Genomic DNA, 72,089 nt, shown 5'->3' on the forward strand with positions numbered 1-72,089 from the left:
GATGGTTGAAAATTATTAAATTCTTTAATTAATTTAATTAAATTTTTATTTTATAATTTTTTATTATTAATTTTACATAAAATTGATTATATAGTTGAGTTTTTATCTTATTTTAATTAAGAGTATTTTATGTTATTAATTTGATGACATTCTAAACTGGAATATTTGGGACATCATAAAAGATTATTAAACAGTAAAGAAAAATTTTAAAAATTAGAATACAGATTACACAAAAATTTAAAAGTAATAAAATGTAAATATAAAACGTAAAATTTAATATTCAGAGGCATTTACTTAAAAGATATAATTGTTACCTATATATAACAAAAGCTACTTTTGACATATATAGCTATAAATTTATATATTAAAATATGAAATTTTTAGTTATTATAGTACTAATCAATTTATTTGTTGAGATATTAATGTACTATGCATTTTTCGTTAGTAACATATATAAATAATTGATTATTTAAATATTAATATATGACTTTATATTTTTCATTATTCCCATACAAAAATGAAGCTCTCAAAAGATTCAAAAATATTATGAGTACACAAAAAACTAGTTACACATATTTATACGTAAATATTAAAATATATGTAATATTTCACATATTTTTGAAATATTTTTTATTTTTAATATATATTATATTTCATATGATGAATAATTAACTTAGTGATTAATTTTTAGTTACACATATAACATAATTGTAAAAGTCATATACCATACCCATTCTATTTGAATTGTAAAACTATTGTTGTATGAATTTTCTTCATTATATTAGGGATGCTATTGCTTGACCAAGTAGACGTAGTGCCCATGCATAAAATTTAATTTAATTTAGAAAATGGTCCCCGTCCTATATCTATATAGAAATAAAACAAAATTATCTTGTTTTGTGGATATGGACGAATAAGAATAGCGCGAGAGGCACAGAAAGTTTTAGCATCACCTCCATTTTTGTTGCCATGCACGTTCTTGACTCGATACAAAGATTGTATTATTGCAATATATGCATGCATATATATAATAACCCTAAGTATATGAGCCTATAATAATAAGATGATTATCCGTCGCACCAGGTACCCAAATTGAATGGTTAGGAATAAAATTGCTTTAAATTATTATGATCGCGGTTACGTTGTGTTAGATGCGGTCGTGCTTATTATTGTCAAATGCATCATATATAACTATGTAATGATGCTTTGTAAAAATTTAAAATAACTATACCATATGTACACCAAAATCAGTTAACAAAGTCAGCTATAAGTATAAAATACATATTGAAATATAAATACACGTTGAAAATAAATTAAATTACACATATATTTATATATAAATACATTGATGACTGATTTTAATGACTGATTTTAAAATACGAATAGTATTTTTAAATTTAAAAATAGAGTTCATTTCGGAAGTCATTATTTTCATTTAACATCGGTCGTGTTTTTTAAATTCTAAATTCTAAATTTTAATTTTTTAAAATAAAAGAATAATTTTATAATAAAAAATTTAATTAATATTAATTACTTAAAAATTAATTTTTATACTTTTTCCTATAAATTAGCTTATGTAGCTTATAGCACTTAATTAATAGAAAATGTATAGAAACCAAATTTTATATTAATCAATTTTCTTAATATCAAAATTACCCTTTTAACACTTACGCTAATTTAAAATTTTGCATTTAGGTTTCAGAAATTAAAATTTATAATTTAAAATGGTTAAAGACAAAAGATGAAATTGTGGTAATACTAAGTGTCGTGTTAAAAAAAATATGAGAAAAAAGATTGTGAACAAAGGAATTAAAGAAAAATAAAAAAAAAAATTGCTGAAATTAGCTAAAAAAATTAGTTCCCTAATTGGACTACTATGATGACTTGATATTATAGCAATAGTAGCAATCCTATCACAAGGAATGAAGATTATTCCTTTTCAGTGAGTGGATGAATTTCATGAGAAACTTTCTGTTTATTCATAAAAAGTTATACTCAGCAAATAAAGACTTTATTCTATTTATGTCAAGTCGCTTGCAATTGAATTATTGATTGAATGATGACTTCATATATTATGCTTTGGAAAGTGGCCTCTGGGAGGAACATTTCATGGTGACATTGGATACAAGATTAAAGAGTGTAACTCAAGCATGTTTTCTTCCATGGGTTTTGAAATTTCAAGTTTTAATGAAACTATATGCTATAATAAGCATCTCTATCTTTTCCTAATATATGTGTGTGTGATATAAAATTTCTAGAAGACCTACTTAAAGAAAATTAAACACTACATGTACCTACAATAAAAATACATAAAAAGCAAGCTAAGACTATATTTTCATATATATAAACTTTCTTTCATTACAATTTAAATTAAAGAGGACACCCAAGAAAAAGAAGGGGTATCCCTAAAAGAGAAAAAAAAAAAAAAAACTAAGGTTAACTTATGTTCTACTATTTGATACATAACTTTTTAATTTCTTACTACTATTATATATATTTATATGGACTTTTTAAACTCTGTTCGACATATATTTTACGACAAAAATACAGAATTATATATTGAGACAATAGAGACGGAAAAATCTGTCTCTATTGTTTTTGTATTTTAAATAATATAAATACTGAAAAATCTATTTAGAATAGAGATATTTTTTATCTCTTTTTCTAAATAGATTTATGCCTATCCAATTTATCTGTATTTTCGTCTTTAAACAGAGATTTAGTTGATGCAAGCTAGTTAGGTAGGTACTAAAACCATATGGCTTTAGCATCCATGAGCAATTGTTTGAGGGAACCATCAACATGGAGGGATATAACATCTTTTGAAGAGCCTACAAATTTTCCACCAATGAAGACTGCTGGGACTGAAGGGTTGCATCCCAAGCTTCTCAAGGCCCATTCCATTTGCCTTCCATAGGGATCATTGTCAAGCTCATGAACTGCAGGGCTTGCTCCAAGCTCATAGAACAATTGTGTGATGCTATGGCACATGCAACATGAACTCTTTGTGAATATTACTGCTGCCTTCTTTGATGCCAAATCCTTAACTCTATCCATATAATTGGGAAAAAAAGAGTATGTAAGGTAGAGAAAATATACAATGGTTGTTCTATATAAGGCTTTTGTGTGTTTTGTTCCTTGGTGTGGACTTTGAGATTTCATTAGGTCTTATTTATAGTGGTTGGTTTGACGTTTGAGGATAGTAATGGACTTCATAATTGCATAATCTAGAAGGTCACACAAAAAAAAAAAAAAAAAGACTAAATTAATTATTCATTGGTGAATGGATTAGGAAAGGGAAAGACTTGCTGCTAATAAAGTTCATTCCCTTGAGATATTTGTTTGAATAATATTGAACTTTGGATAAGGGAAATTAAAATTATGCTCTCTGATCATTTGGCTGATGGTGACGACCAAGTTGCATTTAATTAGCATCACAAAACATATGCTTCCGCTACGTTACCAACAGCATATCTGCCAATTTTTGTCAACTCTGATTTATAATTGTGTTTCATAAAAGTGTGTTTGTGGATGTGTCTAATGAAAATATCTTTTTTATAGCTGTGTTTAATAGAAGTGTCTTTATAAATATATTTTCTGGATATGTCTCTTTATATATGTATTTAAAATATATTAATTATTAGACACATCCAGGAGCACACTTTCATGAAACACAATTATAAATAAGAGTTGGCAGATAATATGTTTGTACCCTATACTTTTCCCAAAACATATATATTGTGAAACAAGCAATAATTAATATGGGAATGTAATGCTAGAGAAATAGTAATTTGAAATTATTTTTTAATTTAATTTATATAATTATATATTATATATTTATTATTTTTTTCCAAAGTTAGGAGTGAGTCTCAAATCTTGAAACTTCAAAGTGAGTATAGAAAGACTATGCCATTTTAATTATAATTCATTGGCAATTATATATTTATATATTTATTATGTTTAATACCATATGTTAGATATAATTATTTATATATTTTTTATTAGTTTAAATTACAAAAAAAATAATTTCATAATATGATATTAGAGCTTTTATAATAAAAAAGGTTAGAATTTCTTTCGTCAAGTCTCAAAAAAAGAATTCAGCATAAGGTAAAAAGAAAAAAAAAAGAAAAAATTTATACAAAAATTTATACAAAAATTTAATTAAACTCAAATAAAGCTCTTATTTAAGAAAATGTATTAGAGATATAATAATTTATGTATATTTTTTTTATCAATTTAAATGTTTACGGAAATTAATTTTATGATATTATTCTTCAACTATTTTAATGATAATTAAAAAATACAAAATAAAATAAATCATAATTAAAGAATATAGAATAAAATAATTATAAATCACTTTAATTTAATTTTTTATTATCTCCTATGTATTTTATTTTATTTTATTTTACTAAAGATAAAAAAATTCGAACCCACAATTTTTTAAATGAATATGAAGAGATTATGAGATTTGAATTATAACTCATTAGCTACTATGTATTTTAATTTATTTGTAATTAATAATTCATACTATATAATAATTGAGCTCAACTGGGGGTGGCCGTACAAGAACAATAATCAACGGATTGGAATAAGAACATTTTTTGTGTTTTTAATATACTTTAATTTATTAACCGAAAGATCTCTTTCTTTCGGCCTCTGATTTGCAGCATCAAGAACATTATTCTAATTGTTAATTAATTAATTTATTTATACAAAGAATTAAAAAATGATACAAAGACAATGCTGCGTTGTCAACATAGTCTGCCAAAAGAATGGAATCTTATATCCAATTAGAAATGATATCACTATGCAAAGTCAAAGTCCCTGAAAGACTCCCATGTGTCCTTTACATCCCTTTCAAAGAATTGCATTACAAAAATTATTGTAGTTTTTTAGGGTTAGGGTTATGATTTTTCTGTTACTTAGATGTGTTGGAAAACTTTCTTATAACAAAAATATACAAATATTAGAGATGTCAAATTTATTTGGATAAAAAATTTTAGTATAAAAATAGTTCTTTTTCTTTGGTTTTTTCTTTTTAATAATTTGTGGACATTTGACTTTGAAATAAAGAAGAGAGTTGAGAATACATCAAAATACTTATTACTCCAACTTAAACCTAAAATTTAGTATGTGAAAAATGATAAACGTTTTTTGTTGTTTTAAAATGACTTTACCGAAGTAAACACCACAAATTTTTACCATCACTCTACTGTGTCTAGTAGTTTCTTTATATATGTTGCCTATTAAAAACAATTAAAAAATATAAAAAAACAATGCTTTTTTTTAACAACCTAAATAATAAATTAAAAAAAAAGTTAATTTTAATTTTAAAAATTAAATTTTGAATTAATTAAATTTAATTATAATAAAAAAATTAATTTTAATTTTAAAAATCAAATTTTAAATTAATTAGATTTAATCATAATTTTAAAATTTTTTATTTAAACAATTAATTAGCAAGGAAAACTAATTTTGTAATATATCACTCGCTTTGTGTATAAACTGAAAGTAAATATTAAATGTAACTAGATATACTTAATAATAATCACCATAGCATGCTTGACAAGTTTTCGCCCATCACCCACACCCACAAATTTAACTTAAAACAATGCCAATACATCATTATTATGGTTTTTCTTTTTGTAAAGACTAATTAATTAGTTGTGGTATTAATGGCAATACCAGAGATAATTACAGTTTTTTTTAGTGTTTATATTATAATTTTTGACTTTTTAAATGCTCTATCTTATTATATTGAGTTTTTCATTTAAAAAAAAAATAGACGTGGTGTAAGTGGATGATTTTGATGATCCGATTTTCCAATCAAAATCCAAATGATCAAATTTAATCGGAATTAATATATATCCAATAGTTAATTGGATAAAATCAGATAAAATTCAATCAGATTTATTCTCATTTGAATTAAATATATTCAGCCTTACAAAAATTTAATTCAACCTTAGCTTAATACCCTATATTATCCTATATATTCAATTTAAAAAATATAATTTGTAGTAGCGTTGATCTTTGATGTTAATTTATAGTTTAATATTTTATATATTAATTTGTCATAATATTATTTATAATGATAATTTTTAATTTAATTTAATTTTTCTTTTTTTAAATACTTATAGCATTTTTTGTCATATTTCTACAATTTTTTTTGTTTATTTTATCATTTCAGTTGAATATCCAATTATACAAAGCAAACTAATTCAATTTTAGTGGATTCGAATTTAGAATTTATTAGAATTTGAGTTAAGAAAAAAATTAAAATCAAATCCAAACCAAACCAATTATATTTTAATTGATTCGAATACATTTTTTATTTAAACCCAATTCATCCAACCCAATTATATACCCCGTGTAAATTAGTCAACAGCTACAGGATAAAGTGAATGTTCTAGTAATTTAGTTGGCTTGATATGATCTTACCAACATTTCACATTATCATCACTTAGTTCGATTACGTTACATATACATTAAAGTTGGTTATTAAAATTAGTCGTTAATATAAAATATATATTAAAATATAAATATATATTAAAAAAAAAAATAACACATATATATTTATACATAAATATATTAATAACGATACTGATTTTAGTAACTAATTTTAATATACGAATAGAATTTTTACACTTAGTTATTACCATCTTATTCTAATAATTGGTTCCCTATGATGCTGGGATTGGTATATAGCTGATGATGTGGAGATAGATCATGATAGGTTTTATCATATCCAATTCCATTCAATTCCTTTCCTCCATTCTACCTTTGGTGAGTTTGGTCCTCGCATCAGATTCATAGAATAATATAGTAAAAAAAAAGGTTCCAACCTTCCTATACGTGTCATATTAATAATATATATGACCCTTTGAGTATGGAGGGGATTCTTAATTAACTTGTGTATGTTCATAGTGATGTAATGAAAATAACAATTCTGTTAACACTGTTTGATTTCATGTTTCATGCAACCACCTAGGGTATAAATTCCAAGGCAAGCTAGGGTGGCCGTGGCTGTTTTGATATATTCATCATGTTTGCTTAGCTAGGAAGAATAATTTTTTACTACTAGTTTCATGCCCATAGAATTTAAGATTCTTTGACATTATTTGTTAGTATTATAAACTTGTTCTTCAAGGGGAATAGAATGTTGGTAACTACTACTTGAGAGTTAGAACTCGACAGAAGGTATAATTCAAGAGTGTGATAGGATAAAATTGCATCCATATCTATTTTTGGTTACATGAGTGAGAAGGATTGAGCAGAAGTTCCTACAGTTGTGGAAAAAAGAAATGAGAACTAACTGATCTTATTTAAATATTTAAAAATAGAATTTAATTTTAATTATATATTATTAGTGTAAAATAATTTATATACTATTACATTGTCACGTCAGTAAAAATATTATTTTTTATATTAATTATTTAAATAGTCATTTAAACGAATAGATGTGATTGAATGGTTATATAAAATATTTTATATTATTAGTACATTAAAATTAAAATTTTAAAAAATTATGTTTATTAAAACATAATATTAAAAAAATTGAAAATAAAAAACTAAAAACGTTTGTTAGGTGGATACTATTATCATTAAAATAGTTGAATAATATCATTAAAATAGTTAAATAATAACTATGTGGATAATTGTTTGATGGCCGATGAAAAAATTTCTAACAAAGTGGGATGATTGACGAGGATGTGGTTAGGATAGCAAACCGTTGGAGAGGGGGGAGGAGAGGGTATTTAGACAAATTCCATTGATATTGGGTTGTGATGGTTAATTTTTTTGAAATAACTGTTTGGATTTTTTTTCTTTGTATTGGACCAAATTTAAAACTCATTATACACATTGTCAAGATTCTTCATTGTCAAGGTTCCGCTAGGGAGACAATAAGAAATCTTGATAATGTGTACAATGGGTTTTAAATTTGACCCAATACAAAGAAAAAAATCCAAACAATTATTTCAAAAAATTAATCATCACAACCCTAATTTACCAATGAAATTTAAACACCCTCTCTCTCCCCCTCAACCGTCTGCTACCCCATCCTCATCAATCATCCCACCTCTTCCACGTTAGAAGCTTCCTCACCGGCTACCAAACAACCATCCACGTAGTTATTAAAATAATCATTCGACTACCTAGTGAAATGACCATCTAACATTTGTTAATTGTATATACTTAAACTGCATCAAACAAAATAACTATCCAATTAAGAATTAAAATAACCATTTACATACCTAGTAAATTGAATATTCGACATCTAAATTCGTCAATCTTCAATCTACTTGAAGCGAAGTATAGCGACAGCAACAACCTGGACACGAAATCCTCAATCCTCTGTATAGCCTCTCTGCAAAATTCCCTCCCTTCGGAATCGTCAATCCGAACACAAATTTGCCGAAGATCGAGTGGATCCCGATCAAGTCCATCATGAATTCCAATACCATCACTCAGGCGAGGGTTAAGCAGATATACGCCTCGTCCACCGTATCGTGCTCCTTTGAGCACCGCCGCACCACCAGCTTTATCGCTGGTCGGATAACCGTCATCTTCCGGAGAGGAGAACTTACACGGACACCAGGGGGCTCTTGTGGCCGCCGCTGCCGCCGGCCTTTCCGGTGAGTGCTACGGTGAGAACGAGGAGGATCCAAGCTGCGACGTCGTTGAAGGCAGCGGCGGCCATGGCGGTCTTGGTTGTGCGACGGACGCAACATGTGCGAAGGAAGTGTCTTCGTCGGACGTTTTCGGACAGTTGGACGGCGTCAGGTTGCGCTCCAGACGGCGGTGATCTTTGCAGCTCAGTTCGGAGAGAGTGAAAGAGACCGTCAGAAAAAAAGAAAATGCAGCACGTTCTTCGCGCGTATAAAATGGAAGAATACATAACTTCTCCATAATCAAATCCTTATATTTTTAAAATTTAAAATTCAAAATTATTAGAAATTAATTAAATTAATTATTAACTAATTATAATTTTAATTTTATCTCTATTATACACGTTGTATACTATATTTATTGTCTCTTCATAATATTAAAAAAAAAGCATGTTTTAGCTCCTCTCGTGCATATACAATAGTAAAAAAATAAAGTTAAATATTAAACATGCTAGTACAATTCATAAACTCTAAATTAAGTTTCTACATTTAGGATCTAAGAAAAGACATGCATAGCCAATATGGCAATATCTAAAGCATTTTTTGTTATAAACTGAACAAAATTAACATAGTAGAATATCAATAAAATACATCTAGAAAGGCATGAAAAGCCAAATAACAAAATACACACAAAAAATATCTTTAGTGTTTTAAAATTCAAATTTTAAATTAAAAGTTAATTGGAATGAAATATTCACTTCATTATACTCCAGAAGATAGATTTTTTTTTTTCCAATTCGTACCTCTCTCTTGAAGCTTTGATTGTCAACGACGATACCTTCACCAAAAGCTACACGGGCGCTTTGTTGCCGTCATCGACACGACGATTGACAAGGCGGCAGCGACTATAGTTTTTTTCTGTATCTCAATTCATTGGTCTAATCACACATTTTCCTTCTTTTCTTTTTACCCCAATTAGGTTCTTCACTTATCCATCTCTTTTTCTTTGATACGTTGCTTTTCATAGTTAAAGAATTGTTTGGCATTGTGCATAGCCACCCTCAGCTCCACCTTGTTCATTCTTTTCTTTCTCCGATCCTGATATCTCAATTAATTTCATGTATTGGTTAATTTCTATTCCCCAATTACGATGGCTGCAAATTTTGAATAAAACACATTTTTACACATTTACGCTGTCAATGACTGCGAAATTGAGATAAAAAAATATTTTCTATTTTACGGACACTGAGTACGAAATTGTGAGATAATGCATAAAAATATAAAATTTTTTAAAATGATGTACAATGAAAAACATAATTTCTTTTATTGAAATAAATAAAAAAAACCGGTATTTGAAGGTGTTTCATGATTTATTAAAGTTAAATGTATTAATTAACTATAGCTAATTAATTATATTAATTATTTAATTCTATATGAATAAATAAATTACTTTTGTTTTAATTTATATTAATTTTTTCGTCTTATATGTATTTTGATTATTGGCTTTAAAAGTGTTATAATCAAGAAGGGATCTAAAAATTTAGTAGAGAAAAGGTTAAAAATTAAAATATTATATAATCGAATATAATATTATATATTTAGTAATATATATAATCATGTTTAATATTTTTCATTAAAAAATAGTAATAATATTTTGTTATATAAAAAAGTTATCTTAGTTTTTATAATTTTTTATTTTAAATTCGATAAAATATAAAAATTATTTATTTTTAAATTAATTTATTTTATTGAGTATTATTGTGAGAGTAAATTTTTTTAATGAATAATAACAACTTTGTTATATCTATTTAAAATATATTTGTAATTAAATATATAAAATATAATTATTTTAATGAATCTATTTAATATGTTATAATTTTAATATTATCAAAAATATTTTTTTTTAAAATAATTTATTTTCATGTATATACTATAATATAAATATTTTTTTAGTTATCATAAATATTAAATATTTTTATATGATATAATAGGTGTGAAAGAGAAAAAATATTTTTAAAAAATAATGATTAAAAATTTGAAAATTTTTTAATAAAAAATAATTAGAAATAATATATTTCACAATTTAAAAATTGTTACTTACTTTTGAGTTTAATAATTTAATTATTTATATAAAATAATTATTTATTTTATTTTTTAAATAAAAAACAAAATTATATAATATATAATAATTTTATATACTTAAAATGGTCAACTTTTATTTTTGGGACTTCTTTAAATCTGTCTTATCTTTTTTTTATTTGATTAAGATAAATATTAAATTATTTAATATTTTATTTGATTACATTAATTATAACTAATTACTTATAATAATTATTTGATTTGACCAGAATAATGAATTGATTTTATTTTAATTTACATTAATTTTTTGTCCTATGTGTTTCGATTAATAATTTTTCGGTTCAATTAGGTATCCTTTAAAAATAGTACAACATTCAGCCTTTTATTATAATAATTAAAAAAAAATTAAAACAAACACAACTAAAAATTATGAATAAATTTACTGTCTTTTTAAAATTAAATACACATTCAAAATACAATCTAAAAAAACTGAAATTTAAAATTTAAATTTTAAATTTCTGTTTCAGATTTAATATATTTAATTATTAATATATTATAATTTAAATACATATCTAAAAATCAAATTATTCAAAATTCAAAATTTTGATTTTAAAATTATAAAATAAACCTTAAACTATCAAATTATTAATTAAGCTCGTACAAAACACTCAAAGAAGCAGAGAAGTCACGTTTGCGCCATGTCAAAAATCCAGAGGCGCACATGGAAAACTCAGAGGTGCACATCGAGAAGTCATCCTCTGCTGTCGTTCATCCGTGCCACCTTCCTCTTTCATGCTCATCCTCAACGCTGTCTTCCTCCTTTTCGGCGCTCATTTACAACGCTGTCTTTTTAATGTTTAAATTTAAATTTTAGATTTATGATTTTGGATGTGTTTTAAAAATATTTTCTGTATAACTTCATAATTTTAGATGTGTTACAATTGTTTTTTAATGTTTAAATTTAAATTTTAGATTTATGATTTTGAATGTGTTTTAAAAATATTTTTTGTATAACTTAATATTTTAGATGTATTACAATTGAAAAAGAAACTACAATTAAAAATATTTTAGTTTATGTATATAATTATATTCGACCATTCATAATTGTATTATTAACATTTAATTGTATTATTAAAGTTGACTGATTTTAGATGTGTTTTAAAAATATTTTGTATAAAATATCATACTATCAGATGTGTTATAATAAAATAACAACACAATTTTAAATTAATTGTTGATTATAATAATTTTGAAAACTAATAAGTATCGAAAAAAATTTAACTGATAATTTAAATAATAAATATTATATTTATTTGATCGAATAAAAAATTAAAAGATTAATTGTATTATTAACGTTTAAATTTAAATATTTAAAGTTAGCCTGATTTTGGATGTGTTTTAAAAATATTTTGAATAAAATATCATACTATCATGTGTTATAATTGATAAATAACAACAGAATTTTAACGACCATATCAACTACATCTTTTTTCTTAAACTCCAGATTTTTTTTTGTTTCTTTGCTCAAACTACTTACATAGAAAGTACTTTATTTGCAACAATTTTATTAATAAAATTAAATAAGATCAACCTTGTTCCAATTAAATAAGCAGAGTGTTTTTATGTTTAAATTAAAATATAATAAAAAATGTTGAACATGATATTTCTTAACAAATTACATAAACACATATGTGGAAAATAATGATACTTTTCACCAATGCAAAATGAGAGAGTGCTTCAGCCGTAAAGTGGTGATGGTCTTCACCAATGAAGACGAGATGGAGAATTCAGCTGGCAGCGTCCTTTTTGTTTGGGATTCACTAACGCGTGTGAATGTCCCGTAGAATAAGGAATTTAAAAAACTGTATCTGTTACGTGAAGTTACGAAAGTAAAGCAAAGTTACCGTAATCACCAACGAAGTGGGTGAATTTTAAAATTTAAATTTAAATTAAAATCTAATTACAAATATGTATCTACAAAATAGGAACATGTTATACTAAAAAAATAATTAAATATTATTTAAATCTGATTAAAGGCTGATTAGTATTGTACAACTAGCATTTCCCATAATTTTTATATATAGTAATAGGCTTGAGGTTTGGCCTATCCCTAGTAGTTTTATTAGATATGAAGTAGCGAGAGTGAGAGACCATAGTCTTCTATAGCACCACATACACATCATCCACGATGGATAGTCCATGTGACACTGTGATCGGAGACAGAGATCTCTTAACAGAGATCCTTCTTCGATTGCCAGTGAAGCAAGTGATTCAATGCAAATGCGTGTGTAAGAAATGGTTGTCACTCATCTGCAACACCAAATTTCGTTATTCACATACTTGTCGTTTATACCACAAGTACAATAACAACCCTCCACCCACTGCTCTTTTAGTTCAAAATTTCGCAGACACCAAGGCCCAAAGAGCTTCTATAGTTCCTTTACACGCCAATAACAACAACGGCAACAAAATCTTCTTCCACCTTGATCTTGATGGATGCAACTACAGGTCTTCTATTATGCACTCTTGCAATGGTCTATTATTATGGAATGTTATACCGACACCCCAACCTGGTCCAACAAGTGAAGACTCACGAGCACGCCACTTTCGCATACAGAACCCAGCGATGAGCGATGACCACTGCGTTTATCTAGATTATCCGGTTGGCGATGTAGATTCCCCAGACGGTGATGATATATTTGAACCTTTTGAATTGAAGGCTTATCTTGTTTTCGAACCTCTGAAACAACCTCTTTCCTACAAAGTTATTTTATTCGGCCAAATGGATCCATCGGTTAGATATCATGGTCGTAGGGTCGAATTTAAGGTTCTCAATCCCAGAATTGAGATTCGCTTGTATTCATCGGAGACGTGTGGTTGGAGTGAAGTTATTTGCAACCTACCTGATGGCTTACGTGTCACAGAGGGAGTTTATTGCAACGGTGTTATTCATTGGTTTCGTTTAGATGATGACAATTCCGTTTATTTTGATACCAACCGGCTTTGCTTTGATAAATTGCCAGCAGTGCCATCTGTTGATGACTCATGTGTTAAGTATTTTGGAGAATGTAGAGGGAGGTTGCACTTGATTCTATCTGATACTTTGGAGTTTGATATTTGGGAGTTGGAGGAAGATTACTCTTCATGGGTTGCCAGATATCGTGTCAATCTTAATCGCATGCATGATGGGGAATCGGCCTTGTGGTGGAATGTTTCAAGTAATCCATTTTCTGTGTTAAGTTTTGTTCATCGCCAAGAAGAAGAGGAGGAGAACTCCATGCTTGTATTGTTCAAAGATGGTAAAATAATGTCTTATAGCCTGGAAGATTATGGTTTGAGGGTTCTCTGTAAAATTTACAGAGATGAAGTGTCTAGATCTATTCATCAATACTTTGAGACAATGTTATGTGTTGGAAATTCATAGATGTAAAGTGAGTGCATTAGGTCCTCCAACATTGGATCGGATCAGTGATGTAAAACTTCTTATTCTTAAGTAGTATGCTCTGCAAACAAAAGAATAATAATGTGGTGGTTTCTGTTCTATTCTTTTCTTTCTTCAAACATAAAAATTACACTGCATTAAATACATTACTAGTATGCCAAGATTTAGACTTAGTTTAGTAAAGCTTTTACTTTTGAAAAGTAGCTTATAAAAGCTAACTTTTAAAAAATAGCTTTTTAAAATTTATAGCATTTATGTTTGGTAAATCAAATTAAAAATTGTTTTTAATAAATACAAGCAACAACAATTGTATTTGGTAAAATAACTTTTAAAATTTAAAAATACTATAATAGATATAAATGCAAGTATTAAATTTGAAAATTAGTTAACATGTGAAGTTATATTAGACTTTTAAATTTTGAAAAGCACAAGCCAATTTTAAAAAGTTCTATCTTAAGTGCTTTCAAAAATACCCGATCTTTTAAAAGCTGCAAGCACAAGTACATGATCTTTTTTATTTACCAAATACAAAATGAGGTGCTTGAGCTTTTAAAAAGTACAAGCACATCATTGAAAACCTTTATCAAACCAAGCCTTAGTATGACTAGAATTAGTGGATGACTATGTCATTGACCATTATTTCAATGGAAATATGACAAGTGATAAATGTGGATTGCAAAATAATTTGTTTTAGTGTGTTATATTACGAAAATATTAATAATCAAAATAATTTAGTAAAAAATAATTTAAAATTTATCTTATTTATTTAGTATTTATTAACGGTATAATTGCTGGATCAAATTTCTTGTGAGTTACCGCATGGCCAAAGAAGTAATTTGACACATTTAAATTTTGATCATTTCTATTTAATTATTTAATATTATTTTATTTATAATTTAAGATAAATAAAATAAAAATAATATCAAAGGATTAAATTTTTTTAATTAACATCAGTTAACTATTAACTCTAGTTTTTAAATTATAAATAAATTTTTCAAAAAATAATTTTTTTAAATAAAAAAATTAATTAATATTAACTTATTAAAAATTAATTTTTTATACTTATTCACAAATAATTTAAAAAAAATTAACTAATATTAACTGAAAATTTTATTCAATATTAACTAATATATTTTAAATTTTTTATATTTTTCATAATTAATGATAAAATATTAAAAAATTATAATAATAAATATATATAGTTTATATTAATTATTATTATTATTGTTGTTGTTGTTTGAATCAATCAATAACTATATATCACTAATTTATATACACAATTATAATGATTATTAAATTGTATTTTGGTCAAATAAACTAAAGAATCTATTTGTTTAATTTTGTACGAGAGAAAAATATATTTTCTATAAATGGAAGAAAAGAAAACAGACATTTAATAAAAATAAAAGAAAATTTCTAGCTAGGAATAACATTTTTAATGTAAAAAAAAAAAGAGAAAGTTAGTTAGTATTAGTTTAGAAATAAGACAAAAATAAAAAAATATTAATCACCTAATATTCTCTTTTAAAGAAGTGTCAATTTCTCTCATAATTACTACCATTTTGGGTCAATAGCAAAAGAATAATAATTAATACCATTTATTGGATCAACAATGAAAGAGTAATACTTAACAAGGTGGTCAACAACAAAAAAATAATAATCAACAAACTCAAAACATACACAAGAAATTATTAGAATAATTTCACTTAAACATAATAGAAAAATATTTGAAAAATAATAAAAAAATCAATTCAAATAGTCTATAATAATCTTATTTAATATTTGTTAATTATTATTAAAATAATTGTATAATTTTAAATGTAATAATTAATGTAAATTAAAAGAAAATCAAATTATTTATTCTAACTAAATCAAATTATTAATATAACTAATTAGTTATAGTTAATATGGTCAAATAAAATATTAAATAATTTGATATTTAATTATCTCAATCAAATCAAATAATTAATGAATTATAACACTCTAAAAAATCATTAATCAAAATACATAAAAAAAATTAAAGCAAAATAATTTATTTATTTTAGTCAAATTAAATAATTAATATAATTGATTAGTTATAGTTAATATGATCAAATAAAATATTAAATAATTTAATATTTATCTCAATCAAATTAAATAAATAATTAACTATGACATTCTTAAAAATTATTAAATATATAAGATGAAAAAATTTTATGCAAATTAAAATAAAATTAATTTATTTATTCTAGTCAAATTAAATAATTAATATAATTAATTAGTAATAGTTAATGTGATCAAATTCTATTATTAATATAATTAATTAGTTATAGTTAATATAATCAAATAAGATATTAAATAGTTTAATATTTATCTCAATCAAATCAAATAAATAATTGACACTCTCAAAAATATTAATAAAAATATATAAGACAAAAAAATACATGCAAATTAAAACAAAATCAATTCATTTATTCCAATCAAATCAAATAACTAATATAATTAATTAGTTATAGTTGATATGATCAAATAAAATATTAAATAATTTGATATTTATCTCAGTTAAATCAAATAAATAATTAATTAATTAGCACATTGAAAAGATGCTATATTAACTAAGTTATTAATGAAAAAAACTCGATTTTAGTAATACATAATAGATAGATTAAATTAAATAAGATAATTTTAACTATTGTCTCTTTTGTTGAAATAATAATTAACATGTCCATATGTGTTATGTTAAATAATTTAGCTAAATATATGTGATTTTTTTATATAAAAATAATAGTTAAGATATTAATACATATTATACTATACAACTAAAATAAACACGTTAAATTATCTAATAATTTTTAATTATTATTTTTATAGAAAAATTTTAGTAAGACATACAAGTAACTATTTATCAATAATAATAATAACATTCATGTTACATTAATATAAAAATAAATTACTAAATAAGTCACGTATAAAATACATTTAATTAACAATATAAAATAAATTTTAAAAATAAATAAGTTAAATAATATATATATTTATATATAAATAATTAATAACTGATTTAATTCTTAATTTTATATATACACATAGTGAAAGTTCATATACAGTTCTATATATTTATAGTGAATTTAATTATTTAAAATTATTAAATAATAATTTAATTAGACATATCAAATTATTTAATAATTATCAATTAACAGTTTCGCACAAAAATAACTATATCTAAATCATTATCATGTACACATAGGATTTATGTAATAATAATAATAATAATAATAATAATTTGGCAGCATATATGCTTAATAGGCTTGAGGTGTGTGGCCCATAACTAGGTAGTTATATAAGATTATAAGTCATAAGATATGAAGCAGTAGAGAAACCATAGCCTACAACACTACGCGACTACTCTGTTGGTTTGGTAAACAATGGAGAGTCCATGGGACACTGTGATACGAGACGTGGATCTCTTAACGGAGATCCTTCTCCGGTTGCCAGTGAAACAAGCGATTCAATGCAAGTGCGTCTGCAAGAAATGGCTCTCAATCATCTCCAACTCCAAATTCTGTTATTCCAACTCCACGTAAAAGTCAATGTTCAACTACATACTTTAAGATTTTGATATTTTTAAACTTGCTCGACGATGCTTCATAGAACTAAAATCTTTTGAAGCTATTTCCTTTTCATTATATACAATTATACAATCTGCTAAAAATTCATCTTCCATCTTATTTCGAAGCTTTGTTTTAATAATCTTCATAGCTGAAAAGGCCTGTTCAGTTGTTGCTGTTGTCACAGGAAGAGTCAAAACAAGACGAATTAATCTATCAATTAAAGGATATATATTTGATTTTCCTGTCCCTGTCAATTTTTGATACAATTCAGCAAGAGTAGACAAATTTTGAAAATCTGGAGCTTTAACCACATCAAGTTCATAATGTTGTAACTCATAATCCAATTGAATCTTTTCTTGCTCAGAAAAATCTAAAGAATAGAAATTCTTTACAAGATTGCATATGTTGCAAACACTGAATAACTTGAAAGCATCTTTAGGATCTAAAGATGTACTCAATATGAGGAGCTCGGTTGCTTGCTCACTAAATCTACTATTTAGCTCTTTCAATTGAAAATCTATCACGCTAGTAAAAATGTCAACACGATAGTGGTGTTCAACAGTGACAACATCCTTTTTACGGACGCTTTCCGGGATCACGCATCAATGTATCAATATTAACTTGATCTATTTCAGTCCTTGTTATTTTGGAAGCTTGAATATCTTGCTCAACAAGTTGTGTCACAGGTTGTTCAATAATATTTTGAACATTACTCAAAGAATCTGAAGCTGAATTTTGTTCATCATATATTCTCTTTTTTCTCTTGAAAAAACGAGTGAATTGTTTTCATTTTTGACATTTTTAACTTAACTTGAACTATTTAACAAAAAAAATAAAAATAATTGCATATATATTATTTTCTTAAAAAAAAATATTAAACCTATTGAGCAATAACAAATAATTTTAGAAACACAAATATATAATAACCAAAAATAAAGTTATTGATTTACCTGATTATTTTTTTATTCCAAGTCTCACCAAAAAATAATTCTATTGAGTTTTGTCCTCACTTCAATCTTTGAACACTGTCCATTATAAAAAAATAAATTAATTATTTTAAATAAATAATATAAATAATACTTGACATTGTTATTAACTTAAAAAAAATTGAAATATACCTCTTTGAATCTTTGTTGTGCATTCAATGGTTAATATTTTGCTGTTCACTTCTCTTCAATGGTTTTTCTTCATATGTCTTGTTTTAGTATGGAAGGAAAATTAGAATGAGAAAAGTAGAAGAACAAAAGTTTGAAAACCACTAAAAGAGAGAGAAAAGTGGCCTCTGACGGTTTGAAACAAATATTTGAAAAATGTACTAGGGTTACTTTAATTAATAGTATGGGCTTGGGCTAGTATAATAGAACTATTTTTATTAATTATTAAAATGGGCTATTTGTTAACAAGAGCAACAATAATTCAAATATCCAATACATAGTGCAGTTTTTAGTTATTTTAATTTATAAAATTTTGTAACTTATATTTTTTTAATATTATATATAAAAAAATTTAATATTATTAATTATTACTATTTACTATTTTTTTAAAAAAATTTTGGGGGGACCATGGCCACCTTAGGTCCCCCGTGGATCCGCCACTGGGGAGGAGGGGGTGCTTCACCTCGTTGTGGGATCAGAGAAAACAGAACTCGGATCATGTGAGTTGTGTCCCTCAAATTGTAAAAAAAAAAATACTCAGTACAAGAAAAACGGAGGGTCCGAATTCCACATTTCAGATTTTAAATTTCATCAGCTGCAAATCGGACCATGCGATTTGTGAAGGAAAATTTCATCACCAAAAAACTCGCATGGTCCGAATTGTGTACTCTGAATTTTTTTAAATTTTTAACACAAATCTACTTTGAATTTTTTTCAACTTTTTCAACACAAATCGGAGGGTCCGATTTGTGTACTCTCACAATTTTAAAAAATACCAAAAATTACCATGTTAAAGTATATCACTCATTTTGTTTCCATATTAAAATTTTTTAACCTGTAGCGGTTTCTTCTCATACATATTTTAACCTGAACCATTGCATTCCTATCAGAGTTTACTTCGTAAATCATAATCCACCTTATTTCTATTACGATTTTTATAAAAATAAGAAAGATAAGAAAGATGTATTTGCCTCTTTAATGTATAAATGTTGTATTCTAATAATATTAAAAGATAAACAATTTATTTTGATAACTTGCCCTATTTTATAAACCAATTATTTTTAACTTAGTAAATCAAATATAACACCATTAGATTTCATTTGACTTGTTTTATTTAGTGGTTGGATTAGGTTTCAAATATAAGAAAAATTGAATTGCAACTATGTTATTTGAAATAACAGTGCATAGTATTTTTCATAAACCCAAAATTGGTTCTTAGTGTAAATTAAAATGATACTTTAAAATTATTTTTTTATTATTTGAAGAACATACAGAAGAAGTTGTACATCTATCACTGCTCCAATGTTGGATGAACTAATAATGCACTTGCTCTACATCGATCTATGAATTTCCAACACATAACAAAGTCTCAAAGTAGTGATGAACAGATCTAGGCACTTTATCTAATTTACAAAGAACCCTCAAACCATAATTTTTTAGGCTATAAGACATTATTTTACCATCTTTGAACAATACAAGCATGGAGTCCTCCTCCTCTTCTTCTTGGCGAAGAACAAAACTTAACACAGAAAATGGATTACTTGAAACATTCCAGCACAAGGCCGATTCCCCATCATGCATGCGATTAAGATTGACACGGTATCTGGCAACCCATGAAGAGTAATCTTCCTCTAATTCCCAAATATCAAACTCCAAACTATCAGATAGAATCAAGTGCAGCCTCCCTTTACATTCTCCTAAATACTTAACACACAAGAGCTCCGAATCTGAGTCGACACATGCAGGGACTAAATGCAATTTATCAAAGCAAAGCCGATTGACATCGAAATAAACGGAATTGTCATCATCTAAACGAAATCAGTGAACAGCACCATTGCAATAAACTCCCTCTGGGACACGTAAATCATTAGGAAGATTGCAAACAACACTACTCCAACAAGACGTCTCTGATGAATACAAACGAATCCCAATTCGGGGTTTGAGTTGATTGAGACGACTATAATAATGTCCAAACGGAGCTTCCATTTCACCAAATAAAATAACTTTGTAAGAAAGAGGTTGTTTCAGAGGTTCGAAAACAAGATATGCCTTCAAGTTAAGAGGGTCAAATATGTAGAAATCTTCATTACATGGGGAATCTACATCGCCAAGCGGGTAATCTAGATAAACGCAGTGGTCATTGCTGACGGCTGGGTTGCATATGCGAAAGTGGGATTCTAGTCGTATCTCAAAAGTTGTTAAACCAGAATGGGGTGTGGGTGTAACATTACATAGTAATAGACCATTACAAGAATGTATAATAGTAGAAGACATGTATTTGCGTCGATCAGGATCAAGATGGAAGAAGATTTTGTTGGCGTTGTTATTATTGGTGTGAAAGGGAACAATAGAAGCTCTTTTAGCCTTGGTGTCTCCGAAATTCTGAACCAAAAGAGCAGTGGGTGGAGGGATGTTGTACTTGCCGTATAAATGACAAGTGTGTGAATAACGGAATTTGGGGTTGGAGATGATTGACAACCATTTCTTGCACACGCACTTGCATTGAATCACTTGTTTCACTGGCAGTCGGAGAAGGATCTCCGTTAAGAGATCCATGTCTTGGATCACAGTGTCACATGGACTCTCCATTGTTTATGAAACCAAGAGAGTAGTTGCGTGGTGTTGTAGTTTATGGTTTCTCTGTTTCATATCTTAGTCTTATATAACTATACGGGGAATGCTAGGGAGATAATGACTTAGTTGAACAATATGAACAACGGACCCTAGAAACTAGCCCAATTAGATTACTAACATAGTTTTACTCATAAACACCCCCTCTTCCCTAAATCTAATTACTACCATGTAATCATCCCATTCACACCCCTTTCTTTGACCCAACAGTAAAAACCTTTCTCCTTCCCTACCTTTCTAACACCATTCAAGAAAGGAAACATTAGCCTTCCTTCACCGCCATTTGAAACGGCATTGACGAAGGGAGACCTTCCCACATTAGCTGCTTCTTTTTCACTGCAACCCGTCGTCCATCCTGCCACCCACGGAACCGACCATCCCCCAGCGCCTCCATTGTGAAGACGTGAAGCAGTAGGCGAGCATCCGTGGCCCCGTCGCGTGGAAGTCGCCCAGAAACCACAGGTGTTGTCCTTTACCCGCAATCTCCGTAGGTTATAGCCCTTGCATGTTCGCGTCGCTTGGAGTCATCCTCGGATACAACAAGAGAAGCCGTGGGCTGTGTTTCCCTTCCCAGATTGAAGGCCAGTAACCCGATAACCGTTAATTGAAGGTTTAGATGTTCATAGTAACTTTTATTTTCACTACCATAGAATGGTTTTGCTGCTTGTGAAAATTTCTGGCCTGTTTGACTTCTCCAAGTGTTTGTGAACATATGGAAGTTCTGTAACACCCTACCACACAAAGCTTTACGCTTAAGTCGTAAAACAGAGGTGATGTGGTATTACGACCTCTAAAATAAAATAAGTACATATAATAGCAGAAGAGTTATAATATGCTAGGAGCCTTGAAGGATAGGGAAAATAAAAATCGCGAGATAAAAGCGCAACGCTCAAGGAACGAGTTAACTTGCATGCTAAGAAAACTGTAACTGTCAAACATAAGATAACAGAAGTAGGAATAGAGTGCCAAAGATACAAAATAACAAGCTCCTAACTCAGCCTGCGAAGTCAAGACTGGCCGGAGAATATTTACACATATATACATACATATCCAAAACCCAAAAGTACATACACACAATCCTGCCTCTCCATAAACCTCTAAGAGGATCAAAAAGGACAAGTTATGCGGAGAGAAAGCTAAGTACATATATATACATCACTGTACAACAAAACTATACAACAACACTATCCAGTAACCCCTCCGCTTTAAGAGTCCAGACGCCTAACGAGATGGCTCCCGACCTGCATCTGAAAAACAACAACATAGTATGGAATGAGAACCGGAGGTTCTCAGTATGGTAAAGGTGCCACACACATAATATATAAGGTCCTGGGAATGCCAGAGGCAATCCTAGAACGCCGACACTCAGATTGTAGAGCTTAAAGTATTAAACAGAAACCATAAAAGGTGGTTTACTAAGGATATTTAAACCTAACTTAACTTAACCTTAAATCTAAATCCCATTCTGCCATTCCTCCATACCTCCGATTCCATCATGCATTTTCACAGACAACTAAACAGACAAAGGCAAGCACAAGAAGGTTACAAGTACTGCAGATAACAAATATACATTTAACATGGCAAGTACATTTAGGCACACCCAGTTAATACACAAGCAAGTAATTCAAGTAATATGCATATGATGCATGCCTGTCCTATGGCTGATGAGGCTCATCTGTCGGTTATCCAGCCAACCCGACAAGTCTGAATTGTCCTTAGACTGTCCCCCGACGTGCATCCCCAAGAGTCTATGCATAGATTTTTCTCAAATAATCAATATTGCTCAATGGGGGTAACATTCCCGGGAATTTATATAGTGCCCGGTCACACTTACGTCGTAGGGTCAACAGAGTATCGAGTTTTCAACCTGGTACACGTGGTGGCAAGCCACGGCACTTAATCCAGGGAATCTCGTATCTCAGATTATTCAAATTCATAAGCAATATAAATAATTCAATTATAATTCCTCAACATCCACATCATTCTCAATTGCATCTCATTCATCATCATACATTAAACATATTCAATCCTTATCCTTCATTATCACACCTCCCATTCCGTCCATCAATAGTTTCAATTCAAAACATAATTCATTCTTTTCTAAGAATCAAACTTCAAACTTAAAACATACTCACTTTCTTAATAACTCAAAATCAAACCATATAACATTTAAATCTAAATCTCTTTTAAATAATCATCTAAACAAAATCTCTAATTTTTTATAAAATTTCGGCAGCATCTCCTCTAAAACTCGGACTTTGCCACCCTTTTCGGGTCCAAACCTGCTTTCTTTTCAATTCAACATACCCTTCCTCATCATCATAACAGTCACCACAATAAATCTACTTCAGATTTACAATTATATTCATACAATATTCAAATCCAACAACCAAAAATTCAACTAAGGATCATAGTTCACTAACCCTAGGCTTCTAACACATAATATCTCAAATCAATAATTCACCAAATCATTAGCACTAGACCAACCATGTTCATCAACAATAACATTCACCATCCAAGATTAATAACTAATTATCCAATAAACTTCAACCAAATATATTCATCAACAAATTACTAAACATTAAACATACACCTGCATTCCAACTTATCCTATGGCCGTCTAGCCTAAGTTTTCACAGAACATTATATATTAAATGCAAGAAACCTAAACCATACCTTAGCCGATTTCCACGTAACGACCAAAGCTATTTATTCAAAACCAAGACAGCCCCTCAAAACTCAACTAATCCGCTTCCTCCAAGTTCCAGTATTCACAATTTCAAGCTCCAATTATTTATTTTCAACCTAATACACATTCATAATACATATATACCCAATTTAATACTCAAAGCTCAAATTTAATGAAATTAAAATAGAATTATCGTATCCTCACCTTATCCAAGCTTCACATAAGCAAGAGTGAACGTTTCTCTCAAGCTAATTGGATCCTAAAACATCAGAAATCAAAGAAATTCAATATTCCCACTTAAAATTCGAAAATTGGGGGAAGATGAAGCTGAGAGTGAAATAGCAAGTTACCTATGAAATTGTTCCGGTAGAAATGTAGAGCTCGACGCGGTGAACGCGTGGCCGCAAACGGTGCGGCGATTGGAGCTCGGACGGAGAAGTTACGGGGATCGGAAGGTAACGTAACAATTTTGACGTTCTTCCTTTCTTCTCCCTGATGCTCTTCGACGCTGCCAAAAATGGAGAGAAGAAGAACGTGGGTTCACTTAAAGGGCTGGTCCGGTTGGGCCCGGTTTGGGCCCGGTTCAACCGGTTCGGCCCGTTCGGTCTAATTTTGGACCGATTTCTTCGAAATTGGTGTCAAAATTCTCATTTCGATGAGCTCTATCCTAATTTAATATAATATTCACATTTCTAATCTTCCTTATTAAAAATTAATTTATTGACTAATTATCTACTAATTTTAACCGGGGTTTACATCCTACCCACCTAATAAAGAATTTTGCCCTCAAAATTCAAATCTAGTTACCTGAAAAGAGATGTGGATAGTCCTTTCGCATATCTGATTCGAGCTCCCAGGTATGTTCCTCGATACCAGCTCGACTCCAAGCCACTTTTACCAATGATACTTCCTTTCCGCGTAATCGTTTAATATTAGTATCATCAATTCTCACTGGAATCACTGGAAGTGTTAGATCTTCTCTCACTTGGATTGGTTCTGGTTCTAGAATATGACTTGCGTCAGGAGTATACTTCCGAAGCTGTGATACATGAAATACATCGTGCAAATTCGAAAGGTACGGCGGTAAGGCAATTCTATAAGCCACTGGTCCAATTCTCTTCAGAATCTCAAACGGTCCAATATAACGAGGATTCAGTTTCTTGGTCTTAATAGCTCTTCCCACTCCAGTGGTTGGTGTAACTTTCAGAAAGACATGTTTTCCTTCTTCGAATTCCAAAGGCTTTCGCCTCTGATCAGCATAGCTCTTCTGGCGGCTCTAGGCTATAAGCATTCGACTACGAATCTTCTTTATCTGTTCAGTCGTTTCGGCTATCATCTCAGGCCCTAATAAACTCTTTTCTCCAATTTCATACCAACACAACGGAGACTGACATTTTCTGCCATACAGAGCCTCATATGGAGCCATTCCGATGCTCGCATGATAGCTATTATTATAAGCAAACTCTACTAATGGCATATACCGGTCCCAGCTTACCGGCTGGTCCAAAACACAAGCCCTTAGCATATCCTCCAAGGTCTGAATAGTTCTTTCTGACTGACCATCTGTCTGAGGGTGATACGCAGTACTCAAGCTTAATTGAGTCCCAAATGCACGCTGAAAAGCTCCCCAGAACCTTGATGTAAAACGGGGATCTCTATCAGATATAATAGTAGAGGGCACACCATGTAATCTGACAATCTCTTTGATATACATTCGAGCCAATTCCTCCATTGTGCAACTTATTCGGATAGGAAGAAAGTGAGCTGATTTCGTCAATCGATCTACAACCACCCAAATAGCGTCATAACCTGATCGGGTTCTAGGCAACCCTATCACAAAATCCATTGCGATACTCTCCCATTTCCATTGTGGAATCTCTAAAGGCTGAAGGGTCCCTGATGGTCTCTGATGCTCAATCTTAACCTTCTGACACGTTAAACATTTAGATACATGCAATGCCACATCATTCTTCATACCTGGCCACCAGAACATCGCTTTCAGATCCTGATACATTTTAGTGCTCCCTGGGTGAATTGAAAACCCGCTCTTGTGAGCTTCCTTCAAGATACTTTGTCGTAGGTCTCCAACATCAGGCACAATAATCCGGTTCTTGAACCTCCATAAACCATCATGACCTTCTGACATTCTCTACTGTTTTCCCTGTTCAACTGCTGGTAATACCTTACGTAACGCTTCACTATCTTGATGAGCCTTCAGAAGTTCTGATTTAAAATCACTTGAAATCTGTAACTGACTCAAACATAAAATTCCAGATTCTTCTCTAACTCCCAAATTCAAACCTTGAAATGCCTTCAGTAACTCTTCCTCCCGTAGCATCATCCAAGCTGCATATAAAGACTTCCGACTCAAAGCGTCCGCCACAACGTTCGCTTTTCCTGGATGATAATTCAATTCAAAATCATAATCTTTCAGAAGCTCCATCCACCTCCTCTGACGCATATTCAACTCTTTCTGCTTAAAAAGATACTTCAAACTCTTATGGTCTGAGAAAACATGAAACTTAACGCCATAGAGGTAGTGCCTCCAAATCTTTAAAGCAAACACAACAGCAGCAAGTTCTAAATCATGTGTCGGGTAGTTCATCTCATGCGGCCTTAACTGCCGTGAGGCGTATGCTACAACATTCTGGTGCTGCATCAAAACACACCCTAACCCTTTCAGAGATGCATCACAATACACTTCAAACGGTTCACTTGGTTCAGGTAATACCAATACAGGTGCAGTAGTCAACCTGTGCTTCAATGCCTGGAAACTCTCTTCACATTCCGGAGTCCAGATAAAAGGTGTATCCTTCCTAGTCAACTTAGTTAAAGGTAAGGCGAGCTGTGAAAATCCCTTAATGAATCTGCGATAATACCCTGCCAAACCTAAGAAACTCCTGATCTCTGTCACTGAAGTTGGTCGCTCCCAATTCATCACTGCTTCCACCTTAGCAGGATCCACAACTATCCCCTGCTTACTCACCACGTGGCCGAGAAACTTCACTTCACTCTTCCAGAACTCACATTTAGATAACTTAGCATATAACTTCCTATCTCTCAGAATTTGAAGCACAATCCGCAAGTGATCAGCATGTTCCTCTTCAGTCTTAGAATAAACAAGAATGTCATCAATGAAGACAATAACAAACTTGTCCAGATACGGTCGAAAAATCCTGTTCATATAATCCATAAATACTGCCGGGGCATTAGTTAACCCAAAAGACATCACTGTATACTCATAATGACCATAACGGGTCCTGAAAGCAGTTTTCGGAATATCCTCGTCTCTAACCCTTATCTGATGATATCCGGATCGCAGGTCAATCTTAGAAAACACACTGGCACCATGTAGCTGATCCATTAGATCATCGATTCTAGGCAACGGAAATTTATTCTTCACAGTGATCTTATTCAATTGCCGATAATCGACACACAGCCGCATACTCCCATCCTTCTTCTTTACAAGTAACACTGGCGCTCCCCACGGAGAAACACTTGGTCGGATAAAATGCTTACCCAACAGATCTTCCAGCTGAGCTTTCAGTTCAGCCATTTCTAAAGGCGACATCCTATAAGGAGTAATTGAAATTGGACCGGATCCAGGTACCAACTCAATTGCAAATTCAACCTCTCGGTTAGGTGGGAATTCATTAATATCATCCGGAAACACATCTGGAAATTCACATACAACCGGAATTTGCTCTAAGTTAATTTGTCTGTTTGATTTTTTTAATACTTGCGGTGGGAAAATTATATTGGATGAATGGCTAAAGTTGAGCGTTGTGACATGATCTACATGATTTAGGTAGCGATTTCTGATGTTGAAAATCTATGGAGCCTAGCAAGCTGGTTATATTAGGACTTGTTTTGGTGACTTATGTAATAAAAAGTTTAATTTTTAACAACTATGCTTCCAAGGTCCTTGTTTAACTAGATTTTTTTTAACTGCCTATGTACTCTTACTGCACACGACTGTGGGTTTTATGCTGTTGATTTTCATATATATATTTTTTTTAAATTACAGCATGGATAGTAATATCACATTGTTCATGGATCCTTGGATTAAAGCAAACATGTTTGAAATTTGATGGAGCCTGGGCTTGATATTTTAGTATTCTTTTCTTTATTTGTTTCTGGTTCATTTGATTGACCTTTAATTTCTATAAATGACAGATATTCAATTTTGTAAGAAAAGATGGATGAAAAAATGTTACATTCTCTACATCATTTAGGTAGCAATTTCTGATGTTGCAAATCTATGGAGCCTAGCAAGCTGGTTATATTAGGACTTGTTTTCGTGACTTACGTAATTAGAAGTTCAATTTGTAACACCTATGCTTCCAAGTACCTTGTTTTTTTTTTTTGTGACTTCCAAGTACCTTGTTTAAGTTGTTTTTTTTTTAACTGCCTTTGTACTCTTACTCCACACGACTGTGGGTGTTATGCTGTTGATTTTCATATGTTTTTTTTTTTAAATTAAAGTATGGATAGTAATATCACATGGTGCATGGATCCTTGGATTAAAGCAAACATGTTTGAAATTTGATGGAGCCTGATCTTGATATTTTAGTATTTAATTTCTTATCTGTTTCTGGTTCATTTGAATGACCTTTAATTTCTATAAATGACGGATGTTCAATTTTGTAAGAAAAGATGGATGAAAAATGTTACATGAGCTACATCATTTAGGTAGCAGTTTCTGATGTTGCAAATCTATGGAGCCTACCAAGCTGGTTATATTAGTATTTGTTTTGGGGACTTACGTAATTAGAAGTTCAATTTTTAACAGCTATGCTTCCATGGATCTTGTTTAACTTGATTTTTTTTAACTGCCTATGTACTTTTACTGCACACAACTGTGGGTGTTGTGCTGTTGATTTCATTTGTTTTTTTTTTAAATTAAAGCATGGATAGTAATATCACATGGTTCATGGATCATTGGATTAAAGCAAACATGTTTGAAATTTGATGGTGCCTGACCTTGATATTTTAGTATTTAATTCTTTATCTGTTTCTGGTTCATTTGATTGACCGTTAATTTATATAATGGACGGATGTTCAATTTTGGAAGAAAAGATGGATTCAAAAAATGTGACATGATCTACATCATTTAGGTAGCAATTTCTGAAGTTGCAAATCTCTGGAGCCTAGCAAGCTGGTTATATTAGGACTTGTGTTGGTGACTTACGTAATTAGAAGTTCAATTTGTAACAGCTATGCTTCCAAGTACCTGGTTTAACTTGATTTTATTTTTTAACTGCCTTTGTACTCTTACTCCACACGACCGTGGTGTTATGCTGTTGATTTTCATATGCTTGGATTAAAGCAAACGGTATGAAATTTGATGGAGTTTGGGTTTCATATCTTAGAATTCTTTTCTTTATATGTTTCTGGTTCATGTGATTGACTTTTAATTTCTATAAATTACGGATGTTTAATTTTGTAAGAAACGATGGATGCAAATGGTGGCTTAACTAGATATGAGTTAAATTGGTTGTAAATACTATAGTTGCATAATGTTTGATGTCTACATATTTATGACTTTATTATTTTCGATCATGGATGTTATAAAGGTTCGTGTTAAAATTTTAACAATAATATATAGTTATATAGAAATAATATATTTTATACGTATGAAATTTTTTTTTCTAAATAATGCGAGCGGACTATTGATGAACCTGTGAGGAAGAACCGGAATCAGAGAAAGTAATAGATGTACCTAGAGCCCGTTTGGGAAGTAGCAGAAGCTACTTTTTTTTTACTTTTAAATTATGAAAAGTCACAATAAACAAACTAAAAAACAGCAACAAATATACATTAACACACATTTCATATTCATTTTTTATTTTCACCTACCATATCATGCACAATAAAACAACAAGTACTAACTATACAATAATTTCTTTTGCATTGCCATCAAGATTATTATGAATTAGAATTTTAATATCCATTCTCTTGTGTAAAAAAATTGTATTTTTTCAGTTATTTATCCAAACACTACAACTTTAAAATAAGTACTTTTATAACTAAAAATCAACACAAAATAACTTATTTATAAGTTGTTATTAATAAAAGTCCTTCTACTTTAAGCTCTTTTGAAAAAAGAGCTTATTTAAGTTGTTAATCCAAATTGCACCTTAGTCTTAAGACCACAAATACCTTTTTCACATTGTTTACGTGTTTTCGTGGTGGAATTTTGTTACAACAGAAAGGATAAATTTCCATGGTGAATAACATTTTTAGTTCTCTAACTACTTTGATTCTGTTTCAAGATATTAGCGAAGCGTAAAATTTATTAGTTAAAAATAACCATCTGGGACCAACAAAAATAACCATTCGCTATCATATGGAATCGAACATCCAGCCTCTACTATTTGTTACTATTTACACACTACACGAAGACTCTTCTAAATAACCATTTAGGTGATAATAGAGATAACCATCTGTTAGCCTATAGAATCGAACATCTAACCTTTATTACTTGTAATTGACCACATACTCTACACCAAGACTATTACGAATAACCATCTGAGTACCAGTAAAAATAACCATCCGCTATCTTATTGAATCGAACATCCATATTAAAATACTTGCAACTGATCACACACACTACACCCAGATTATTCGAAATAACCATCTGGGTAACAAAAGAAATAACCATTCGCTCTCCTATTAAATCGAACATCCAGTTTATAATACTTTTAACGAATCACACACACTACACCCAGACTATTCAAAATAACCATCTGGGTAACAATAGAAATAAACATCCGCTATCCTATTAAATCGAATATCTAGTTTAACATAATTGTAACTAATTATACACACCACACCAAGGCTATTACAAAATAACCATCTGGGTACCAAATAACCATTCGCTACGCTATTGAATCGAAACCGACTTTTTTTGCATATCTTGCATATATAAACATCCTAAGCCAGCTTCAAATGCTCAAACTGCATCCTAACTCTTGGTATTTCGTCTTCGGCAAGGCAACTATGATCCGGTAACTGCAAATAAGTTCAAAACATACATCATTCGATGAACATGAGGATTAATGGTCGATTCAAATATGCAATTCACGAAAAAACAGCAATATACTAGAGACCAAACCTCATCAACAAGATCTGTGTCATCACTTCCAGTAATGTCTGTACATTCTATGACCTACAATCAAACATATACAAACTAAATAGATACCGTACTATTAAACAAGTTTCAACTAAAAAGATTTTATTAATACTTTTTCCAAAAATATCATTAAAAATTTATTACTATACATAACTTACAAGAAATAATAACAATGAAAAGTGTACTCATAAAAAACTCACCTAATTAGTTAGGCTTATATTAAGTATTTATATAGAGCATGCATGGATCTATTACATCTGAATCACACCTACACAATCTAAAACCAAGCCCATTTCTATGCTTTGAAAAGTCAAAAAGCTCATTATTTCTTCTTGGATGTGAATGATACATTCCCATTCTCCATTTTCGTTTCTTCAATTCCTTCCTTGTCAATTCTCTCTTCTTTCTTCTTCTCCTTATTTGTTTATTAATTAATTTATTTTTCTTATAGTAGTAATTAGTGTTGTATGTATTATGGACTTGTTAATTAGAATTTTGAGACCTTTGAGTACTATATTGTATCTTATGCACAACTGTACATATATTTTCTAACAATATTATATAACGTGAAAAAATAAAAAAAGAATGCAGAAACAAAAAAACACATTTAGTGAGCATCCAAAATGAACAGCATCTCCACTTAGAGCATATATTTTCATCTGTAAAGTGAGTTGTGACCAAATTTGTTTATGCATACATGGCATGGAAGCATAAGGATGAGAATTTAAAATAATCTAATGGCAACCATGTGGAATGTTTAAAACATACCTGAATTGGTAGTTTCATTCAATTCACTTAACTAAACATGATATGCATTTCTTAAATTACTCTAATCAAATGACTAAATTTAAAATTTTAAACCAATTTGGGGTTTAAACAAAACTAAAAATCAAGTTCCATGTCAAAACTCAATCTAAACATCATTAAAAATAACATAACATTACACAATTTTGAATTATAATGCCTAAAGATAACAAAATTTAAGACAAATGCTGGCCAAACATAAGAATTAAACAAAAAATTTCACTCAGACATTTCATCGAGCATATGGTGTGCACAATATGTAAACAGGGATTTTAAACTCAATTTAAGCAGCAATCAATCCAGAAAAATCAGCCATCAAACATTTTGGAATCCAAAAAGTATCAATCCATTAATCTAAACCTAATCTAAACGCTAAAAGCAGAATTAAAAATTAGTTAAAATAAATAAACGAAATAACACGAACAGGAAGAAGCATGGAACCTGCGTTGGTGAAAGGGGAAGAATAGAAAGAGAGGGGTAGCAGAGGCAGTGTTGCAGCGGCACAAAGCTCAGCCGCTGCTAGGTTGCACTGGGGTTTCTCGCGCGGGGTTGGACTTTGCACAGAGACCAGGGGTAATGTACAGGGGATTGAGGAGAAATGGAGAAAGAGGGAAAAAAAAAAGAGAGGGAAGAGAGAGGGGGTAGGCGACGGTGGTCGCCAATGATGATGGCAGTGGTGTCGGACGAAGGGTTGGGGCTGGGTTGAGAGTGCAGAAGAGAAAAAGGTCTATCAAGAAAGGGAAGAGATAAAGTGTGAAAGGATAGAAAACGTGTAACTGTTTCCTACTAAAAAATCTGATATTTTAAATTTTGAAAAATAGTTATTATTATAATTAAATTAATTACATCATTAATTAAATTTATGAATAATGTACATTTGTAACCCTATTATTTATATTATTCACTAAAATTATTGTTCACTTATACTTTTCCATAACTATTATGGGCCACACAGTACACTCCCTCAAGCCTATTATCAGATATGCTGCCAAATTATTATTATTATATAAATCCTATGCGCACATGATAATGATTCAGCTGTAGTTATGTTTGTGTGAAACTGTTAATTAATAATTATTAGTTAATTTAATATTTTTTATAAAATTATTATTTAATAATTTTAAATTATTAACTTAATTATAAAAATAATTGTATATGAACATAAAAAATTAAACATTAAATTAGTCATTAAATATTTATATATAAATATATGTATTATTTAACTTATTTATTTTTAAAGTCTATTTTATATTGTAACATATATTTTATATATGACTTATTTAGTGATTGATTTTTTATATTAACATAATATAATTGTTATTATTATTATTATTGATAAAGAGTTACTTGTATGTCTTACCAACATTTTTCTACAAAGATAATTAAAAATTATTAAATAATTTAACGTGTAAAATTAAATTATATAGCATAATATGTGTTAACATCTTGAATATCATCTTTACATAAAAAAAAATCAGATATATTTGGTTAAATAATCATTTAACATAACACATACGGACATGTCATCAATTATTATTTCAGTAAATGAGATAATAATTAAAATTATCTTATTTAATTTAATCTATTATCTATTGTTAAAATCGATTTTTTTTTATTAATAGTATAACTGATGTAGCATATTTTTCAAGGTATTTTTTGATTTATTTTATTTGATTCTTTTAAATGCGTTAATTAATTAATTATTTGATCAAATTAAAATAAATATCAAATTATTTAATATTTTATTTAACTATATTAACTATAACTAATTAATTATACTAATTATTTTATTTGACTAGAATAAATAAATTGATTTTATTTTAATTTGCATGAATTTTTCATCTTATATATTTTGATTAATTTTTTTGAAAGTGTTATAATTATTTATTTATTTAATTTGATTGAGATAAATATTAAATTATTTAATATTTTATTTAACTACATTAATTAACTATAACTAATTAATTACATTAATTATTTGATTTGACTAGAATAAATAAATAGATTTTGTTTTAATTTACGTAAATGTTTTTATCTTATGTATTCTGATTAATGATTTTTAAGATTGTCATAATTAATTGTTTATTTGATTTGATTATGATAAATATTAAATATTAAATATTTTATTTGCTATATTAATTATTTAATAATTAATTATATTAATTGTTTAATTTGACTAAAATAAATGAATTAATTTTATTTTAATTTGCATAATTTTTTTTGTGTTATATTTTTTTATTCCATTATTTATTTGATTTGATTGATATAAATATATCAAATTATTTAATATTTCATTTGATGGCATTAATTATAACTAATCAATTATATTAATTATTGAATTATTTAATTTGATTAAAATAAATAAATTGATTTTATTTTAATTTGTATTAATTTTTTCATCTTATGTATTTTGATTAATGACTTTTCATAGTGTTATTATTAATTAATTATTTGATTTGATTGATAACTTTTCATAGAATTATAATTAATTAATTATTTTATTTGATTGAGATAAATATTAAATTATTTAATATTTTTATTATATTAATTATAACTAATTTATTATATTAATAATTTAATTTTATTAGAATAAATAAATTGATTTTATTTTAATTTATATTAATTATTATATTTAAAATTTTACAATTATTTTAATAATAATTAATAAATACTAAACAAGATTATTATAGACTATTTGAATTGATTTTTTTATTGTTTTTTCAATTTTTTTTTATTATTTTTATGTGAAATTATTCTAATCATTTTCTTGTGTAAGTTATGAGTTTGTTGATTATTATCCTTTTGTTGTTGACCACCTTGTTAATTTTTTTTTTAAAATTAAGAATGAGACTTAAATTCAAAACCTCTAAATGAGGATAAAAAGACTATGTTATTTGAGTAATAATTCATTAATGATTATACTCTTTCAGTATTTATCTAGTAAATGATATTAATTAGTATTCTTTTGCTATTGACCAAAAGGATAGTAATTAAGAGGGAAATTGAAACTTCTTTTAAAAGAATATTAGGTGATTAATATTTTTTATTTTTGTCTTATTTTCAAACTAATACTAACTAAGTAACTAACTTTCTCTTTTTTTTTTAACATTAAAAATGTTATTCCACTACAACATTTATTGGCTATTGCAACATAAGTTCAAGATAACACTTAAAAATAGTTGCCTAATATATATATAGGCAACGTTTTATACTAGTAGTAATAAAATAGAATTATAACAATGAATTTTTAATCAACACACTATGAGTGATGCTGTTGATAAATTAAAAAACACTTATCAAGTGTTGCTTTATTAAATATATAAAAACAACCATTATAAAAATAATATATTACTCTTTTTAAGAGTTGTCTTTGATTTTATTTTAAACTTCACTTCTTAAGTGTTGTCTAAAATTTTTAATAATTCTTAAAATAACAAAAATAACCCAAACGACAAGGCTAACTATTTTGCGGAGAAAAAGGGAGAAAAGAAGAGTCTCTCGTTCCTAGCAAAACCCCAACCCTAACGAAACCCCTAACCCCAATCCATTCCAAATGATTCATTCCTCTCTGGTTCTTCAATCCATTCGATGATGACGCGCGTTCCTTTATTGAGCTTCGATCTCAATCTCTGCTCAGGAATGAGCTTCGATCGTTGAGCTTCGATCTTCTCTGCTTGCGAATGAGCTTCGATCCTCTGCTCCTCTTCTTATTGAGCTTCGATTCTCTGCTCGTTGAGCTTCTATCTCTGCTAATTGAGCTTCGATCCTCTACTCCTCTTCTCATTGAGCTTCGATCCTCTCTGCTCGTGTTCATCACTGCCGGTTACTGTTCGATTATCACTGCTCGCGTTTTTTGTGAGATTCTCGTTTTTGGCATTCTTCTACAGGTACTAATGATTCTACCGTTCCTTCTCTATTCTATTTTATCACTTTTTTGTGTTTTGAATCCTAATTTTTGGTTAACCTTGTTGCTATGTGCATTAATTTTAAACTTGTTCTACTCTACTCTCACTGCTCCAAAAGCCGGTCAAATCACAAACCTAACAGAAACTCTGCAATAGCCGGCAGCAGAAGCGATTGCTTCCGTCACCGTCGTCGTTGTATAGATCGAACAGCACTAGCTTCACAATCGGCATCATTGCTAAGACCACGGAATTGCGAAAACCTTGGCAACTGGAATGGGAGACGTCGAATAAGGGGCTGAAAAAGTGGTCCGGAGACGGCAAAAATCGTGTTCCTCTCTTTTTGCATTCATCACAGTCGGTATGATGCTGCCTCTTTCCTTTCGCTTTTTTTGTTTTAGTGTTTTTGGTGATTTGATCCCTAATTGTAATACTGGTGATACTGTTGTTGTTGCTATTTGCAATGATAACTCGGTCTCATCCTCAAAGCTCGTGATGCTTTCTTTGTGTTTCTGCAGGTACTGATTTATTAGGAATATGCCCCATTACTTAATTGCTGCTAGTGGCTTTACTAAATTATATTATTTAAGTAAAATCACCAAAATTAATTAATTCATTCATTAATTATAAGATAATTTTGATGATAATTGTGATAGGTGCTATTAGATTGATTCTTTGGACACTTTGGCTCTACTCGGTGATCGTGACCGCTTTGCCACTTCCATTGAATGGATTGGTAAAAATATTCGCTTTGATATTGTGAGTGAATGGCTAAGCAGCTGAATTTCAAGTTTCTGTACTCAATTTGGAGTTAAGGATGAATTTAATTACTTTTTGGTCGGTTACAGAACAAAACTGTTTCTTTGTTTGAGACGACAATCAGAGTTCTTGGAGGATTGCTTTCGGCTCATCTTATAGTCAATGATTACGCTACGGTATCTGTTATATACATTATTGTATACCTGCATTTTTGTATTTTGATAATAGTCTAGTGATTCTAACATTTGAGCACAGGTGAAAATGAAGTTATCCATTAATCATTATGTTTCAATTGGACATAGTTGAAAAACTGTTGATTCAAATGTGTTGGTTTACAGGGATGCGATGATTGGTGCCGTTCCAAGCTATGAGGAGCCGTATATTAAAGTTCCAAGGGTCTTAAGTATGGACTAAAAACTTTGTAAAGGTACTTGATTTGATACAAGGAAACAAGACTTTGGTTTTGTACTCTGCATTTCTTGGTTATTTTTATTGGAAAATGATCTAGCTCTTAATCTATATAACATTCATTTTTGTCATCATGAGTTTGTGTCCTGCCATTAGTCTCATTCTTATAAAACAATCATCTGTGTCCTTCATTCACAGCTGGTGATCACCACTTTAGTTCTCAGAAGGCAAGAGTTATAGCAGTTGATGCTAAAACTACCCAAGACACTAAACTATGTTTTTTTTTGGAGCATTTGATTGTTTTCGATAAGTTGAAGGTTTTGTTTTCAATTTTCTAATCTCCAAAAAGAAAAACATTCTAGATATGTCCTATGTGCCAATATATACTATTAATTATGAATATGAATAGTTGATACTACGTCCAATGCATTAATCCATTAATCTATGCCTCGGCTCAGGGAATCTTAATAGGGACCTTAGCAAACCATTTATTGATAAGTGAGTATTTGATCCAGCCCGTATATATATATATATTTTTATATGTTATGTATTATTGTGAATAGTTTAGAATTATTTTTCTATTTAATTATGTTTTTGAGGTACTTAATTATATTTGAAATTTTATTGATTAGTTCAATTTAATTTATTTATACGCATGAGTGTCAATTTGTCATGCTTTTGATTGTTTCTTAATGCTCTTTAAATTTATGTGCAGTTCATTGAAGGTGGAGCAAAGGCTGAAATAAACTCATAGTGAAGTTGACTCGGTGAAAGACCTGAATGAATCAATCCTTCTTCAGGTATATAAAAAAGATAATTTTGACATAATAGATGGTGAAAAGTAGATATGTGTGAACTTCTCAGTATCCTAACTATATTTTGGAAATTAAATTTGAATAATGAATACATCTAATATTTAGTACAGAGACAGTCGAGCAACTTGCCTGTGTTTTTCCTGCTCATCTCAGTTGTTCATTTCTGTGTTTTTCAATGTTGATATAAGATTGTTGCTTTATTCGTACAAAGTGACACCATGCTTTGGTTAAATAACCAGGATGAAGAACATGAAAACAAAGGAAAAGATGAGAGCTGTGAAGCTGCTGAAAGCGGTGCATCTGAAAGGGAAGATGCAACTGAGGAGGTAATGGTTAGCTTCTGGTTCTTTTTTCTTCTGCAAAAAAACCTTGAATATACCGAGTTATTATGAAGTTTAAATTTGTAATATATCTCTTTGTTAGTTAGCTCCATATTTATATAGAAGTTAGTTTAGTTAGTGGCAAGAATAGAAGATTGAGATCTCTCTTTGCACATAGCAGAATCTTGAAGCTGCTTCTCTGTTTTCTATTCTCTCCTCACACATCAGCTCTGTTTTCTATTATTATAATTTTTTAGTTTTAATGATAAGTTACTTATTTTTTTGTTGTGTATTATTTGCAGATTTAGCATATGGGACAAGTCAAGCATGGATATAAAATATGCAAGTAGATTGACATCTTTTTTACAAATATTACTATTTTGTTATGACAATTATTGTTAGATAAGAATTTTATTATTTTGTCGAGAATTATTGATGAATATGTATTTGAAATACTAATTGAACATTTTAATATCTATTTTAATTTTTACTTTATTATTAGTTATTTTGTCTCTTTTATAAATTTTTTCTGTTGTGCATAAATTTATTTATTAATTAAAATAATTACATATGTATGAACAAAAGATTTTATTGTAAATTTTATTTTTTTGTATTTTTATTACAAAAATAACTTTTATTTTTGCTCAAAAGGCAACTCTCTTATTAGTTGCATATTTTGAATATTAGACAACACTTGTATGGTTGCATATCCAAAAGAAAAAGCAACACTTGCATAGGTTGCATATCCAAAAGAAAAGGCAACACTTTAAAGAATTGCAAATTCAAATTTATAAGCAACTCGTAAAAGGGTTGTATTTTATTGCAAATAGACAACACTTTTTAGTAGTGGCCAAAATATAAGAGAAAAGACAATACTGCAAAAGTGTTGTCTCAAACACACCTTTGAAGTGTTGTTGTTTTTCAACCAAAGGCAACACTTACCAGGTGTTGTCCTCAAAAGCGTTGCTTTTGAAGCAAAAAAGTGTTGCCTTGATCTAAGGCAACGGCCGCATATGCAACGCCACCCAAAAACGTTGTCTTAGGTCAAAAAGTGTTCCCATAGATCAAAAGCAACCTTTTATCAGCTTTTAGACAACACTTATTAAATGTTGCCTCAACTTAAAAATGTTGTAGTGTTCCAAGCTAGAATTTTTCTTTTATTTTTACGAAATATCTAAATGATGTTTTCTTTTCTTCAATTTATAAAATATATATTTTTCTCTCATACAAAATTAAACTAATAGATTCTTTATTTTATTTGACTAAAATACAATTTAATAATCATTATAATTATGTATATAAATTAGTGATAGTTATTGATTGATTTAAACAACAACAACAACAACAATAATAATAATAATAATAATAATAATAATAATAATAATATAAACTATATATATTTATTATAGTAATTTTTTAATATTTTATCATTAATTATGAAAGATATAAAAAAAATTAATTTAATTTTATAATCATTTAATATTTTATAGTATGTGCTAATATATTAAAATAAATTGCACAAAAATTGCTGCAAATTTTTTATTAGTGTAACTATTGGCTTAATCCTTTGAGCGAGAGACACAATGAATACAACATAGATTGTTTAACATAGACTTTACCTATGCTTTCGATCATTGATCATTGTTTATTAATAAAGGAATAGCATGTTGCTTCCTAAACAATAACTCTTTTTGTTTTTCCAGTCATCTATATATAGAGGAGAATCATATAGAGGGAGATCCAGGAAGCACAACAAATCGAAAGGACGCCATTATTTGACCCAGCAGAAAAAGCAGGAGATTAAGGAAGCTTTTGAATTATTTGACACTGATGGCTCAAATTTTCTGCATTTTATCTATAATCAAAATAGTATTGCCTATACTTTAATGTATATTTTAAAATTCTAATACTATGATTTATAAGTATTGTTGATGCCAAGGTACTGAATGTTGCCATGAGATATGTTTTATCTTTCACAAGATTAAAATTTTTAGTAATACTTCTTGGTTATATAGTCTTTATAACAAAATATCATCTTTTTCAAGACCCTAGCTAGGGTTCGAGATGACATAAGAGGTATTTTTAGCTATATGTTCAATTATGTGTTCCTTACTTATGGTTGAATGGAGTTTCTTAAGAGAAAGTTGTTTGTCTATAGTGCTGTATGAGACATTATTGGATAATTAAATAGAAATATCAAAATTCAACTGTACATGTGTCAAATTACTTCTTTGGCCATGCGGTAACTCACAAGAAATTTGACCCAACAAATTACATTTCGTTAACACCATTAATATAACTAATAATAAGTAATAAGGCTAAAAAAAAAAAAAACAACTAAAACTTGTCTTATTTAATATTTATTAATTTTTATAACCATTATAATAAATATTAAATAAGATAAATTTTGATTATTTTTAATTAATTTATCTTGATTATCAAATATTTTTGTAATATAACACACAAACAAATTATTTTGTAATTTAAAATTGCTGCACATCTAAGTATTTTTTCATCCAAGTTTATCCAAGTAGGTTCAACACAACAAAAACTACTTTCATTAAAAGAGCGTCATTATCACGCATACATTCTCTTCTTCTTTCAAATTCACGAATACCTTCTTCTTCTTTTGCTTATCCTCCTCTTTCGTTATTGTCATCACTAACAACACTAACATTTTGTTAATGGATTATTTTTTCAATCAAATTAAAAATGCAATTGATAAATTGAATTGATACAGGTATTCTGAATTGAATTGAATTGAATTGATAATCTCTAAATTGTAGACACGTGTGTTTTGAATTTGATTTTATATAATGGATAATGTTCCGTTCATTTAGTACTATACAATTGTTTCACCTTAATAACGTATTCGGTCCATTATGCAGAAAGCTATTTTGAATTTGACTTTATATAATGGATAATGTTCCATTCATTTAGTACTATACAATTGTTTCACCTTAATAACATGTTCGGTTCATTATGAATTGAATTGAATTGAATTGATAATCTATAAAAAAATGAGAAAAAAAGAAAGAAGAAAAATCTGCGTGTGTAAATTTGGAAGATGAAAAAGAAATACGAGGAAGAAGATGAGGAGGAGGAGAAGAAGGAGAAGGAGAAAGAAACAGAAAATGAGCACGTAATTTGAAAAGTTATTACAACAACTTGAATAAATTTTGATAAAGATTTTGTTTAAATGTAGAGTTTTATTCTTTAAATAATTTAAAGTAGTCTCTTCCTAAAACATATGTTGTTTTGTGTTTTTTTTTTTTTTTTTTATCTAAAAGATATGCCCTTCTTGTTTATGCTTAGTAAAATCAAGGATTTTGTCATATTCTCTCTGAACCAATTATTTTTAACTTAGTGAATCAAATATAATAGGATTAGATTTCATTTGACATGTTTTTATTTAGTGGTTGATTAGGTTTCAAATAAAAGAAAAATTGAGTTTCAACAATATGCTATTTGAAATAACAATAATGCATAGTGTTTTTCATAAACCAAAAATTGGTTCTTGGTGTAAAATGAAATTTTGCCTAGTAATGCATGAAATATAATAAATTTAGCCATTATTCATTAAACAAGCATATGAATTTAGTGTAGTGTTATTTCTACGTTTAAAGAATAGAACAAAAACCACCTTATAATTATAATTATTTAAAAATAAAAAATATAAATAATAGACAATACAAATATTAAACAATCTTAACAATGTCCAAATACTTACTCTACATGGATCTATGAATTTCCAATACTTAACAAAGTCTCAAAGTAGTGATGAACAGAAATAGGCGATTCGTCTACTTTACAAAGAACCCTCAAACCATAATCTTTCAGGCTATAAGACATTATTTTACCATCTTTGAACAATACAAGCATGGAGTCCTCTTCTTCTTCTTTTTCTTGGCGAAGAACAAAACTTAACACAGAAAATGGATTACTTGAAACATTCCACCACAAGGCTGATTCCCCATCATGCATGCGATTAAGATTAACATGGTATCTGGCAACCCATGAAGAGTAATTTTCCTCTAATTCCCAAATATCAAACTCCAAATTATTATCTAGAATCAAGTGCAGCCTCCCTCTACATTCTCCAAAATACTTAAACACTCCAGGGCTTTGAATCTAAGTCATCACCAACGGATGGCACTCTTGGCAATTTATCAAAGCAAAGCCGGTTGGTATCAAAATAAACAGAATTATCATGATCTAATAAACGAAACCAATGAATAGCACTGTTGCAATAAACTCCTTTTGTGACACGTAAGTCATCAGGTAGGTTGCAAACAACTTTTCTCCAACGACACGTCTCTGATGTATACAGACGAATCTCAATTCTGGGTTTGCAAATCATAGGTCCGAGAGGAGAATAACGACGATATTTAAACGGAGAACTTTCCTCACCGAATGAAATAACTTTGTAAGAAAGAGGTTGTTTTAGAGGTTCGAAAACAAGATAAGCCTTCAATGCAAATGGATCAAACGAGAAGGGACGATCATCATCATCCGAGTAAGCTGCATCATGTGCATCGGGGTAATCTAGACGAACGGAGTGGTCGTCGCGGCGGATCGCAGGGTTGCATATGCGAAAGTGGCATGCTTCCTCAAGATAAGTCTCTACAACTTCTTCGGGAAATTGGGATAGATTACTTGGATAATGAACATTCCATAGTAATAGACCATTGCAAGAGTGCATAATGGAAGGCAATAAGTTGGATCCATGAAGATCAGGGTGGAAGGTTTTGTTACTTTCATTATTGGTGTTTAAGGGGACAAAAGAAGCTCTACGAAGCTTTGTGTCTGAGACATTTTGAACCAACAGAGCAGTGGGTGGAGGGTTGTTATTGTACTTGGAATATAAACGACAAGTGTGTGAATAACGGAATTTGGGGTTGGAGATGATTGACAGCCATTTCTTGCACACGCACTTGCATTGAATCGCTTGTTTCAGAAGGATTTCCGTTAAGAGATCCATGTCTCGTATCACAGTGTCACATCGACTCTCCATTCTTTACGAAACCAAGAGAGTAGTTGCGTGGCTGGCTAATTTATTTTTATATTGTTTAAATACATGTGTTTTTTTTATATGGTGTTTTATTCAAATCGGACGGTCCGATTTATTTGAAGAAAAAAATAAATTACAAATCGGAGGGTCCGATTTGCTTGGAGAAAAAAATAAACTACAAATCGGAGAGTCCGTTTTGTATTTTATATTTTTTTTATTTTTTAAAATAAAAATGAACGGTCCGATTTTAACATTAAAATTTTTTTTTTTCGAATTCACAAATCGGACCGTCCGATTTGTGATTTTTTTTCGATGCATCCGATTTATAGATCCCATACCAATATAAAACACACTTCTGTTCACACCTTCTGGTTATGCACTTCTCTCTCTCCCACATAAAAAATAACAAGCGCGTTGTAGGCTACTGTTTCTCTGCTTCATCTCTTATGTTATGTCTTATATAACTACTAGGTATGGCCCACACACCTCAAGCCTATTAATCATATATGCTGCCAAATTATTATTATTATCCTATGTGGACATGATAATAATTTAGATGTAGTTATTTTTGTTTGAAGCTGGTAATTAATAATTATTGAATAATTTGATATGTTTGATTAAATTATTATTTGATAATTTTAAATTATTAATTTTATTATAAATACATATAGCTGCATATGAATTTTTATTATATATGTGTATATAAAAAATTAAAAACTAAATCACATTATTTATATATAGATATATGTATTGTTTAATTTATTTATTTTTAAAATATATTTTATATTGTTAAATATATTTTATACGTAACTTATTTAGTGACTGATTTTTATATTAACATAACGTGAATGTTATTATTATTATTATTGATAAATAGTTACTTGTATGTCTCACTAAAATTAATTAAAAATTATTAGACAACTCGACGAGCTTAACTAAATTATATAGCATAATACATATTAATATCTTAACTATTATTTTTACATAAAAAAATCACATATATTTAACTAAATTATTTAACATAACACATATGGATATGTCAATTATTATTTGATTTATTTCAGCAAAAGAGACAATCATTAAAATGATCTTATTTAATTTAATGTATTATGTATTATTAAAATCAAATTTTTTCAATTAATAGCAATATATTTCTTGATTTATTTTATTTAATTCTTTTAAACGCGTTAATTAATTAATTATTTATTTGATTTAATTGAGATAAATATCAAATTATTTAATATTTTATTTGACCATATTAAATATAACTAATTAATTATATTAATTATTTGATTTGATTGAAATAAATGTATTAATTTTTTTTAATTTACATTAATTTTTTTGTCTTATATATTTTAATTAATATTTTTGAGAGTGTTAATTATTTATTTTATTTGATCATATTAACTATAAGTCTATAACTAATTAATTATATTAATAATATAATTTGACCACATTAATTAAACTATTTAATTATATATATAATTTGGATCTTCTAACATTGAAAATTACGGGGAAATGATAAATAATATTTAATCACCTTAAGATTATTTGCTGAAATTCACTATTAATTTAAAAATATTGACCACTCATTTTTTATCATTTGGAAGTGAAGCCTCTCTACTTTATTTAGAGAATTCATGTGATGCATGATTATGGTTAATTATATAAAGAACATATACTACTTTGTTAAGTTTTTATGTTTGTACCTTAGATATATTTAGGATATAATATTTATTTAACACACATATTTTTTTGTGTTTAACAATATCTTAAATAAAAAATATTTTTTAAATATATTTAGATAACGTAAACTTTATCACATGTTAAAATATTTAATTTTATTCTTATATTATATTTTTAAAATAAATTTAAAAATATTATGTATTATTTTTTATTGACCAAAATTTATCTTAAATGCTTTACAAAAAAATATACTTAATATAAATAAAATATCAAAATATTTATAATTTATTTAAAAAATATTTTATGTTTTATATATACGTACGTATTTAAAAAATGAAATTAATGTATCCATGCTTCACATATAATTATATATATCCAAAAGAAGAATATGCGTGAATCTTTGAAGTCTAAAATTAGAGTAAGATATGAGTCAAATGTACAATTTATTGATTTTTACATATTTAGGCTAGGATCATGATCAAAATAAAATCCAAAATGAGGTATGAAAAGATCAAAATAATCATTTCATATAGAAAAATAATATATAAATATACAGAAATAAGTTATATTTAATAAGAATTTTTTTATTATAAATTAAAAAAATTGTTTTTTTTAAATATAATTAATTCTTATGTACTCCCATGTACTCTAAAATATATACTACTGATGTTTAAAATTAAAATATTTTTTTTTAATTTATTACAGAAAAAAATTCTATATAACATGCATAACAACAAAGAAATGTATTTAAAAACAACAATTCTTTAAACAGAAGATCAGATATCAGAGTTGGATGCTAATTATTATTAGGAGACAGTTGGTCTTCCATCAAACGTTTAATTTGACCGAAGGTTGACACTACTGGGTCTGCAAAATTAGTAGTGGCCCTTTGACAGTTGTTGCGGAAATCGACCTCTTACAGCCAGCCGAGCATTTCATAATCTATAAAGACAACAACTGTCATGTCATCATGGTAATTCCTCCTCTCTACAGCAGGAATATCAATTAGTCCAGCTTTTATAATAAGTCTCTTTTCAATTCCATTTCTTAGGAAGGTGTGGATTATTTTTATATGGATTATTTGTTAGATTATTTTTTTATCAATAGTAAATATAAGTTTATTTGTTATAATTTTTGTAGTGAAAATACATAAAAAGTACATAATATATAAAGTGTAATAAAATAAATTCACTCATTAGTCCGTTGAAAAGGCGGTTCTCCAGGAAATAAGCTTCATGGCCACCATGGCCATCATAGACACCATTGCCACTACGATCTTCTCTATCGTTGGTGGCAACCGCGAAAGAGAAAGAACCAGAAGAATGATGCATAAGATCTTTTGTCCACAACAATGGATCTTTGCGACGGTATTTCTGCTGTCTACGGACAGAACCAGTTTTTCGATAAAAACCATCTTCAATTATTTTGGGTATATTTAGTTTAGTCTTAGAAATACTTTAAATACTTTCAATCTTATTGAACATTAGAATTTTTTGTTTGACTAATTTTGTTCTCTAAATACAACCATGATTTTGGAATTTAACTCTAGTTTATTTTAAACAACAAATTATAATTTTGCGTTTAAATTAAAAAATTAATTAATTTTTTTTAATTTTACCATTCAATCTCATTTATAAGAAGAGATATTAGGAACAATTATATTTTACAAATAATTTTTTTAATATTATTGTTAGTACTCCTTATTAAATGTTGATTTTTTATCAATAATTTTTCTCGTTCATAGCATGAATATTTTTGTTTAAAATTTTTTTATGTTCACTAATATATATTTTTGTATTTTTTTAATAGAATTTTCAGTAGTTATTATTCATATCAATTTTTTAATTATTTTTATTAATGCTTTTTTTATAGAATTTTATCATTTTTTTATTTAACTTTGTATAATTTTTACTATACATTCTTAAATTAGTATATATTTTATTTAATATTGTTAATTTTTATAATTTAAATAATTGATTCTATTAGAAAGATCTAATTAAATACAAGAATATTAAAGAAGAGTACTGATAGAGTACTAAATTTTAACACATATATTTAAATTTTTAAAAAAAAAATTATAATAAAAAATATTAAAATAATATGATTTTGAATGATATAAATTTATATCTTTTTAAATAATTTTTATTTAAATATAATTTTAAATAATGTACTCCAAACAATATTTATTTTATTATAATTTATTTTGATATAAAATTACTTAACATAAATCACATTAACACCAACTCACTTCTTATTAAAATTAAGTTTGTAAAATAAATTTGATATAAATTTTCATTAACAAATTTTAATCCAAACACATATTTTGAGGTCTTGGAATGAATTTGAAAGAAAAAAAAATTACTAAACTGCATTCCATTATTGACAACTTGAAGTCTTGAATGAAATTATTCTTAATTTTAGTGATACTATGACTTACAGTATTTTCATTGAAAATACTATCTTCTGCCTTCCCTGTTAAAAAAAGAAGCAAATTCTTAGAATATGATCTATGGATAGTAAAAAAAAACTATGACCACCCATAACGCATTGGATCTCTACTTAAATTACAAAAACTGTTATATAATTGATGTACTCCTTATTATTTATTGTTCATCATTATCATGAGATAAAAAATATCCTTTATCAATCTAATTGAAACGTAAAACGTTCTCTATATTCCTTGCCAATGTAAAAATTGCTAATACCAAAAAATCAAAGAGAAACCATTCTAACAAAAACTTATAACTCAATACATACATAGTATTTAATTAGTTTTTTTTTTAATCAAAGTGTTGGACAAGAGTAAGATTGTGTTAGTATTAAACATGGATTTAAACACAGAAAAAAAAAGGTTTTGTTAAGTTGTTAAACTTATCCCAACATTGTCCATTATAAATTATTAATCCAAAATAATAAACATGAGAATTGAACATAAATCATTGGGACTGGAAAAATATGATACTAACCAATTAGGGTTGGTAATGGGTAGAGTAGGGACCCTATCCTATCTTACCTATGGGTTAAAAATTTTATTAAAACTCTACTCTATTTTACTTACGAGTTGAGAATCTCTCAACCCTAACCCTACATGCACCCTAAAATTCTAAACCCTACCCTTCCTTATCCTACCCGTAGAAATATCAAATTTTTTCAAAGTAAATTAATAACAAAAAAAAAAAAACTAATGCTCTAAATTACTAAATTAACTAACTAGTTTTAGTGGTTGTTCATTTATTGTAAGTCTGTACCCTAAACTCGTACCCTACCCTACCCGCAGACATACTCGGACCCTACCCTACCCTACCTGAACAGGTTGAACTGAGTTAAATACTCACGAATAGGATATGAATTATCAGCCCTATAACCAATTAAACTAATTTCATTTTCTATCTATATGGTACTAATGCTTTTATAAAATATTTAGAGGGTTATATGACCCTCCATTGCCAAAGAGAAGCTCCACCTTTAACAACACCTATACTCAAAGACTGAAGAGAAAAGTTGATGAAAGGCTCTCTCCACTTTTCTAAGTGAGAACAAGATGGTATCAATCTCTCAAACAATGCGAAAAGTCAAAAACAAAATTTGAAATTACTCCGGATATCTCCAATTATGTTTATAATAATTCAAGTTAGTTGTTGCATGTTTTCAAATCATAAACCCTAAACAAGGCACAATAAAAAAACGTAATTACATATGGCATACTTTGATGACTTGGTACCAATTTAATTCTCATCAACAAAAAGAATATTATAAAAGATAGATTACAAGAAGATTGTCTTTTAAAATTTTAATACATACACCTAGTAAGAAATTATAAAAATTGCATAAACATACAAAAAGAGAAATTCTTTTAACAAAATTTTGTTTGAACAATGTATATTTAGACACATTATGTATGTGTAGCATCTCCCTCCAAAAAAAAAATTCATGCATAATGCAAATTAAAAGATAAAAAAAGATGAATCTAACTGACAAAAAAGATTGTCTTTTAAGATTTTAATACATACACCGAACTGGTTTACACGTTTTTAATTAAATATTTCTAGTAATTAATTGCAGTGACTAATTTTATAGTGTTTATATAGTATTAATTATTCTAAAAAGTTTAATTGTTCTGTTAGCTTTTATAATTCTATTATTATTATTATTATTATTATTATTATTATTATTATTATTATTATTTTACATAAATCCTATGTGTATATGATAATGATTCCGATGAAGTTATTTTCGTATAAACCTGTTAATTGATAATTATTAGATAATTTGATATATTTAATTAAATTATTATCTAATAATTTTAAATTATTAATTTTACCATAAAAATAACTGCATATAAGATATAAGTTTTCATCGAATGTACATAAAAATTAGACACTATAAATACATACAGCTGCATATGAGCTTTTACGATGTGTATATAAAAAATTAAGAACTAAATCAATCATCAATTATTTATATATAAATACATGTATTGTTTAACTTATTTATTTTTAAAATTTATTTTATATTGTTAAATATATTTTATACATAACTTATTTAGTGATTGATTTTTATATTAACATAACGTGAATGTTGTTATTATTATTGATAAATAGTTACTTATATGTCTCACTAAAATTTTCATATAAAAATAATAATTAAAAATTATTTGATAATTCGATGTGCTTAACTAAATTGTATAGCATAATACCTATTAATATCTTAATTATTATTTTTACATAAAAAAATCACATATATATAACTAAATCATTTAACATAATACATATGGACATGTCAATTATTATTTCAGCAAAAGAGACAATAATTAAAATTATCTTATTTAATTTAATCTATTATGTATTATTAAAATCGAATTTTTTCAATTAATAGCAATTTATTTCTTGATTTATTTTATTTAATTCTTTTAAATGCGTTAATTAATTAATTAGTTATTTGATTTGATTGAGATATTAACTATATTAACTATAACTAATTACTTAAAAATATAAAATTATTTAATATTTTATTTGACTATATTAACTATAACTAATTATTTATATTAGTTATTTGATTTGATTGGAATAAATGAATTGATTTCCTTTTAATTTGCATTAATTTTTTTGTCTTATATATTTTGATTAATACTTTTGAGAGTGTCAATTATTTATTTTATTTGATCATTTTAACTATAACTAATTAATTATATTAATAATATAGTTTGACCATATTAATTATAACTAATTAATTATATTAATTATTTATTATGACTAGAATAAATAAATTAATTTTATTTTAATTTGCACAAATTTTTTCATCTTATGTATTTTGATTAATAGTTTTTAAGAATGTCAATTAATTCTTTATTTGATTTGATTGAGATAAATATCAAATTATTTAATATTTTATTTGACAATATTAACTATAACTAATTAATTATATTAATTATTTAATTCGACTGGAATAAATAAATTATTTTGTTTTAATTTGTATTAATTTTTTGTTTTATATATTTTGATTAATTATTTTTTTAGAGTATTATAATTAATTAATTATTTGATTTGATTGAGATAAATATTAAATTATTTAATATTTTATTTGACTATATTAACTATAACTAATCAATTATATTAATAATTTGATTTAGTTAGAATAAATAAATTGATTTTGTTTTAATTTACATTAATTATTATATTTAAAATTATACAATTATTTTAATAATAATTAACAAATATTAAATAAAATTATTATAGATTATTTGAATTTATTTTTTTATTATTTTTCAAATATTTTTCTATTATGTTTATGTGAAATTATTCTAATAATTTTCTTGTGTATATGTTATGAGTTTGTTGATTATGATTCTTTTGTTGTTGACCACCTTGTTAAGTATTACTCTTTCAGTGTTGATCCAATAAATGGTAGTAATTATGAGAGAAATTGACACTTCTGTTAAGAGATCCATGTCGTCTCCGATCACAGCGTCGTATGGACTATCCAATGTTGATGGAACCAACAGAGTTGCCAGTGTGCGGTGCTGCGATTTATGCGTGGCAGCTATATGTGGTGCTGTAGAAGACCACGGTTCAATTGGTTTTTCTATAGTTCTACTTCATATCTATCTTATATAACAACCACTTATGGGGCCACACACCTCAAGCCCACCATTTTTTTTTTTGGAAACCAAACAGCTCAACACAATAACAGTGGAGCAATCAAAGTCATCCACACTAAAAACAAACAAACTTAACAAGAAATATAACAAACCAAATCCGTCCCCATGTCATCTCTGGCATAGCCATCAATAACTAAAGGGATCCTTACCGCTCCACTCGTTAGCACTATTCGAGGACATGTTGATAATTTCTTTGACTCCTTTGCTTGTGTGCTGAAAAATTCGCCTATTCCTTTCCAACCATAGGTTCCAGATGATCGCGCAGAAGCACCTCAACCGGTGGTTACGCTCATCCATTCTCCTCGGTTCTTCTGTCCACCTAAGAAAGTGCTCTTTCATCGATCCCGGATAAGACCATCGTCGGCCAAAGGCAGAAATCCAAGCACTCCACACCTACCAAGCAAATACACATCCTAGAAACAAGTGATATACATCTTCCACCTCGTTGTTACAAAGAACACAAGTAACATCTTCCTGACTGATGATTCCAAACCGGCTCAACCTGTCCTTTGTATTTACTCTTCCTATCAGAGCAAACCATACAAAAAGCTCTACTCTAGGCAGAACCAACCCCTTCCAAACAGTCCTGGTGAAGCTGTAGCTAGTTACCTCCTCTGGGATCAGTTCCTCCTGCATCACCTGCACAAATGAGTTAGTTGTAAAAACACCTCGCCTATCATATTTTCACACCACTCTGTCCTCTCTGTTTGGAACTAATGTCACAGGTCTCAAAACCTCATGCAGTGCACTCAGGAGTTCCAACTCCCATTGAAAGAGCTCTCTCCTCCATTGGAAGTTCCAAATCCACTCAAACCCATCCCAAAACCCGCACTCCCCTATAACGGATCCACATTGGTTTGAAACAGAGAAAAGCCTCGGGAAGCGATCCTTCAGAGATCCACCAAGTAACTATACATCCTCCCAAAATCGAGTCTGGCACCCATCACCAACCTCCATGGATAGGCCTGCGACCATCTTATCCCTTAAATGTTGATTCATGATTTGTAACTGGCAGATATCCTTCCATGGTCCCCCTCTAGTAGGCAGTTCTTGAGTCGACAGTGGCTCATTGGGATTCAGATTATGACAGGAACATACTACCTTTTTCCATAGTGTGCATTCTTCCTTTGCAAATCGCCACCACCACTTAAACAACAGCGCTGTGTTGCGAACCATAGCATCCCCAACTCCTAGCCCACCTAGTTTCTTCGGCGCCTGCACCACGTCCCACCTTACTAATGCCATACCAGTCCTCCCTTCTTCTGAACTCCACAGAAATCGTCTCTGCAGCGAAATCAATTTCTCGGCCACAGCTTTCGGCATCTTGAACAAGTTTAAATAGTATACTGGCAAGCTATTCAACATTGATTTGATAAGCACCAACTTCCACAGCTTTGTTTCACCAACCTCGGATTAGCTCCTAGAGAGATTCCAAGGTATTTAACTGGAAGGGCATCCCCCTTACAACCCAGCAAGTTACACATACGCTCGACCCATTGCTCCTCACAATTAATTGGGATCAGGCTGGACTTATCAAAATTGATACTCAGGCCTGACATCAACTCGAAGTATTGCAGAAGCCTCTTGTAAATCTTAATAGTCTCCTCTTCTTGTGGGCAAAAGAGGATAGTGTCATCAACGAACTGAAGGTGTGACAATACTACACTATCTCTACCAACCAGCAACGGTGATATACGACCGTTCCTCACTGCCTCTCCAATCATTCGATGCAGCACATCCACAACCAGTACAAACAAGAACGGGGATAGTTGGTCATCTTGTCTCAAGCCTTTTTCCATGTTGAACGGTTTAGACGGCGAGCCGTTTATCAACACCGACATAGACGCAGTAGCTACACACTCCATAACCCATGCTCTCCATTTATGACCAAATGCCATCTTTTGCAGCACCACAAAGCTCCACTTGACCCTGTCGTATGCTTTTTGGAAGTCAAGCTTGATTAGGGCAACCTCTTTTTTCCTCAGTTTAAGCCAGTTAACTGTTTCACATGCAATAAGCGCCCCATCATGGATTTTCCTTCCCTGTACAAACGCACTCTGGGTCTCTCCTACTAATGCTGGCATCACTGATCTCATCCTCCTAACCAACACCTTTAAAATAACCTTATACACACACCCCACCATACTGATAGGTCGCAAGTCTTTAATCTCCTTCGCACCTATGAATTTAGGTGCCAGCGCCACCCAACTGACATTGGCATCCGCCGGTAACCTGGGCGTCTGGAAGAACCCCATCACTGCAGCCGTGAATTCAGAACCAATCTCCTCCGATCCCAACATCTCTTGATGAAGCTCATGTTGTATCCGTCACACCCTGGCGCCTTGGAGGGCTCACAGCCTCTCTGATCTCCTCGGCCGACGGCATCACTTCTAGAGCCGTTGCATCCTCCTCATCTATTTGAACCACCAATCCATCTCTGAACCCCATACTAGGAGAGTCCTCTTGATGATATAAATCCTTATAAAAACTCTCTGATAGCAACCTTTATTCTAGCCTGATTCTGAACCAGCCTGCCGTTGATAACCAGAGTATCAATCCTATTGTTCCGTCTTCTTACTGAGGCTATATTGTGAAAGTATCTTGTATTTCTGTCCATATCGTTCACATGCCGAGACCGCGACATCTGCTTCCAATGTACTTCTTTTCTCACATACCATCGCTCACAGCACTTAACCAACGCCTTTCTTCTAGCCTCCAGTGTTTCATCATACACTCATTACTGACCATATCATCAATCCTCTTGATCTCTTCCTCAAACTTTATAATCTTCTTATACATCTCACCGAAATTTGCCTTATGCCATCTTCCCAGTGGTTCTGTCAGCGCCTTCAATTTATCTGTGAACTGTAGCTCCCCCAAATCTCTCCATTCCTTCTTTACCATCCTGAGAAAGCCCTCGTGTGTAAACCACGAATCAAGGCTCCGGAACGGCCTCGGACCACCTCGTAGCTTCCTACCCTCCACTATTAGTGGGCAGTGATCTGACAAACCCCTTGGTCCACCTCGCAAATGTGCCTCTGGGAACTCTTCTAGCCATTCCAAACTAACCAAAACTCTATTATGCGGCTGCAAGAACGCCCGTGAAACCATGTAAACTTCCGGTCAGTGAGCGGCAGATCCACTAATTTCATGTCCTGTATCCAAAACTTAAAATCTTCCGCAGATCGTGTCAAACCAGTAGTACCTCTCTGTTCCTCTGCATGTACTATTTCATTAAAGTCTCCCATAAAGCAGCACGAAACCTGACATAACCCCGCTATATAGCTCAGCTCCTCCCATACATGAATCTTCTCATCTCTATCATGTGCACCATATACCAAGACAAACGCACAGTTGAAACTATTTTTTAATATCATGTCTTCCACACACAACCACCTCTCTCCCTTATAGCAGTTATTTAAGTTAAACATCACCTCGTCCCAAATTAACAATAGTCCATCAGATGCCCCATCAGAGCCTACATATTCCCAACCTGGACTACCTTGTCCCCATATTCTTGCAACGTCAAATCTTGTCACTATCTACCTTTTAGTTTCAATGAGACCTAACATTTGTACCCTATGTTTATTCCTTAGGTCCTTCCACCATTCTTAACTTCCCATCTCCCCTCAACCCCCTAACATTCCATGAATTGAATATCATTTTAAAATTATTTTACACACCTGTTTTGCATGTTGGGACTGCACCGTCTCATTTTCACTCTCTGCTTTGCCATTTTTCTTTTGCGAGCTATTTCTTCGTTCTATGCTTGTAGAATTGCTATAATGTCATCTTCTTCGTTGTATAATCTCGCTCCTGATTTGTGTACCACTCCCACATCTTTTTATTTTCTACTAGTTGCTCCTCCACATCGGTTTGCTCATTGTCACTTGCTTCCTCATCATTCCCCTTTTCCTCTTGGCCCGGTTCAGTCTCTCCAATGTCGTCTTCAATCTGACTGCAGAGCATTTTACCGGTTTGCACACAGTATTGAGGTGTACCCGGCCTTCGTTCACTCCAGGGAACATTCCTTGCTCTGGCGCCATGCTTCCCGTGCATCCCTTCGGTTTCACCAACCAATATCGCACCTCCACCCCTGCTGACCTTAGGTAGTTTGTCACTGCGTTCTCCCCCTGCCACCTGATGAGCTGAAGTGCCACACAGACCGTGGTTGACCGCCGCTGAAGGAATCTCCTCCCCACCGCCGACGTCACTCCCCGCGTCCTCAATAGCACTGGTCACGCTTGTTTGGAGGCAGACGTTCCCTGCACACAGCATCTGCCCCCCCCGGTTCACGCCGAGTCCAACCCCTCCACGGCCTTCCCCTTCGATCACTTCCCGCCTTCCAGCGACTGGAACATCTCCAAGGGCGCCGCATCTTTCTCCCATGCCAGCCAGATCTGGAGAATCGCGATCCGCAGCTCCCAGTGGTGTCCGACCCGATTGATCCCCCACGGCCCGTTGACCCGTACCTGATTTCTCCTTAGTTGTTGGGCCCAATATTTCCTGCTTGCCCCCATGCTGTATGTTGTTGCATATGGCCCAATTCGTTTCTCCGCATGGCCTCTTTGGTGTTGCATTTGTGGGCTCCCTTCTCAGCCCAATTAGTTCACAAGTGACTGTTTTTTCCGAACCTTCCGCATAGAGCATAACGGCTCTTCCCCCCAAATCATGCATACCATGATTATCATTAGTTAATGCTTGATACGTTTCGATTTCACCGAGATTACAAGATGCACAGCAATTACTCAATTCATGATGTCAAATTCTAGGTAATTAAATTTCAATTTTTTAGTAATTCAGTTTTTTTTTTTAATTTAATTAACCGTTAATTTTTATTTAATTAATTATGTTAAAAGGTTAAGTATAATTTCTGGTTTATAAACCATACAATTTTTAAGAATTTAAAAGAAATCTGATTATATTTCAAGTATTAAATTAATTCTACGGCATTCGCACGAGAGCTCTCTTCAGTGGCAACGTTCGTGGCGCAATGTAATAGTAGCGAGGCGGCGTTCTGGCAACGAAAGGTCCAAGCGAGAACTTTTTTTTTAACAAGAGAGCTCAACACAGTATAGTGGAGCATTAGACAGCGAAATGTAGTCATGATCAAAATGGAAGAAAAACTAAAGCAATTAAACTATTCCTGATGTCATCTCCGATAGTGCCATCAACAACAAAAGGGATCCACACTACTCCACTCTCTATAACTCGTCAAAGAACTTTGAAACACCTCTTATGGACCACCTTCTTTGGAATTAAAAATCCGAATGTTCCTCTCTAGGCAGACATGCCAAATAACCGCAAAGAAGCATATCATCCACTTGTTCCGCTCCTCTTTTCTGTTTACAACGCCTGTCCAACTCTCAAAATGTTCTTTTAGTGAGCTCGGAATAGACCACGCTCTCCCGAAATCAGACAGTCATCGACACCACACCTGCCAAGTAAACTCACAACCCAGAAACAAGTGGTGAATATATTCAACATCTCTTTTACATAACACACATATGTTATCTCCGTGACTAATTATTCCAAATCTAAGTAGTCTTTCTTTAGTGTTCACTCTTCCTATCAAAACAAACCAAATAAATAACTCCACTCGTGGTGGCACCAAACCTTTCCATATAGTTCTGGTGAAGCTGTAGCTGGTGATATCCTCCGGAAGAGTATCTGACTGCACCACCTGCACAAAAGAGTTAGTTGAAAAAATCCCTTCCTTGTCAAACTTCCAAACTACTCTGTCTTGCTTAGTACATGCTAGTTTAACAGGTCTTAAGCACTCATGCAAAGTCTCGACTAATCCTAACTCCCAATGATATAAGTCTCACCTCCACTAGAAGTTTCAAATCCACTATGACCCATCCCAAAATCCACAATCCCCTATTACAGATCCTTTCTGATTTGAAACAGAGAAAAGTCTCGAAAATCTCATCTTGAGCGACCCACCTTGTAACCAGAAATCTTTCCAGAATCGAGTCCTCCTACCATCACCCACCTCCATAGACAAACCTGCAATCATCTTGTCTCTTACATTGTTATCCTTCAGCTGCAACTGACATATATCCTTCCATGGTTCCCCACTAGTAGGTAGTGGCTGAGCTGATAACATCATATTGGGATTTAAGTCATAACAGGAGCATACAACCTTCTTCCATAATGGACATTCCTCCTTTGAAAAATGCCACCACCACTTGAAGAGTAGAGCAGCGTTTCTAATAACTGCATCACCTACCCACAATCCACCCTCTTTTTTAGGGGCCTGAACCACTTCCCACTTAACTAGAGCTATACCATTCCTACCTTTCTCCTTACTCCATAGGAATTTTCTCTGTAGCGATATCAACTTTTCTGCCACAGCCCTCGGCATCTTGTACAAACTCAAGTAGTACACTGGCAAGCTATTCAGTACAGACTTTATAAGGACTAACTTACCCACTTTATCCAGCACCTTTACCTTCCACAAACTGAGCTTTTCCTCAACCTTGTCAATTATCGGTTTCCATGTCTTGACCAGCCTTGGGTTCGCTCCTAGAAGAATGCCAAGATATCTAACTGAAAGGTTCGCCTCTTTACATTCCAATAAACTGCACATGTTGTCGGTCCACTGCTGATCACAATTGATTGGGATTAAACTTGATTTATCGAAGTTAACACGCTAATAGTATAAAATAAGATTTAGTTAACATTTTTTTTATGTATTTGACTAAATTTTGAAACATATATAATAATATATAAATATCTTAATTATCTTCTTTGCATATCATTTTAGTATTTATATTATTAGTTAAAGGTAATTCGCATCATTTTAATATATATTAGTTGAAATCCTGTTAAATAGTTTCGTACATTTGGCCAAATGACATAATATATATTGATATGTCAACTATTTTTTAATGTGAAAATGATTCTAATTATTTTCATGTGTGAACAGTAAGTTTCATCTGTGAAAATTATTCTGATTATTCTAATTATTTATCAACCTTTCCATTTGAAATTCAGGTTGACATACAAAGGGTAGGTGGTGGACTTTTAGAGAATTTTTTTTGTCATTTTGCTGATGCTAATCGGGAAAGGATTTTTTGTATAGTTAGTACATTGCGATGTAATTTTTTTTTTTTTGTTTAAATGCCAAAGTTGTTATTTGCTTAATACACATTATTACTGTTTCAGAAATATATGTTAATACTATATTATCAGGTAATGTATTTCTTCCCATATGTTGTTTGTATGGTTTAACTGATGTGTTTCAAATGCCCTTATGCAATCAATTCCCTTATGTAGTACATGGAGCTAATGGAATATTTGTACAATGCGTACAATAGAAATTTAGGAAGTATTAGAGATATAACCATTAGTGTTACCTTTTTCCATCAGTGTAAGTTTCTAGGATGAGTGATATCATGACATGGTATCAGAGCTCTAGATCCTTTCCCCAAAATCAGTTTAAGCTTTTGGAATGATTGGTTTTATGACATGAGACGTTTATTATCCCTACTACCCGGATGATTATTCTGAATATTATGGGTGATGTTCATTTTGTAACTCATATAGCCCATTGTACACATTGTACAAATAAGCCATATTAATCTTAGCCCTTCCTATTAGTTGTTACGATTACATTAAGTATTTTACGTATCGCATTTTCGTGTTCATACACTAGTAATAATTATAAGGTGGTTTTTGGTCTATTCTTCAAACATAGAAATAACAAACACTACACTAAATACACGTACTTTTTGTTTTTTAACAAAAGGAGCTCAATACAACCGTTTGAAGTGAAGAACTAACTAGAGCAACTAGAAAAGAAAAGACAAAAAACATAAAAGAAAATCAAATATTAGAGACAAAATTAATCTTAATTATATTAGCATTATCATCCACTACAAGGGACACGAAGGATACCGGCCAAAAATTATCGGCCGTTAATCCAACTACCGCAGATATCAGAGATAACATCAATTGACATCCATGTGCCACAACATCTGATTGATTAGCGGCTACTGCATGAAGAACCGCTGATAATCTATTTTTTATCTTATAACCAACAATTCCCCCACAGCTACAAAAACCCATGAATTCAAATGGTAGTGCATAAAACCCTGACGTCGCTGCTCCACCGTGCGCCACTGTTGCCCATCGTTGCAGCATATTAAAAATCGCTGGAAAAACACTTCAAATAGCGGCAGTTATTCATCCGCTGCTAAACAGAGAGTTAATGATAATAGTCCTATATAGCGGCGGTTTTAATTAAGCCACCTCCAAATTATCTGCCATAAAATAGTGAAACAGCGGCGGTTATAGAAACGGTTGCTGGAAATCGCCACTAAAACAATTGCCCGCACCACTATCCAGGATGGTTTACTTAACCGTCAGAATTGGTTTTTGCAGCAGTTTAAAATCGCTGCTAATCATGCCAAAAACCGCCGCAATTCTCTACCTCTCTTGTAGTGATCCACACAACTAAAGAGATCAATATCATTCTACTTTTTGTAGCACTTGAAAGATCTGCCAATAATTTCTACTACTTCTATCGTTTTGTTCTAAAATATTAGATCGCTCCTTTTCAATTAAATATTTCAAATGATAAAAAAGAATCCAATCAAGTGAATCAACCACTAAATACACATACTTGTTTAATTGAATAATGGCTAAATTTAATTTATTCAAAGTATCATTTTCCAAGAACCAATTTTTGGTTTATGAAAAAACACTATGCATTGTTATTTCAAATAGCATATTGTTGAAACTCAATTTTTGTTTTATTTTATTAATGAATTTTTTTTTTTATCAAAAACCACTAAATCTATCACTAAATATAACAAACCCGAAAATTAAATATAAATAATAACAATTTTTATTTCTATCTCCAACTGCTTCAAATTTAAAATTATTTGAAACTTTATCCAACCACTAAATAAAACAAGTCAAATGAAATCTAATCCTATTAAATTTGATTATTTACTAAGTTAAAAGTAATTGGTTCAGATAGAATATGAAAAATCCATGTTTTACTAAGCATAAACGAAAGGCCATATTTTTTAGATAAAGAAACACAAAGCAACATATTTTTTATAAAGAGAAGAACTTTGAATTACTTAAATTATCAGATAAATAACTCATATATGATAGGAATTGTAATATTTAAATCATAACTAATAAAATAAAATGCGTAACGGATTAAGCTTAAGAATAAATTATTATTTGTATCACAAATGTTTATAATGCTAATAAATTTATCAACGAAAAAAAAATTAATATTATATCTATGAAAAATTGATCGATAATTGAATTAAATAATACATATACTTATTTATAAATATATATGATTGATTTAGTAATAATTTTTTTGTGCGTATAGGGATATATGATTGAACTTTCTAATTGATGAATTATCTTACTTAACATATAATTGTGAAAAGAAAAACAAAAACACGAAAGACCTCAAAATCTCTTTATGAGAGTGTTGAAAAAATAGGAACTAGGGGTGAGTATGGGTAGCGGATATTCGATATTTCAATTATTCGTCTAAATTCGAAGCGAACCAATTAAGTTGATGTTGGAACTAATGGATAATCAAATCCGATTTGAACTAAACTTATGTCTTTCTCTAGTAATTAATTCGGATAATGATTTTGGATGTGCGAAATCCAAATCAACCCGTGAATCCGATCATATATTAATTAAGTAAAAAATAAAAAATTAAAATATATATATATATATATATATATATATATATATATATATATATATATATATATATATATATATATATGCCTCTTAATGATTTTGAGTTTCTCACCCAGTAACTCTAACACTAGTAGCGGTTTTCTCACCCTAAGTAAACCCTAGTAGAACTTTCTCAAACCTCACCTTACCTGTAAGTGATTCTGTTGTTGGAAGTACTTCTCCAAGTGCAACCACTCCCATTGTATTTAATGTGTAGCGGATATTCGATATTTCAATTATTCGTCTAAATTCGAAGCGAACCAATTAAGTTGATGTTGGAACTAATGGATAATCAAATCCGATTTGAACTAAACTTATGTCTTTCTCTAGTAATTAATTCGGATAATGATTTTGGATGTGCGAAATCCAAATCAACCCGTGAATCCGATCATATATTAATTAAGTAAAAAATAAAAATTTAATATATATATATATATATATATATATATATATATATATATATATATATATATATATATATATATATATATATATATGCCTCTTAATGATTTTGAGTTTCTCACCCAGTAACTCTAACACTAGTAGCGGTTTTCTCACCCTAAGTAAACCCTAGTAGAACTTTCTCAAACCTCACCTTACCTGTAAGTGATTCTGTTGTTGGAAGTACTTCTCCAAGTGCAACCACTCCCATTGTATTTAATGTGTTTAGGTTTTAATGTATTTGGTATTTAATATGTTTGGATTATTTCTATTGATTTTACATGTTTATTGTACTTGAAAATTTTTAAGATAAAAATTTTGTTTTTTTATTTTTTTTTATGAATTTTTGTTTGATCGGGTATCCAATTACACGAATCGAATCAATCCATTCTTAATCGATTTGGTTCGATTCGGATACATATACAACAAAACGTAAATTCGAATCAAATTGAACTAATTATAATTCAATTGGTTCGATTCTAATTTTACCATAAATCCAAACCAACTCGACTCGTACTCAACCTTAGTAGGAACGTGATGATGATTGATGACGATAGACAATACAAAGAATTTTATGGCTAAAGTTACTAATATTTTCAATAAGATATTATTGAGAAGTCCATTTAGCGATTAATAAATATGAACATAGTACTTTAATTGATGGTTTATATAGTTTTAATCTTAATATTAATTTTGTTAAATCTCTATAACAAAATACTGATAGTATGTAATAATATAGTGTACTTGTTGAAAATTATACTTTAATTTTTTGTAGCATAAAAGATTAAGTCATAATGTTCAAAGAAAAGATCGAAAGATCATATATGTTAAGGTTAATAAAAAATAAAATTATATCTAAATTGGATTTTTTTTTTAATTGAACTTAAAGACAAACAAAAGAAACCATTTTAAATAATCTAACCACAAGAAGCAGTTAATTACTTGAGTTGATAACACACTGATATAGTCCTTCTGATGATGAAAACTAGACAAACTTAAGAAGTAAATCACGAGTTGACTAAAGGTTTATATGAATCCTACATAATGCAATGCTGAGATTGGGTTTATAGAAAGCATTTATTTTGTTGACACAAGTGGGCGCTAACTGTTAAGAGCACAATTCTCTAGACCAAATCGCACCTTATTTGCTGTAAGAGAATGAGGAAGCCACCACAAGGATTTACTCCCCAACATATCAAGTGTCAATTACTTTTTCAAGAGAGGTGTTCATCTCGATTTGCCTCCTCAGAATGTTTTTGAAAGGATGGAAGTAACTGAAAGCACCACAGGAAGAGTCAGAGAATGGTTCTGTTTGAACATTTTCTCAAGCTAGATCAAAAACAACTTAGGTGCCTACCAACAAGCTGACTTCAAATTTATTTTTGAGTAAACACCAAATTCGGTCATCGTCCATTTTCACGAAAGACAAAGCCATTCCTATAAAAAAAGATACAAAACCAATTTTTATTATTATTTAAATAGTTTTTTAAATAGAGGGATCATATTGTCCCAAAATAAAAAGGTTGAGGTTTGAAGCATCCCTTTTTTTTTGGATAAGAATCGCTTTATTCTTCGTAAAAATGGACAAGGACCGGATTGAATATTTACTCAAAAATAAACTTGAAGTCAGTTTGTTGGTAGGCACCTAAGATGTTTTTGATCTGGCTTGAGAAAATGTTCAAATAGAACCATTCTCTGACTCTCCTTGTCGTGCTTTCAGTTACTTCCATCCTTTCAAAAACATTCTGAGGAGGCAAATTGAGATGAGCACCTCCCTTGAAAAAGTAATTGACACTTGGTATGTTGGGAGTAAATCCTTGTGGTGGCTTCCTCATTCTCTTATAGCAAATGCTGCTGTCATCACGGATAATCTTACTGAACTCCCCAGCTGCAGTAATTAAAATGCTGTCTAGTTTACCCACAAGTTCTTCATGGACAGCGTTCAGAAAATATGAACCGGGAAAGCCAGTGTCAAGAAGTAACGGCTGATTTCCAAACTTGGTCCGATCAATCCGAAGCCTCTGGCTGTTTACCCCGAGGTCTTCCAACTCCACATAATAGTAATATTTGTTTGACCCAAGCATGAGAAGATCCAGCGTCTGGAAGTATGTTGGCGGCGGCCTCACTTCTGAGCCAAACCTCAGGTAGGTTTGGGGAGGGTTTTCGTTTTTCACATAGGGAGCCAGGCAATAAGAAAACCTCTCATATTGATATTGCCTGAGAAAAGAACGAAACCCACGGCTCATGCCAAAAACCCCTGTTACTTCATAATCATGACTGGCGCTTGGGTTATAGTTCTTATAACCACACCCAAAGCCAATATTGTTCACCCGCGCAGTACCCGTTGGTGAGGGGAATGTGAACGTATCAGCGGCAAGCACGCCTGAGCTGTTGAGGCCATATTCAAAGTTCTGGATCGAATATGTGCAACGGCCTCTTTCCTCGTCGTAGTCTCCCGGAAGGCAGAAGGGGTGGCTTTTAGGCACAGGTCGGTAGCTTCCTGACTTGCTATTTGGATATGGTTCACCTCTTTGGCTATAGCACCTGTGGTTTTCATCTTCAATGTTACACTCCTCACACTGGATCCATGTTAGGTCGGTTCCAGTGTCCAGCCTCAAAAGGTAAGATTTGTAAGGGGCAGTACCATCGTCCCCGGTGCCAATACCAACGCTAATTAACATGCCGCCTTGTTTGGAAGGGGAAATGAGGGGATTTACTATGCCTAAGGAGGAATGATGGGTCTTTTTGTAAAATGGAGATTTTGGGGAATGGGGCGGGATGAGCTCGAGGGACAAGCCATCACTTGGTGATGGTGGTGGTGGAGGAAGGCTGTGGCGTGGGAGGGGTGATAACTTTGACGACAACGCTATAAGGAAGAAAGTCAAGATCATCATCTTCACTAACGGTGCCATGATAAATTATGTGTATTGTTCTGCGTTTATAATAACCACACTACTGTCACTACACATATATATATATATGTAGAAGAGAGTGAAAACTTGTGTGAGACAGAGAAAATATTCTGTTTCTATTCGTTAGTTTTACTTACAATGATGACTTTACCTCTAAGCTCTAATCTTTTTTACTATTAATGGTAGTGAGGATGGAAATTCAGAAATTGATGTGACATACAACCAATTTTTTACTAATTCTTGAATACTATTATTGCAAAATTAATCAGAAAACAATAATGCAGATATTTAAATTAACATGGATTAAAAAATATTGTAAATATAAAGTATGATGACATGACATTTCCAATCACCAAATACTAAAATTAAAACAAGCTAAGATAACTTTTTATTAGCTATTTAGGCATCTTAATCTTGGAATTATTTAATGTCTAACATCGAAAATTTATTATCAATTTCTTACCTCCACTGTATAAGTGTATAGTCAAGGAAATGTATGTAAGATGCTAATTAAAGCTTAGATTAGTCATACAACAATTAATAAAAGTTTTTATTATTAATTATAAATAGGTTTGATGATGTATGTGGATATCAAATTAGGCTTTTCATCCAATTCCATTCCATTTTTCTCTCCACTATTCTGACTTTGTTACTCATTAAATTCATAGAATAACAGTGGTAAAAATAAAAGCTACAGTGGCCAAAGTCCAACATCTAATGTGTCATATTAAATATGATTCTTGTGGTTCTTATCTAGCAAGAATATTTTTACTTGTGAGGCAGAGAAATAGTGTGTTTTCTACGCCCCTATTTTAGATGGTAGGGTTGGAACCATGGCCTTGATGCGTTGATCCAAGTCTAGCTAGCTTACAGTTTACCTAAACTTTTGAGTAAAAAAAACGAGCTTGTACAAAAAGCTTGACCAAAAACAGAAAAGCTTGTAAAACGGCAACACCAAATGTTTAGTAATTTTTATTTAATATCATCTCTGTTTTATACTTTTATTTTTGAAATGAAGCTTGTTCGGAATATTTACGTTCATTATTTATTAATTGAATGTCAAGTTTGAGTAAAACTAAGCACGGGATTATTTTAATTTCATAAACCTTTATATTGGGAGCGAGGCTTAAAAATTCGATTAACTTATATTATGTTCCTTTATCCTTTTCCTTTTCCTTTTTGTTTTTCTCTAACAAGAAAATGCAATAAATTATGTCACGTATATTCTAAAAGGAATCACAAAGCAAATAAATATTAAGAAGTTCCTACAATTGTGGAAAAAAAAGGAATGCGGACTGATGTTATTTAAATATTTAAAAATATGTGTTTAATTATAGGGGATTGCGGGTTTTGGGATGGAGCTGAGTGGATATGGAACTTCCAATGGAGGCGAGAGCTATTCCAATGGGAGTTGGATCTAGTAAACCAGTTGCATGATGCATTAAGACTGGTAAAACTGGCTCATGGTAGTGAGGATCGAGTTGTATGGAAATTTGATAAACAAGGGATATTTTCTACTAAATCTTTTATGCAGGTAATCCAGGAGGACAACCTTCCAGAGGATATAACAAGTTACAACTTTACAAGGACAATTTGGAAAGGTTTAATTCCACCAAGGGTGGAACTGTTTGTCTGGTTTGTATTGATTGGTAGGATAAATACGAAGGAGAGGCTGAGTCGGCTGGGAGTTATCCATCAGGAAGATATTATATGTGTGTTTTGTAATAAGAGTATTGAGTATGTGCACCACTTGTTCTTTGGCTGTGATTTTTCTTGTCAGGTTTGGTATGCTTGGTTAGCATTTGTTGGAAGGCAATGGTCATGCCCAGTAACGCTAAAAGAACATTTTATAACTTGGACAGAGATGTCAGCTAGCAAGGAGGAGCATAAGAGGTGGTTGATGGGATTTTGTGCGATTATCTAGAACATCTGGCTAGAAAGGAATAGAAGAATTTTTTAAAACAAAGGAAAAGGAGTTGTTGAGGTCATCCATATGTCTGTTATGAACTATAAGGAGTGGTTAGGTGGAGACCCTTTTTGTTGTTGATGGCAATGCCGGAGATGACAATGGGATAAACAGTAATTTTACTTGGAGTTGAATAGCGTAGATTATGTTTTTTTTTGTTTGTCTACTAGTGTTTACTCCACTTGATGTGTTGAACTTTTTTTCTTTCAAAAAAAAATTATAGGCACACAAGTAACATCACGGTATCATATCAGGTTGCCTATTGATTCAATCATGAATGCTTATCAATTACAAGTGCTCTAATTAAGGCTATTTTTTTTTAGTAATGAAACAAATTGCGTGTAATTCAGTATTATGGTTAAATAGTGTGTTTTTTTTATATGAATTTTATTTTATTTTATTATTTTAAATAATAAATTGGACCCTTAGATTTTGATATTGTACAAATTGAATGATCCAGATTTGTGATGAAATAAAAAAAATTTTAGTGTAAAACAAATTAGAGGGTCCTATTTACATGTTTGAAAAATTGTTCAGTGTTAAAATATAAATCTAATCCTCAAATTTGTATATTTAAAAAATTTAAAATAAAAAATAACAAATTTAAAAAATTTGACTTTTAGATTTATAAATTTAAAAAAATAAAATAAAAATCACAAATTTAATTCTCATATTTGTGATATCCATACAAAATAAAAATACACCAAATTTTTATATTATTAAAAAATACTATTACACTACAACACAAAAAAATAAAAAACGTTTAATTAATGGTGAGGACAAAAGTTCAGAAACTGATCATGCGACATTTAACCGTTTTTTGCTAATTATGAATACTGCTATTGCAAACTTTATGCCAAATTATAAGTTTAATTGTCAAGTATGATAACATTTTCAATCACAAAACACGCTAAAGTTAAAACAAGGCAACCTTCGCTCTTGAGTCTTACCTATTTAGACATCCTGATATTCGAATTACTTAATGTGGGATATTCAAATTATGCCAATTAAAGCTTGGATTGATCATACAACAATAAAAATAAAAAATCATTGTTAGCTCATTTGCTTATATAGTTATATTGAATTCCCTCTGGGACCACCGTCTATCACTCATTCACTATTCATGACCCACAATAAAATAGTAATTATAATACTTATATTTAAAATTTTATTAAAGAAAAATATTTAAAAAATAAATATTTTTTATTGACATTAGCTAACTTTAGATTAATAGTTTATTTTTATTTTTATACTATTAAAATTTAGAATTTATTTCACTAGTGATAACCTTAAGAAATATCATAAAAACATGATGACTTATACTAGCAAAACTTGTTTTTATTTTTGTTAATCATATCATATAAATAAATAAAAAAATCACTAATTAGTTGCATATTTACGCTTATAATCAAACTTTATAAGTGATATAATCAAACTTGATCATAGTTATAATCAAACTTCATAAATAATACAATTAAACTAGATTTATATGTATAAACATAATGCAAATAAAAGTATAGAAATACAGTAACATTTGTTATTTGGTGTGTTTGAAAAACTTGACTATTCAAATCTAAAACACTTTGATTATTTTTCTTATGAAACTTTGGTTATTTTATCTAACATAGTTGATCGCCTTATTGAAAAGATGTGTAAAATAATGTGTGAACTATAAACGTAAGGAAAAAAACGTGGTAACCAGCTGATTTGGTAGCTGAATTCATCTAATGTTCATGGATTATTGAGTTATGTTAGATGACCAATAATTTTTTTGGCCAATATAGTAGTCAATACTACTTACTGAAGGGGTATAAAATATAATAATTTATTCAGTCATGATATTAATGGATATTTGACATCTATCTCATGCAATAATTTATTAGATTAGAATAAACAAGTTTGATTATATATTTATTATATATTATTTGATCAATTATTTTATTATGATATATTTAATTATTCTAATAGTTAATTATTTAACTATATATATATATATATATATATATATATGGAAGTTCTATGGTGGCATTGGTTTTAGTGGCTAAGAGTGGCATAAGTTTGACCAACAAATAAAATATTGACACATGATAAAAAAAATTTAATCTAAAACTAAAATAATTCTCTCTTTCTTATAATTTCTTATAATTATTTTTATCAAAATAATTTTTTATAATTATAAAAATAATTTAAAAATATTAAAATAATTTTTTAATTATATTTATAATTATTATTTTATTATTATTTTTATTTTTTTAAATTAATTTTTTATAATTATTTTTACTAAAATGATTTTTTATAATTATTTTTTATTTTTTAATTATTTTTAATAATTTCTAAAAATAATACCAAAATTATTTTATAATTATTTTTTTTTTTGTAATTTTGAAAACTAAAACCAAAATAATATTCTCTCTCTTATAATTTTTTATGATTATTTTTAAACTAACACCAAGAGGAAGAATATTATTTTGGTGTTAGTTTTTCAAAATTATGGAAAAAATAATTATAAAAAATTATTTTTTAGAAATAAAAATAATAATAATAATTAAAAAAATAATTTTGGTGTTATTTTTAGAAATTATTAAAAATAATAATAAAATAATAATTATAAACATAATTATAAAATTATTTTGATGTTATTTTTTCGAAATTATTTTTTATAATTATGAAAATAATTATAAAAAATTATAAGAGAGAGAATCATTTTGATTTTAGATTTAATTTTTTTGTCATGTATCAATATTTTACTTGTTGGTCAATCTTATGCCACCTTTAGCCACCAAAATCAATGCCACCGTAGAACTTATATATATATATATATATATAGTTACTGATTTTTAATATAAATAAAATATTTTTTGTAATTTATATCTGCGTACTCTATTAATCTGCCCGTAATTCGTATGTACAAAAGTTATAATAATTTATATATCCATAAGTCTGTGAAAAAGCATATTACAGGTAGGCTTGTGATTCGTGTGAAAAAAAGGAAAAATATCAAAAAAGATTCTCTAGGTTATTCTTAATTGTAAATGGTATGGTCAATTGAGGCGACAAAATGTTAAATTTTTGTTTTTTGAATGATAGTCATCATGTTAGTTATATATCTACATCATTTAAGTCTCTTATGTGATGTGTAATGATAGTACTAAAAAGTAAAAAAGTAAAAAGTAAAAAATAAAAAGATAAAAAATAATTTTTACTTGTTCATATTCATCGGATTTAAGATAACTTTATTTAAGTTGTAGTATTAACTTGTTCATCAAAGAGATTAGCATGTGATAGCATGTAGGTAATGTTTTTTTTTTTTTTTTTTTAATTAGAAGTGAGACTCATGTTCAAAACTTTTAGATAAAAATAAAAAGATTATACTATTTAAATTATAGCCCGTTGATAATGTCGTCTACTTAAAAGATAAAATTTTACAAAAGATATATATATAATTCAAGGGTGTGATAGAATGAAATTGCATCCATCTTCATCTTTAATTACAGGAGTGGAAAGGATTGAATAGAAATTTCTACCACAATTGTGAAAAGAAAGGAATGAAGACTGATGTTATTTAGATATTTGAAAAAATGTGTTTATTAGAACATAATGTTAAGAAAAAAATAATAAAAGTTTGAATATTGGAATTAGGGTTGTTTCAATAAGTCCAAAAATAATAAAAATAGATATAATACTAACATGTGTTATTTGGATATTTAAAAGTATTATTATAATCATCCCATTACAACAGAATATGAATGGACATAAAGGAAAAACATGATTAGAATGTAACAGAAGAGAGTGAAAACCTCTGAGACAAATAAATATTGTGTCTTCTATCCCTTACTTTTACAATCATGATTTCACACGCTCTAAGTTCAAATCTTTTTTACTATTAATGGTGAGGATGGAAATTCAGAAACTTAACTATTTTTTTTAATTATTGAATACCACTAATGCAAAATTTAAGGCAAACTATTAAATTTAATTAAAAATAATTGGACATATATTTAAATCAACGTGTATTAAGAAACATTGTATTGTACTAATATGAAGAAGTATGATGACATTTTTCCAATCACAAAATACGCTAAAATTAAAACAAGTTAAGATAATCTTTTATTCAGCTTCCTCTTCATTCCAATAGTAGTCTACATATATTATATACACATAGTCATAAAATAAACTCTATTAATACGAAACTTTGTTCTTTGGTACTTTTTGTGTAGGCACATATAGTTGTGTTCTGAATTTCATTCCATTGATTTTAACAACGTAAAAATTTTATAAATCATCACTAAACACAGTGGTTGATATTTTTATTGTATAAAATTTATTATATAATTCATTATTGTTTGATCCTTAAAGGCAATGTAAGTTTTTTGATAGATAATTGCATATAAATATATTTTGCACATTACTGTTTATAATTTATTTCATGCTTCAATCAATGTATTTGAAAAATTCAGAGTTAAAATTTCTATTTTTTGTTTCTTTATCATCCACTATGTTTTGTTTATAAGCTATTATATATTGAACGGTAATCTTAATCTTAATTAACTTACATGCTTTTATAATTTCTCAAAAATAAAATCAGATAACTTTATTTTTGTATTTTAATTTAAAATAAAAGGCTCATATTTAGTTAATTATCCTAACATTAGCTTGATATTAATCGTTTTCATTAAATTTACCATGCATCACACGAGACACTTCGCTGGTTCACAGAATAATAGTGGTTAAAAAAAATATTTGCAGTGGCCAAAGTCCAACAATCCTACCGTGCCATATTAATGAGTTTTTCAGGAAGGAATTAACTTTGATTCGAAAACAGCAAAGTGATGTAATGAAAATCACAATTAGGTCTGTTTGACTTCATGTTTCATGGACCTCACGTAGGGTGGCTGTTTTAATATATTTATCATGTTCACTTGTCCACTAAAAATATTGTTTACTATTTCATAATCACATCCATTGGATTTAAGATTCTTTGACTTTAAGATTCTTTTACTTGTTCATCAAGGAGATTAGTATAATAGCATCTAGGTAATTATACAACATGTATGTGCTATTTGGATGTTTAAAAATATCATTTTTGAATAATGCTATAAATTCAAGAATTTTTGTTAATCAAGTTTAATTAAGTTGGTTTAATATCAACAGATAACATTACTCCACGTTTTATTATTTAACTAGTTAGATTTGATTCATAAAAAGGCTTGAATGTAAACATTACTCAATAATTTTTATAAAGATAAAGTATGTTTTTTATTCCTAATATTTTCGAAATTTTAAAAAAAAAAATTTAATATTTAATGGGAGACTTGGTTTGAACTGGCTGGTTCTGACCAAAATTAGCCAATTGGCAGGTTTGAAAAACCAGGACTGATCCAGACTTTTTTTTTTTCGCTCCCAACCTAAAATGGCGTTGTTTTCAATGTTTTTAAACAAAAAAACTAGAAGGCTAAAATGGCTAGCTTACTCGAATGCTCATTCTCCCAAACTCCTAAACCCACCTGAGACAATGAGACCTAATCCTCTGTGACTTAGAGAAGCTCACATCGCCCACCGGCCAATACCACCGCTACCGCACAATTGCTGCGACATCATCGGCTACTCTGACTCGTCTTGGTGGCCTCTTTGCATCTCGGCTCGTCGTGTCTCTGGTCGTCCATGTTGTCGTCGTCGTTGAGTCTCTGGTCGTCCCTGTCGTCGCTGTGTTTGGTTTCCAGTCTCCCTCTTCTCTGATCTGCCCACCGTGCATTAGGCATGTGTTTTTAATTTTTTTTTTAAGTTATTCAGTATTTCAGTATTTTAGTTAGAATTAATTGATTAATGATATTGATCATCTAAATTTGTTGATTA

General features: G+C 29.8%; 5 protein-coding genes, 2 long non-coding RNA genes and 1 pseudogene across 11 annotated transcripts; 2 read left to right on the plus strand and 6 right to left on the minus strand.

Moving 5' to 3' along the window:
* Positions 1-2,299: 2,299 nt before the first annotated feature.
* LOC107628578 (glutaredoxin-C11 pseudogene) lies at positions 2,300-3,139 on the minus strand (annotated as a pseudogene). The gene has a single exon (XR_015905212.1). The product of XR_015905212.1 is annotated as a glutaredoxin-C11 pseudogene (transcript).
* Positions 3,140-8,247: 5,108 nt separating this feature from the next.
* Positions 8,248-8,701, minus strand: LOC148575415 (cation/H(+) antiporter 20-like). Its single transcript, XM_088506225.1, has 2 exons — positions 8,589-8,701; positions 8,248-8,548 (listed from the first exon to the last, which is right to left on the minus strand). The coding sequence occupies exons 1-2, from the start codon at positions 8,699-8,701 to the stop codon at positions 8,248-8,250; spliced, it is 414 nt and encodes a 137-aa protein (XP_088362351.1).
* Positions 8,702-12,876: 4,175 nt separating this feature from the next.
* LOC107627929 (F-box/kelch-repeat protein At3g23880-like) lies at positions 12,877-14,112 on the plus strand. The gene has a single exon (XM_016330737.1). The coding sequence runs from the start codon at positions 12,877-12,879 to the stop codon at positions 14,110-14,112; it is 1,236 nt and encodes a 411-aa protein (XP_016186223.1).
* Positions 14,113-20,215: 6,103 nt separating this feature from the next.
* Positions 20,216-21,463, minus strand: LOC107627930 (putative F-box protein At3g47150). The gene is made up of 2 exons (XM_016330738.2): positions 20,707-21,463; positions 20,216-20,601 (listed from the first exon to the last, which is right to left on the minus strand). Exons 1-2 carry the CDS (start codon positions 21,461-21,463, stop codon positions 20,216-20,218), a joined length of 1,143 nt encoding a protein of 380 aa, XP_016186224.1.
* A 1,002-nt stretch (positions 21,464-22,465) lies between these two features.
* LOC148575416 (uncharacterized) lies at positions 22,466-24,329 on the minus strand. The gene is made up of 2 exons (XR_015905301.1): positions 24,182-24,329; positions 22,466-22,752 (listed from the first exon to the last, which is right to left on the minus strand). It is a non-coding gene; the product is annotated as an uncharacterized LOC148575416 (long non-coding RNA).
* Positions 24,330-35,560: 11,231 nt separating this feature from the next.
* LOC107626123 (uncharacterized) lies at positions 35,561-38,838 on the plus strand. 4 transcript variants are annotated; one of them, XR_001617472.3, is made up of 9 exons: positions 35,577-36,020; positions 36,157-36,396; positions 36,525-36,553; positions 36,692-36,794; positions 36,884-36,970; positions 37,133-37,221; positions 37,918-38,002; positions 38,257-38,343; positions 38,640-38,838. It is a non-coding gene; the product is annotated as an uncharacterized LOC107626123 (long non-coding RNA). The 4 variants fall into 4 exon arrangements; XR_002358084.2 differs by having other exon boundaries at positions 36,157-36,392; XR_002358082.2 differs by lacking the exon at positions 36,525-36,553 and having other exon boundaries at positions 35,561-36,020.
* Positions 38,839-42,078: 3,240 nt separating this feature from the next.
* On the minus strand, positions 42,079-43,351 carry LOC148575417 (F-box protein At5g07610-like). The gene is made up of 2 exons (XM_088506226.1): positions 42,481-43,351; positions 42,079-42,371 (listed from the first exon to the last, which is right to left on the minus strand). The coding sequence occupies exons 1-2, from the start codon at positions 43,349-43,351 to the stop codon at positions 42,079-42,081; spliced, it is 1,164 nt and encodes a 387-aa protein (XP_088362352.1).
* Positions 43,352-62,962: 19,611 nt separating this feature from the next.
* Positions 62,963-64,270, minus strand: LOC107627933 (aspartic proteinase nepenthesin-2-like). Its single transcript, XM_016330740.1, has one exon. It carries the CDS (start codon positions 64,268-64,270, stop codon positions 62,963-62,965), a length of 1,308 nt encoding a protein of 435 aa, XP_016186226.1.
* Between the last annotated feature and the right edge of the window lie 7,819 nt (positions 64,271-72,089).

This window comes from Arachis ipaensis, chromosome B2, assembly GCF_059453495.1.
Source record: "Arachis ipaensis isolate K30076 ecotype BB chromosome B2, ASM5945349v1, whole genome shotgun sequence".
In the NCBI taxonomy this organism is placed as follows: domain Eukaryota; kingdom Viridiplantae; phylum Streptophyta; class Magnoliopsida; order Fabales; family Fabaceae; genus Arachis; species Arachis ipaensis.

What these genes read in the sequence shown, in the direction of transcription:
- LOC107627933 (XM_016330740.1), bottom strand. Translation starts at nt 64,270, where the DNA reads ATGGCACCGTTAGTGAAGATGATGATCTTGACTTTCTTCCTTATAGCG.
- LOC148575415 (XM_088506225.1), bottom strand. Translation starts at nt 8,701, where the DNA reads ATGGCCGCCGCTGCCTTCAACGACGTCGCAGCTTGGATCCTCCTCGTT. An exon ending in AAGAGCCCCCTGGTGTCCGT is followed by an intron (nt 8,549 to 8,588) that starts GTAAGTTCTCCT and finishes TTATCCGACCAG; the next exon opens with CGATAAAGCTGGTGGTGCGG.
- LOC148575417 (XM_088506226.1), bottom strand. Translation starts at nt 43,351, where the DNA reads ATGGAGAGTCGATGTGACACTGTGATACGAGACATGGATCTCTTAACG. An exon ending in GCCAAGAGTGCCATCCGTTG is followed by an intron (nt 42,372 to 42,480) that starts GTGATGACTTAG and finishes TTTGGGAATTAG; the next exon opens with AGGAAAATTACTCTTCATGG.
- LOC107627930 (XM_016330738.2), bottom strand. Translation starts at nt 21,463, where the DNA reads ATGGAGAGTCCATGTGACACTGTGATCCAAGACATGGATCTCTTAACG. An exon ending in AGAGGGAGTTTATTGCAATG is followed by an intron (nt 20,602 to 20,706) that starts GTGCTGTTCACT and finishes GTGTCGACTCAG; the next exon opens with ATTCGGAGCTCTTGTGTGTT.
- LOC107627929 (XM_016330737.1), top strand. Translation starts at nt 12,877, where the DNA reads ATGGATAGTCCATGTGACACTGTGATCGGAGACAGAGATCTCTTAACA.